Source organism: Schistocerca americana, chromosome 11 (genome assembly GCF_021461395.2).
Source record: "Schistocerca americana isolate TAMUIC-IGC-003095 chromosome 11, iqSchAmer2.1, whole genome shotgun sequence".
Lineage (NCBI taxonomy): Eukaryota > Metazoa > Arthropoda > Insecta > Orthoptera > Acrididae > Schistocerca > Schistocerca americana.
Window position 1 is genome coordinate 133,212,641 of NC_060129.1, and position 72,089 is coordinate 133,284,729.

At 43.2% G+C, this 72,089-nt stretch overlaps 1 protein-coding gene across 1 annotated transcript; it reads left to right on the forward strand.

The window, feature by feature from the left end:
- Positions 1 to 26,340: 26,340 nt before the first annotated feature.
- Positions 26,341 to 50,718, forward strand: LOC124553374 (BTB/POZ domain and ankyrin repeat-containing protein COCH-like). The gene is made up of 3 exons (XM_047127245.1): positions 26,341 to 26,903; positions 36,829 to 36,990; positions 50,277 to 50,718. The coding sequence occupies exons 1-3, from the start codon at positions 26,341 to 26,343 to the stop codon at positions 50,716 to 50,718; spliced, it is 1,167 nt and encodes a 388-aa protein (XP_046983201.1).
- The last annotated feature ends 21,371 nt before the right edge of the window (positions 50,719 to 72,089 follow it).

The following is a 72,089-nucleotide window of genomic DNA, read 5'->3' on the forward strand; positions in this document are numbered from 1 at the left end:
CGACTCTCAGCGTATTTTTAGACATCTCTGTTCCCCATGGTCTACTTTATTTGCCAAGTTTTTATATTTTTTTGTCTATTAAATTAAACATTCGTGTTTCATCCAAAGATTTAAACTGTACCTTTTTCCGATTGACATTCTCTGCTGCATTCACCACTTATTCTCTCAATGAAGATATCTATTTGTATTGTAATCGATTCCTTTCTCTGTTTCAATCAGCCGTTGCCTGTAACATTAACGAAAAACTCTGCGCCTTAACTTATTCAGGTTCCACGTCCTTAATCTGCTTCCGTTTACTATCACTTTGCGTAGTTGTAAACTGCAGTCTGTAACCAATAAATTATCGTCTGTGTGCGTCTGTACCAGGAAATGGCTTACAGTTTAAAATCTGGTTCGAAAACTCTGTTCCAAGGCCGGCCGCGGTTGCCAAGCGGTTCTAGGCACTTCATTCCGGAACCGCGCGACTGCTTACGGTCGCAGGTTCGAATCCTGCCTAGGGCATGGATGTGTGTGATGTCCTTAGGTTAGCTTTAAGTAGTTCTATGGTCTAGGGGACTGATGACCTCAGATGTTAAGTCCCATAGTGCTCAGAGCCATTTAAACCATTTTTTCTGTTCCAAGTACGTATTATTCTTTCATGGTTATCGAGCAAAGTGTTTGCGATCATTACATTATGGGCTGTGCAGAATTCTATCAGATGGATTCCTCTTTCATCCCTTCCCCCTAAGTCTATATTTTCTTACTATTTTCTCTTTTTATACCTGCTACCGTATTCCAGTCTCCCACCACATTTTAAATTTTTGTCCTGCTTAACTGAGTAATCTTTACCGTACATTGTTTGTCTGTTCATTGCTTGTGGTGATAGATACCGTTATGTCCATCTTGGTAATGATATCAACGTTAATGGCAATTTGGAGACGGAGCTGAATGTTGTGGTTCTCTTCATTGGTAGTTGCAACAGCCAACTCACGCTACTGTCAAGTAGTAAATGTGAGGGCAATCGTAGCATGCTTTCGATTGCGATAGTAAACGCAAATTACGAGTGTATCATTGTAGACTTCGGAAGCAATTGCCGGATATCTGGTGATGGTGCTGTTACAGTGAAACACCGAAATCTGGAGAATGTCGACTTTCACCGGTGAATGTCAACATTCACGTAGTCGCTTAGTGTGTCCGAAATATTTGCTAAACACCCTTATTTCTGACTTAAACGGGTAAATGTTGACATTCACCGTGCACTAATGGTGAAAGGTGAACATGTTGGAGATTTATATTTTCTTCTCCGTAATTCAATCGCTATAAAACGTCACAAGTGTGACGTAAATTTTTCGCCTCTTTCTGAAAGGAATGACCAAGAACTTAAAATACACAGTACATTCTACATAAGAAAATAATAGTTATAAAAAATTACTTAATTATGATTCAAATCTTATTTATTGCAACAACTTGAACTATTATGACACTTCGAATTGGACAAGAGTCCCTTGCTTTTACAACTGCATTTACTTGTGGAACTCTTGCTTTTGCGACGACGCCTTGTATAGTCTTGCCCCCCCCCCCCTTCTAGAATTAGCTGCAGCTGCTTCTCCCAGCGACATTTCTTGAAAAGAAATCTCATCTATGGAAAGTAACTTATGTTTACAAATTACGAACTGATTACGTGTGTAAAGCTGCATGAAGGTACCATTTTTATTTGCCAGTTTATAGAAGTCGGAGTCCTCTATTCCCACAACCACCTCTAACACACGGTCGACATGAGGAACTCGTATTCGTACATTATCACCAGTTTGAGCAGGAGGAAATTGTTTTTGTGAGGTTCGTAACACCATTGTTGCTTGCAGCATATTTTCTTTCGCGGCCGCTCGTTTTGTAGAAATCAACTGACGTTTTTCAGACAGAATTTGATGTGAAGACGTTGTACGTTGTAGGTTGTAGGTCCTCTTCAATATTTTACTTTGGGATGTGGTTTTCGGTATGACCACAGCTCAAGTTTTTTTTATATAAGCATTAACAGCTTCTTCAAGCTATCTTTCGGTTTCAGAAGTATTGGCAATTTTTAGAGTTCTTCAGTTTCAATATTTGCGATGTGTTCGCCAGGCAAAAAAGATGATGCTATGTCTCTTCTTGTTTTAACGCCAAACATGTCTTCATAAGGACTTTGGCGTATTCCTTCGTGGTATGTAGTTTTCTTGGCAAATTGAACAAAGGATAAACCATGTGACCATTTATTTGTGTCGTTACCGTTCATCTATGCAGTTAGCGTATTCTGTATATCCCGAATGGCCCTTTCAACTGAGTCTTGTTTGACTGTGACGAGGCTTTCCATGAACTATTTTAACATCTTTCCACGTAGGGCGTATTTCGGATATGACTTGATTACTAAATTCTCTACCATTATCTGACTGCAATATTGCTGGTGCACCAAATATTAAAAAGATTCAAAGAACGTGATACGCTACTTCTTCAGCTCTTTTAGTTTTCATAGGTCGTAGCTGGAGAAACTTAAATGATCTTGACACCCCATTATCAACATATATTCGCCATCTCTGTTTGACTGCAGATCTATCAGATCAACTTGACATTTTGAGTTTAATTCAGAACTAACCATTGCCTTCACAACAACAAGACCTTTCTTACGTACACTGCGTTTCATTTGACCCTGTTCGCATAAATTTAAATACAACATTACAAGTTCATACGTAATATTTTTGTATTTAACTTGCAACTCTTTAAGCATGCGTGTTCTTCCTCGGTGGCCTATTCTGATGTTTCATATACTAGGCTATACTGTAGAATTCTTCATTGGTAAGATAATACTGTATGTTCGTTTCCCCTGGTTTTAATGGTATAATTAACTTCTCTCCATCATTAATTTTTAAAACATCAAAACCTTTTAATCGTCAGTGATCCAAAGGTGTGTTGCATTTAATTTTAGTGTTGCATTTAATTTTAGCGGAAACCACTTCAGAAAGGGTTTTAGAAGACTTTCCTTGAGAAAAATAAAAACAGGATGTCTTCTCCATTACCCGCAATTCATGCATTTAACTCTACATGAAAAAGATCATGATTTACTGCAGTATCCATTTAGTATAAATTAGGGTACCGGAAAAAAATTAAGAAAACGTTGCTGGCGTTATCAAAGCTTGCGTAAGACTGACAAAGGTGATTGACTCCGAGCAGAACAAAGGATTTGGCGGGAGAGAGCGAGTCGCTTGTTTTTTTGACTCTTCTGTTCTGGACCTCCACCAGAACATATCTGTGACTGTCGTCACACACCCGACAGGGTCCGAATGTACAACAGTGTAATGAAATATTCGATCTTTCACCGACGTATTTGGTATCTGTTGACATTCACCGGAGAAAGTCGACATTCTCCAATTTCGGTCATTCACGGTAACAGCGATATTGGAAACACAATATTTTACAAAAAGCTGAAGAAAAATAAGTTAAATATACCCTGTGAATCTTGTGTTACGGGTTACGAACTACCGTATGTTTTGTAGGACATGAAGCCTTCGCCATAAGGCATATTTCATGAAGACCTGTAGTCGGAAGGTAAGAGGATAGTTTTCAGTTATCGACTGTCCGGTTGCCGAAAAATTGTGGAGAAATAAAGTTGCTTATACTGGGCACCAAGGAGTCTATCACTAGTTCGTCATCCGAAAGTGATGCGAGAATGTAAGAGACGAGAACGTTTTTGCAACAGAATATCAAAATAGATTCACAAAATATTTGTACCTTTTTGAACGTCACGGACAAGCGCACTGTGGAAAAAAAAAAAAAAATACATGAGACGGCCAGTGGCGAATGTCTGAGAAACATCCACTTGCCTGGTCGCGGCAACGCCGACTCAAAGGCAGGCCCAGGCGCTTGTTGGTGACGTCACGTCAGCTAGGCACGGCGAACGCCAGGTCTGTTGCAGGCAGAAACGTAATGGTGGTGTCTCCCTCCCTGACACAGGGAAATGTGAAACTATTGGCTGTAGTTGACCAATACACATTGTTCTGAGAGATTTCTGCATTCGATTTATTTTGTAATTCATTACACTTCTTAACAAGTAGTGTACTCCTGAACTTAAATTTCCACCTGTTTTAGGGATTGACATACAAAAACAACTTCATGGACCAGAAGCAACAGAATTCGTGCTTCTTTATCTTATTTGAAAATCTGAGGAAGTTAAGTTTGTACTAGGTTGCTTTTACAAGAAACTGTGAACATATTGGTGCTCTTCTTTAGGTATCTTGGTTGACTATGGGTGAGGAGCACTGAATGTTAATGAAATATCTTGCGATTGTACACGCTGGGGGAGGGGGTGAGGCACAGAAGAAGAGGCAAAAGAGATACTTGTTTTATCAAATAAATTTTTTTTTTATCTTATCAAGTTTCTCCTTTCAGTTGCAAGAGGGTAATATTTATCTTTTCTAATGTGCATGTTTAAAAAAGTTTAAGCTCAGCAGTATTTTCGATGTATGAAGCTATTTCATTTCCTGTTTAGAATTCCTTTCGTTGAAAACGACTGTAATCTAATGACTGGCAACAGTTGGACATTTACACATGTAAATTAGTTCACATTTTCAGTGAGGATGTCAAACGAAAATAAATAAAAGAAACGAGTTCATTGTAAGGGGGTTGGCGTAAGTTTCGATAACAAAGTGGATCAAGTAAATATAGTTTCTTGAATGTAAAATTTCCGAAGCTTGCAATGGGGCAAATCATCTTCCCATACTGATCTACGTTTGTTTCAACAGGATTCAGTAATTCAGAAGTATGATCTTCATTTGTAGCTTTACGACAGTAAGAAAATATTTCATCTAAATAAAACTGCAGAATCCAAAACAACACCAAACAGTTTGTCGAAAAATAAGAGATTTATAGTGGTAAGCACGCCCAGGCGTTTCTGCCTGCAGCAGACCTGGCGTTCGCCGTGCCTAGCCGACGTGACGTCACCAACAAGCGCCGAGGCCTTCCTCTGAGTCGGTGTTGGTCGCGACTGCTCCAGACATTTAACTACTGGTCGTCCTTCGTGTTTCGAAAGGGCGGTTTACACGTCGCCTGGAGAAAGTGCACGACAAGTACTAAGAAACTGAAAATAGCGAATTCTCGTGAAATGTGCCGAGTGATGCGTTTGTTCCGGAGCAACGTTGCGGCAATATTCTTGCGTCCCACCTCCTGGTGACACGGAAATACTACGTTGGCCCACTTTCTCCGAATAGAGCTCACCTGCGCAATTCTCCCAAAAGAGCTGCGTTCGCCTAAGAATGTGGCACTTGCTGAACCGGGAATGTCGTGTGCCGGCCCCCCCCCCCCCCCCCCCCGCCTCTACCTCTGGCGACACCTCGCCACCCCACTGCGTGACCCGCCCCCGCAGTGGAGCTGACCGCGCCAGCTGCGGCGTGCAGCGGTTCTCCCCTCCCTCCTCCCTGCCACAGCAGGTTTCAGCGCGCGGCATGCTGGGCTGTTTCCCCCGTCGCCGCGCAGACCGCCGGTCTGCCGTGTGGCCGTGTGGAGTAGGGCAGGGCGGACGATGGCGTTACTTTGCTGCCGCTGTGTGCAGGAACTGTGTGACTGCGTGAGGAAAAGAAGAGACCAGAGTTTAGGGTGAAGAAATGGCTGCAAAGGAGAGACCAGTTCTGTCACTTAAAGCTGCTACCAGTTCTTGAGTGTGACGATTTCAGGGACTATCTAAGCATGTATGAAGAAACATACCAGCCGCTTTAGACCCGTACACCTCTGGTCGGACAGGGTTGCACGGAAACAGCCGCTGACAGGTATAGATTGTTTCTACAGCTGAAACCAGGGTCATGTCGTATTCCCAGCCCAGACGAAGTGCAGTCGAAGCTGCTGACACAGAGTGCAGAATATCGAAGGGCGTATCTGTCAGTACGACATGCAGTCCGTCTTGTTGTCTGGAGTCTGTTACCTTCGTTCACAAAAAAATGTGATACCTGTTTTGGGTAGTGATACGCAGACATCAGTTTAAAGAGATAGAAGCACAAACTAATTTCGTAATGAACTATATTTGCGGTGTTTAACCTATAAGGAAGAAGTCGTTTTCAGATTGTGTAAGTGGTGCCAGACAGCAGGAATGAACACGAAACTCTCCTGCTAACGCCATTTGCGAGAGCAGCTTGTCACGAAGGTCGGAATAGAAGTCGAAGAAAATTACAGCTTCCCTCAGAAAAGTCCTCTTGCGTAAGAAATGTTACTGCGTCTTTGCGAAGCAAAACCAGAGCTAAAACTGCCGCTGCCCAGCGTGGTTTGGAGTAGAGAAGAACCTTTATCAAAGTGGGCAAGCCATAGCTCCAGTCGCGTGTTTACGCCGTGACAACAGTATTGTGGGAAATCGTAACCCATTAGTCTCCGTCAATGCACCATAATTCCAATTGCATATTCCAGTGTACTCAACGAGATTCTAAATCGAAATACAGTGCTACGTAGTTATTCTGAAATACGTTCACCTCGAGGTGACAACGTCCGTCTTAATACCACCTCCGGGTCACACTGCAATGCCCTTCAGAGCTGCAGGCACTCTCCTCTGATTATAGCTGTGGAAAACATTTCGAAATCGATTCGAATTTTACGAATCGGGATTGACGTGACCTGTGGAAGTTTGTTCGGCATTCGGGTTAGTCCCGCACCGGCATATATTTTCGTGTTTCGCAAACAGCGGCAGTCAATCCAGATCCGGAAAATACGAATACTTTCCGAAATAAATGTAAAACAGTTTCGCATCCAGATGAACTTACGAACGTTTTTACTACAGATACTTTTGTAGCGCCTACCAACGTGTGTATCGTGAAAAAAATGAGAATAAATGACGATTTCGGAAGTTTTTCATTAATGTCTCACATATTATCCTTGTATATCTTCTGTATAAACGAGGAAACTTAACAATGAATCGTGAACACGGCAGGGTTGCTTATACTGTTGTAAAACATAGCTGACATTTTAATTTCGCGAAGCACTGTAGGTGAAACTCGGATATGTACATTCGTTTAAGGTTGTGTCATAAGGCGTGAGCGGGTGGCTCAACCGGCTTCCACGTCGGAAGCCTCCTTCGGGATATAAACTCACAAGCCAGAATACTCGGGTGTGGTTGCCGTTTTGCTGAAAGGCGCAGAAGCAAATACTCCGGCTGCGAGGCTGAAACACTGAGGAGGCACACAGCCACTGCGAGAGAGAGAGAGAGAGAGAGAGAGAGAGAGAGAGCGGTCTGCCACCGGGGAGCGGCCAGCCCAGGCTCCACAGAGGCCGGGACTTCCCCGGGCAGCTGGCGCAGTGCGGCCACACCCGCGGAAAAAAAGTACCTGTTGCTGTGGGGGAGAGGAGTGTGCGGCAGCGAGGCTGACGCGACGACGGAGCGCAGAATGGCCTTGGTGCCCCCAGATTCCAGTTAGGGAAAATGGGAACATATGTATCGACACCGACACTCTTTAAAATAATTGCTTTTTGCACATTTTCTTCACAAGACACTCAACACAATGAAGAGGAGTACTTTTCAGCTGAGCGTGCAAATCTCAACACTTTCATTGAGACAATGCTGTCTTGAAATCACGGCAGCTTACATCGTAATTTAAATAAGTGTACAGTCCGTTTTTTAGTAGATCAACTGAAGCTCTGTTTTGCTCATCCCTCAGTGTAATGTTCGTCATGGAGAAAACTTTCTTCAAGAATGCATTTGAAGAAAATGTACTTTAAAACACTGCACAGTCTTGATGCGCCAATCATTTCTATAATGCCGACTCACCTCAGTAGTGTTGTCACAGCAGCCAACTTTGCTCTCCTCAAGTGCTCGTTCCCTCCCCCAAAAGAAATGGGAAACCATAGCATTATCTACACCAAGGAAATCAACAATGCCAAGTGATCCGTCTAATTTCAAAATATTTTGAAGCACAGGATTTTTCCAAGTGATATGCAATCCATTAAGGACAGAAAGTTAGTCATAAAAAAACGAACTATTCATTTCAATATTTCACACAGACTTGATTTGTCTGCATTTTTCCAGTCGTGTTTGTTTTTCATGTGGGATCTGGTCCTCCAATTTGTCTAGCAACTGTTGCACCATATAACAAAAAATGATAATATATCCTACGTTCAACCTCCACTTTTATTTTCTCCATCACACGGTATATTTCACAGATTAAGTTTCTTTTTATTTTTTACTTCAAAGTTGAGTACACCCTTCGATAAAATGTCATTTCAGTTTAATAAGTCACAGCTGCAAAATACTAACGCGAATTCTTTACAGACGAATGGGAAAAGTGGTAGGAGCCGACCTCTGGGAAGTTCAGTTTCGATTCCGCAGAAATGTTGGAACGCGTGAGGCAATACTGACCCTACGACTTATCTTAGAAGAAAGATTAAGGAAAGGCAAACCTACGTTTCTAGCATTTGTAGATTTAGAGAAAGCTTTTGACAATATTGACTGGAATACTCTTTCAAATTCTGAAGGTGGCAGGAGTAAAATACAGGGAGCGAAAGGCTATTTACAATTTGTGCAGAAAGTAGATGGCAGTTACAAGAGTCGAGGGACATGAAAGGGAAGCAGTGGTTGGGAAGGCAGTGAGACAGGGTTGTAGCCTCTCCCCGATGCTATTCAATCTGTATATTGAGCAAGCAGTAAAGGAAACAAAGATGTTCGGAGTAGGTATTAATATCCATGGAGAAGAAATAAAAACTTTGATGTTCGCCGATACATTGTAAATATGTCAGAGACAACAAAGGACTTGGAAAAGATGATGATTATTAGTGTTTTAGGGCGCACAACAGCGAGGTTATCAGCGCCCGTCTTGGAGAAGCAGTTGAACGGAATGGACAGTGTCGTGAAAGGGGGGTATAAGATGAAAATCAACAAAAGCAAAACTAGGATAATGGAATGTAGTCGAATTAAATCGGGTGATGCTGAGGGAATTAGATTAGGAAATGAGACACTAAAAGTAGTAAAGGAGTTTTGCTATTTGGGGAGCAAAATAACTGATGATGGTCAAAGTAGAGAGGATATAAAATGTAGACTGGCAATGGCAAGGAAAGCGTTTCTGAAGAAAAGTTTAACATCGAGTATAGATTCAAGTGTCAGGAAGTCGTTAGTGAAAGTATTTGTATGGAGTGTAGCCATGTATGGAAGTGAAACATGGACAATAAATAGTTTAGACAAGAAGAGAATAGAAGCTTTCGAAATGTGGTGCTACAGAAGAATGTTGAAGATTAGGTGGGTAGATCACGTAACTAATGAGGTATTGAATAGGATTGGGGAGAAGAGTTCATGGCACAACTAGACTAGAAGAAGGGATCGGTTGGTAGGACATGTTCTGAGGCATCAAGGGATCACCAATTTAGTACTGGAGGGCAGCGTGGAGGGTAAAAATCGTAGAGGGAGACCGAGAGGAATACACTAAGCAGATTGAGAAGGATGTAGGTTGCAGTAGGTACTGGGAGATGAAGAAGCTTGCACAGGATAGAGTAGCATGGAGAGCTGCATCAAACCAGTCTCAGGACTGAAGACCACAACAACAAGTTCAAGGAAAATTGAACATATAATTCCACTAAAATAAGTTGTATTCCTGAACTACACACACACCCATCAAGTTGTTTTTGATAAAGCTGGGGCAATCATCTACACTAGGAAAATATGGCATAATTGCAGGAAGATTTTTCAACACACTTCCTGTGGCAGGCCTTAGGCTTAACTACCTTGTAGGTACATATCTCGACAAAGCATTGTATTTTGTATCAACAAATTGAAAGAACTCTTTCAACTTGGATAACCTTTTAGATGAATTTAAGAAATAGTTGAAAGTCTTAATTACTAACATTTCAGTATCTGTTGACATAGCGTACGTACCACATTTACATCAATTATGGAGTATATGTGCGCAGCAATTTGATTTCACTCTCCCACGATTTTCCTTTTTTAAGTGAACATAGTTCCTCTTCCCACAGTTTGCATTTGCATTGTGTACAGTAAAACTTGAAACCTGGGGCAAACTCACCTTGTGTTTTGGAATCGAGAATTCTGTGCTTGCGCATCGAAGCAGCTTACATAAATTGGATAGCTTTTTTGATTGGGCTACCTTTGTTGGAAGCGTCATATAATTTTGTTTTCCCACTCGTGATTTTACTTGCAGCTGTCGAATTCGGGCATAACTGAGAAGCCGGCCGGTGTGGCCGTGCGGTTCTAGGCGCTTCAGTCTGGAACCGCGTGACCGCTACGTCCGCAGGTCCGAATCCTGCCTCGGGCATGGATGTGTGTGATGTCCTTAGGTTAGTTAGGTTTAATTAGTTCTAAGTTCTAGGGGACTGATGACCACAGATGTTAAGTCCCATAGTGCTCAGAGCCATTTGAACCAATAACTGAGAAAAAAACTTTTACATTGCAGTGAGAGCTGACATAGCTATGAAGTTGTTTAACTGCGTGAAATGCGAATGTAAGCTCAGACTAGTTATCTGTAAACGAAAAAGAAGCAATAGTAATAGTTTTTGTAATCGCCTAAGCAGGTCTATTATCACCTTGACAATTAGAAATGTTTAATTAGCATTCAACTATTACATTCTTCTTCAAGTCTGAGGGTATTTCGCCTGTCTCATACATCTTGCTCACCAGATGGTAGTGTTTTTTGTCAGGACTGGCTCTCCCAAGGCTGTCAGTAGTTCTAATGGAATGTTGTCTACTCCCGGGGCCTTGTTTCGAATTATGCCTTTCAGTGCTCTGTCAAACTCTTCACGCAGTATCGTATCTCCCATTTCATCTTCATCTACATCCTCTTTCATTTCCATAATACTGTCCTCAAGTACATCGCCCTTGTATAGACCCTCTATATACTCCTTCCACCTTTCTGCTTTCCCCTCTTTGCTTAGAACTGTGTTTCCATCTGAGCTCTTTATATTAATACAAGTGGTTCTCTTTTCTCCAAAGGTCTCTTTAATTTTCCTGTAGGCTGTATCTATCTTACCCCTAGTGAGATAAGCCTCTATATCATTACATTTGTTCTCTAGGCATCCCTGCTTAGCCATTTTGCACTTCCTGTCGATCTCATTTTTAAGACGTTTGTATTCCTTTTTGCCTGCTTCATTCACTGCATTTTTATATTTTCTCCTTTCATCAATTAAATTCAATATTTCTTCTGTTACCCAAGGATTTCTACTAGTCCTCGTCTTTTTACCTACTTGATCCTCTGCTGCCTTTACTACTTCATCCCTCAGAGCTACCCATTCTTCTTCTACTGTACTTATTTCCCCCAGATTGTGGTCAGAGTCCACATCTGTCCCTGGAAATGTCTAACAATTTAAAACCTAGTTCCTAAATCTGTCTTACCATTGTATAATCTGATACCTTCTAGTATGTCCAGGATTCTTCCATGTACACAACCTTCTTTCATGATTCTTGAACCAAGTGTTAGCTATATGTTCTGTGCAGAACTGTACCAGGCGGCTTCCTCTTTCATTTCTTAGCCCCAATCCATATTCACCTATGTTTCCTTCTCTCCCTTTTCCTACTGTCGAATTCCAGTCACCCATGACAATTAAATTCTCGTCTCCCTTCATTACCTGAATAATTTCTTTTATCTCATCATACATTTCATCAATTTCTTCATCTGCAGAGCTAGTTGGCATATAAACTTGTACTACTGTAGTATGCGTGGGCTTCGTGTCTATCTTGGCCACAATAATGCGTTCACTATGTTGCTTGTAGTAGCTTACCCGCACTCCTATTTTTTTATTCATTATTAAACCTAGTCCTGCATTACCCCTATTTGATTTTGTATTTATAACCCTGTAATCACCTGACCAAAAGTCTTGTTCCTCCTGCCACCTAGCTTCACTAATTCCCAGTATATCTGACTTTAACCTATCAATTTCCCTTTTTAAGTTTTCTAACCTACCTTCCCGATGAAGGGATCTGACATTCCACGCTCCGATCCGTAGAACGCCAGTTTTCTTTCACTTGATAATGACGTTCACTTTATTAGTCCCCGCCCGGAGATCCGAATGGGGGACTATTTTACCTCCGGAATATTTTACCCAAGAGGACACCATCATCATTTAACCATACAGTAAAGCTGCATGCCCCCGGGAAAAATTACGGCTGTAGTTACCCCTTGCTTTCAGCCGTTTGCAGTACCAGCACAGCAAGGCCGTTTTGGTTAGTGTTACAAGGCCAGATCAGTCAATCACCCAGGCTGTTGGCCCTGCAACTACTGAAAAGGCTGCTGCCCCTCTTCAGGAACCACACGTTTGTCTGGCGTCTCAATAGATACCCCTCCGTTGTGGTTGCACCTACGGTACGGCTATCTGTATCGCTGAGGCACTCAAGACTCCCCACCAACGGCAAGGTCCATGGTTCATGGTTACGTTAAACGAAAGTTTTTAAGATATTCAAACGCATTAACAGCCACCAATGTTTGTCTTAACCACGCTTCAGCTACGTAGTTTTCATTTCAAATATCGTGTGCAGTCACGGCCCCTGCATCGTTGTGCTCCCACTGTCGCGCTGTACGATAATGGCCGAGGCCGCTTCCTGTTGCGTGGTGAGGCGCGCGCGTGGAACACGGGTAAGAAGTGCCGATAAATTGGCTGTTCTTGCTGTTTGTCATAAATTCAGAGAGATAATCGGCTTTGAAGTTTTCCGAGGGACTGTCACATATAGCTACAACGTAACTAAAAGTGAATGTACAGCGGAACGTAATGGCTTGGTTATTTATTGCAATACATGGTTCACTGGTTAAAGTACTGCCTCGGGTAGGTTTGCCTCGTTCAATTTGAATTACCTGCATCTCGTATTTGTAAAAGTCATCAATTTTTATGAATAATGCACAACTTCTTGTTTTTAATTGCACATTGCACGCAAAATTTCATTTCAATTATAAATTCTCAACTATCGATATTTTATGAAAGACAGTTAACGAATTAAGAAAACATAACAATTATTCAGTGCAAAAATGAAAAGCTAAAATACTCCTTATTTGCACGCTGTCCGTTGTTCTATGCCACAGATGTGTGTCGTGGAAACATGAATAACAATCATTTTCACAGCATCGCGTACAGCATACCAATGCTGCATTTCTTACTGTGCCATTACAGTATGAACCCAACAGAACTGACCTGGAGCCGAGTGAAATTATTTGGCCCGAGAAATGAAAAGACTGTTAAGCTCCCAGACGTACTGGAACTAACGCACGCAGCTCTTTCACCGGATCGGCCCGCGGTGCCCAACCCGCCTTGTGCTGAACACTTCTCGGCTGAATACGACCCGTGCAGAGCCAGCGTGAAATTGTGCAGACTTTGAGCTGTAATATCTTGGGCAATCGTTTTTGTAAAGAAATAAAATTTGGCCGGCCATCTTGAACAACTTTATGCGTTCCCCTAAGAACAATAATGAAAAGAACTTTACGAGCCATATTCAGCGAGAAAATTGTAGGTAAATCGGCCAAAAAATTAGGCACCCGAAAAAAATTTCAGTTTGGCTTCTTGCATCTCCTGAACTAATGCTATGACGAACGTGAAACTTGGCGTGTAGTAACCTAACAACAAAAGGTTCTTAAATACAAAGTTAAATTTCCAAAGCACTTTCCAGTACTGAATGAATTAAGCACAGAATTGAGGATTTCGTAAAAACGTCAAAAATGCGGTATTTTCATTCCGATTTTGCTAAAAATATAACTGTGCTCCATAGAACATACCAAGCTGTACAACTGGAATGAAAGTTGGGCGCGAAAATCAGGCCCGAAAACAATGTAAACTTCGGGTTAGCATGTCTAGTAGTGTGAACGCATGATGAAAATGAAATTTAGAGTGCAATAGATTGACTGCACAACGATAAGGAATAAAAAATTTTATCCCCCTATTATTTTCCAATAATCCACAAATTAGTCGAAAAATGTTGATTTTCATGAAAAGATGAAAGCAGGGTGTATTACACTCCTTTTTCAAATACCGTTTCCTATTAATGATTCAAAGCCATTCTCATTCGAACAACAAATTTTAAGCCCCTCACCCTCCCCAGAACCAAGAGTTTAATTTTCAGTATTGACCGACAACAGAGGCAAAGTAGCAAGAAGAATCGCACTGAGAATAATTTTAACTTTGGCGTGTTTTTTCTCGTTGATCGAAGCCGTTTAAATCAGTTATGGAAAACATGTTTTGAACAAGTAGACCGAGTGTGATATATTATTCCATCCTTAACAGTACAAATGTATAAGTGTCCATGTTACGTGTTAATAATTTAAATGTACCGTATGCATATCAATGAAGGGTTTTGTTATACTGGCGCAATGTACTCGGCGTAATTACATTTCCCACAGTACAGATATTGTGCCATCTCAATCACAAAGTCCGTTCATTCGCCAGTAAACTGCTACATATGAAGAAGTCAGGCTTCGTTTAAATAATTTTACACCTGTTGCATCTACTGGGCTTTGGCAAAGATAAAAATAGGTTTATATTTCTTATATTTTGCCTTTTTTTAGTGATTCATTCAGAAGTGTGAATAAATTTTCTCAGATTTAGTTCCCAATGATGAGTAATGCTTCTTTGTATGATTAGTCTCAAACCAGGGTGCAACGCGTAATGGAGCGTCGCAAATTTTGCGTCGGTCTCTATTTGTGTCCGGCGCACTTACTGTTTCGTGCAAACCACGCATCTGCGCATTAGCGTACTTTCCTGCGAATGTTCACTCACAACAGCCGGGAAATGTCTCCGTGTGAATCGCAGAGGATTCTCGTCATCGCAGTACCTTCCCCTACCAGCTTTCCTCCGCTCTGTAGCATATTTTTCTACAATCTCCCTTACGAGAGAAAGGTGAAACTCTGCGGGTGCCAGTTTTCGCCCTGTTGCCACCGGTGGAGAGCATGAACATTTAGAATGCACAAATCCAGAATGTGAAAAAAATACTTATTCTACCATTTCACAGTCTTACTCGCTGATTCCACTGAGCTCAGTTACATGTCACAACGGTCAACTGCACCCATACTCGAATTGTTCTCTAAAATACATTGCGGTTTCTCTGTTTTTTCGTCAGTATTTGTCAGTCTTCTCTGTTTCAACCATTCGTGTTGTGTGACTTGTGGTCAACATGTACACGTCTCTCGTATCTCACCACTTGATAGCAAGGACTTTGTCAGTGGACCTAAACTCAGTTTCTCCTCGTTTTAATTTCGTCTCCAGATTTGGCATGTTACGCCTGTTCTCACGAACAGTGCCACACGCGGCTGTTCCATGATGTGAAGCCAGAGGAACAGGGCCGGCTGCAGTACCAGCCAGTCACTGACATACAGAATATGACCCTGTTCCAAATATAAAATACACCCACTGTGATAGTTACACAGTCCGAATGTCTTTGTTCCGAATCTACTTCGCTTGGTTGGAATAACTTGCTTAGAAAATATTCGTCCTTCGAACAGCAAGAGACTTTCGTCTATACAAATCTTGTGATGTGGGCGACATGAATTACGAAATGTCTTACGAACTTTGCCAACACTAGCCCTAATTTTCAATAGACTGTCGCTTCCAGTACTCGCAGAGTTATCACTGAAGTGTAAGATTCCCAGAAGTAGACAAAAACGGTCTCGGGACATAATTTCGCTGAAAACTGGTGTGTTCAAAAGTGTATCTCTGGACCAATAATCAGTTAATTTTAACTTCTTAACTTGCGCCATTAGAAGGCAAACAGCAACAAAACGATACATTTCCTCAAATCCAGTGTCTTTCCATTTTGACAGTCGAGAATTCACAAAAAAATGGTTCAAATGGCTCTGAGCACTATTGGACTTAACATCTGTGGTCATCAGACCCGTAGAACTTAGAACTACTTAAACCTAACTAACCTAAGGACATCACACACATCCATGCCCGAGGCAGGATTCGAACCTGCGACCGTAGCGGTCACGCGGTTCCAGACTGAAGCGCCTAGAACCGCACGGCCACACCGGCTGTAGTATTTTTTCTGGTGTAAATGTAAAAACGAATTTGTTTCGTCTGCAATAAATTGAAAGTTCTTGAGACATAAATATCACAAAAAATGAAAGAATGTTTGGGTGAGTATCTGGTATTTGTGTCCTGAACTCGTCATCGAAGTAATGGTTTAATGGGCGGAAATCGGTTTCTTTCCAGTCAAATGTGTCACGTAAGTGCGCATTTTTCTAAACCGTTTCACTGTCACTTTGATTCCCCGAATTCAGAGGAGCTGCTGACTGTAATTCTCGCTCTCCCCTCTGACGTAAATGGCTGAGGACTACAGCTCCGAGATTCTGTTGAAGACCCATCACTGTTAGCAACGTCAGATAATCCACACTCACCGTCGCTCTTAGTGCGCATACCCAGGATTTCTTTATCTGTGCAACCACGGCGACGTGACATTTCTCACGTAGGAAACAAGCAAAGTGACGAAATTACAGGAATGTAAGTCGGATTCTGCAGAGAGCGAACACAGCAACGTGCACTCTCGAACTACAGTCAGACCACTGAACAGCTACGAGAAGAACAGGGCGGGAAGACAGCTGTGCGTGTACGCACGTCCGCAGCGCCCAGGAGGCTGTGAGTCGGCGCGCCTCACCTCCGCCGGTGGCGCGGGCCGCGTCAACACTGCCCGTGGCGCTGCAGGCAGGGGGCGGGGCCGCGCGTGTCCAGGGCAGGCGTGGCGAGCTGACGGGGCTGCCGCCGATGCACACCGTCTCCACACTGACCGAAGTTCGTAACGTGGAATGTAAACACTGAACGCAATTAACGACGTTTACCCTCTCATGTGGAAATTAAAATGCGATTTTTAATGTTCACTGTTACTCTTCCCCATGTCCTAACGAATGTTTCAACGTTGTTTCATTACCCTACCATGGCTCACTTTTCATGGGACCTCTCTCGTGCGGTGACTGTAACTACAACCCCCCCCCCCCCCCCGATACACACAGCAAAAGTTTAGCAGTTCCCAGAACTCCTGAAGATAGACGTTCACTGTGAATATCGTATCACAGACACAGTCCCTTTGACTGTTCAGAGACGTCACCGAACCCATCCAGAAATGTAAACAACGATGCATGGGTAGCGCCTATTAGACGGAGCGGGTCCGACAGCCAATCAGTTCCAGCCATTCCACCTGGAAGGAGGTACACGGCTCATGTTGTATGTAGTTTCCTTTTGTGCTGGGAAGGGCTCTCAACAAGGGAAGTGTCCAGGCGTCTAGGAGTGAACCAAAGCGACGTTGTTCGGACATGGAAGGGGGGGGGGGGGAGAGAGAGAGGAACTGTCTATGACATGCCTCGCTCAGCCCGCAGTGGATGACCGCTGCCTACGGATTATGCGTCGGAATAACTCTGACAGCAACGTCACCATGTTGAATAATGCTTTTCGTGCAGCCACAGGACGTCGTGTTACCATTCGAACTGTGCGCAATAGGCTGCATGATGCGCAACATCACTCCCGACGTCCATGCCGAGGTCTATCTTGGCAACCACGAGACCGTGCAACGTGGAACAGATGGGCCCGACAACATGCCGAATGGACCACTCAGGATTGGCATCACTGTCTATTCATCGATGAGTGTCGCTTATGCCTTTAACCAGACAATTGCCCGACACGTGTTCGGAGACAACCCGGTCAGTTTGAACGCCTTAGGCACACTGTCCAGCGAGTGCAGCAAGCTGGAGGTTCGCTGTTGTTACGGGGTGGCAGAATGTGGTGGGCCGACCGACGTATGCCGCTGGTGGTCACGGAAGGCGCCGTAACGGCTGTATGATAACGTGAATGCCATCCTCCGACCGATAGTGCAACCATATCGGTAGCATATTGGCGAGGCATTCGTCTTGGTGCACGACAATTCGCGCCCCCATCGTGCAGATATTGTGAATGACTTCCATTATGATTACGACATCGCTCGACTAGTGGCGAGCACGTTCTCCAGACATGAACCCTACCAAACATGCCTGGGACAGATTGAAAAGGGCTGTTTATGGACGACGTGACCCCCCAACCACTCTGACGGATCTACGCCGAATCGCCATAGAGGAGTGGGACAATCTGGATCAACAGTGCCTTGATGAATTTATGGATAGTATGCCACGACGAATACAGGCATGCATCAATGCAAGAGGACGTGCTAAGGGTATTAGAGGTATTACAATCTGGACCACCACCTCTGAAGGTCTCGCTGTGTGGTGATACAACGTGCAATGTGTGGCTTTCATGAGCAATAAAAAGGGCGGAAATGAGGTTCATGTTGCTGTCTATTCCATTTTTCTGTACAGGTTCCAGAACTCGTGGAACCCAGGTGAGGCAAGACTACTTTTGGTGTGTGTGTGTGTGTGTGTGTGTGTGTGTGTGTGTGTGCACTTCAAATAACTGACATCGGCAGTTGAAAAAAGATTATTTCGTGAGGTTAACGATTCTTCCCTTTGACTTTTATTGAAGTTAGAATTTTGCCTCGTGTAGGTTTTTCATAGGCATTTATTATACAGAGAAACTTACGACCAAAAAGTCTGTGGCAAAAAAGTCCGTAGAATGGCAAAGCAGTCCAAGTAGCAAATTTTTACATTTTATTTATTTGATGACCAATTACGGGCCGAGACCCATTTTCAAATCATAGCATATACGAACATGTCAAAAATGTTCGTAGTACATTTTTGAAACGTTCGGTAATCCCATTTCCGATTATGCTGCGACGATTTCAAAATTGGTCTCGGCTCGAAACTGGTCATCGAATGAATGAAAAGTAAAAATTTGCAACTTGGGCTGGTTTTTTATGTACTGATGAATAGTAGTTGTTGCCCTAAGGTACTGCAGCATGCTGCAAGTCCGCAAAAGAAAAATGTTTGTAAGGTGCAGTAGTTGCTGTTAATTTTTTCCAGAGGAAAAATGTTTCTCACATGTACAACACTCCAGAATGATTGCAGCTTGCCATACTTCAGACATTTGGTGGGTGATTTGATAAATGTAATCGATACCTCTCGACTTTTCACTAGCTTTTTCCACTCAACTGATTAGTCATTCGACGGCTCTTTACTGATATGGGTTCTGACTTTGAGGCAGTAACAGCTTTTAAACAGTCCTTTAAGGACTGCATGGTTTTTGGAGGTTGGTGGTTAGAGTGGGGAAGCAGAGCCACTTTGCCGGAGGACAGGAGAATCTCGCGTGTGTCCTTTTCAGCAGGAAGGGGGTCCTGGTTTTTAGTCGGGCGAAGTGTCTCATATGTTACCTACAATGCAACAGTGTTGCACAATCGCAGATCCCCGACTAAGTGCATAATGAAACTCAGTCGTATGTGTCAGTATGGGCACTGACTGTTGTAATTCTACCCATTGATCACTTCACGATGTCTGCATACAGGGGAAAAAAAAACCAAATGACGAAAACCGACGTTTGATAGACACACAGCCGTCCATTTATGTAGCCTCACAGTTGCATTTGTGTGCGCTGGTGACGTGATGACGTTCAGAGGGAGCACATGGTCGTAATAAGGACTGAAAACGCCACACACTATGGGTTTCTTCCAGTATTTAACGACCGTTAAGTTCTAAATGTTCCTTTCAGCTCTGCAGGAAGTTTCAGTACAGTAATGCAAAGTCTATAGTTACCGCAGAAGGATGATACACTCCTGGAAATTGAAATAAGAACACCGTGAATTCATTGTCCCAGGAAGGGGAAACTTTATTGACACATTCCTGGGGTCAGATACATCACATGATCACACTGACAGAACCACAGGCACATAGACACAGGCAACAGAGCATGCACAATGTCAGCACTAGTACAGTGTATATCCACCTTTCGCAGCAATGCAGGCTGCTATTCTCCCATGGAGACGATCGTAGAAATGCTGGATGTAGTCCTGTGGAACGGCTTGCCATGCCATTTCCACCTGGCGCCTCAGTTGGACCAGCTTTCGTGCTGCACGTGCAGACCGTGTGAGACGACGCTTCATCCAGTCCCAAACATGCTCAATGCGGGACAGATCCGGAGATCTTGCTGGCCAGGGTAGTTGACTTACACATTCTAGAGCACGTTGGGTGGCACGGGATACATGCGGACGTGTATTGTCCTGTTGGAACAGCAAGTTCCCTTGCCGGTCTAGGAATGGTAGAACGATGGGTTCGATGACGGTTTGGATGTACCGTGCACTATTCAGTGTCCCCTCGACGATCACCAGTGGTGTACGGCCAGTGTAGGAGATCGTTCCCCACACCATGATGCCGGGTGTTGGCCCTGTGTGCCTCGGTCGTATGCAGTCCTGATTGTGGCACTTACCTGCACGGCGCCAAACACGCATACGACCATCATTGGCACCAAGGCAGAAGCGACTCTCATCGCTGAAGACGACACGTCTCCATTCGTCCCTCCATTCACGCCTGTCGCGATACCACTGGAGGCGGGCTGCACGATGTTGGGGCGTGAGCGGAAGACGGCCTAACGGTGTGCGTCCCGTAGCCCAGCTTCATGGAGACGGTTGCGAATGGTCCTCGCCGATACCCCAGGAGCAAGTGTCCCTAATTTGCTGGGAAGTGGCGGTGCGGTCCCGTACGGCACTGCGTAGGATCCTACGGTCTTGGCGTGCATCCGTGCGTCGCTGCGGTCCGGTCCCAGGTCGACGGGCACGTACCCCTTCCGCCGACAACATCGATGTACTGTGGAGACCTCACGCCCCACGTGTTGAGCAATTCGGCGGTACGTCCACCCGGCCTCCCGCATGCCCACTATACGCCCTCGCTCAAAGTCCGTCAACTGCACATACGGTTCACGTCCACGCTGTCGCGGCATGCTACCAGTGTTCAAGACTGCGATGGAGCTCCGTATGCCACGGCAAACTGGCTGACACTGACGGCGGCGGTGCACAAATGCTGCGCAGCTAGCGCCATTCGACGGCCAACACTGCGGTTCCTGGTGTGTCCGCTGTGCCGTGCGTGTGATCATTGCTTGTACAGGCCTCTCGCAGTGTCCGGAGCAAGTATGATGGGTCTGACACACCAGTGTCAATGTGTTCTTTTTTCCATTTCCAGGAGTGTATTACCCGAGTTGTTTACGTGTGAGAGCAGCAAGGCCCTTGTATTTACTGGATAAACCAATCGGTTACAGTCTTTTAAAAGGTAGTGTGATTCTTCCTCCTCCCAAACTGAGTCTCACTTACCTACACCATTGAAACGACTGTAAAGTGCATGGCAGTGGGTACATCCATCGTATCACTTACTAGGAGTTTCTCATGGTCCATTCACGTCCAGGGGTGTGTGAAGAATCATTATAGTGCCTCTGTGTGTGCAGTAATCAGTCTAAACTTGTCTTCGTGATCTGTGCGAGAGCAATACGAATGGAGTTGTGATGTATTCGCAGAGTCAGGATTTGACGTTGGCTCTACAGACTTTCTAAATGTGGTTTTATGGAATATTGTCTCCTCCAGAAATCACCTGCACTCACTGCAGTCCTTAGCTCCTCGAAAAGCATGCAGAATGGCAAAATTCTGGGCTGATTTAACAATTGCGGCATTCCAATAAACCTTGAAAACAAAAGTCAGTGAAATCACTCACCCAGACTCAGTATAGAAACATTCCTATAATGCATATAATGTCTCGTAATCTGCACGAAACACGCCGCGCAGTGTTTGTGTACGAAATAAGATGTTCACATGCAAATATCTCCTAAAATAAATCACTCACAAATCTCAAGCTTTCACAAAATATTCAGTACTGTAGTCGCTCATTGTCAACGGCAAGAGAAGCAATAAAACGCGCAAATTTCTTTACTTTCGAATAAACATAGGCGTTTACCAGAAGATGGCTCCCGAACGACTTAATAGATTCCTAGATCGGAGGCACAAAGCCATACTCGTACGCACGGGATATGCTTAATTCCTATTGGCTAATATGTTAAACAGCCAATCAGATAATTTCGAGCGCTTGTATACTTAAGGTATTTTTAATGACAGTCAATCAGATTACTGCAGGTAATTTAGACTGGAAATCACATAATTCCAAAACTAAATAAAATTTAATGAAGCCAAAATTAGATTCCATTCCGAAACATAAATTACTTACAGATTTAACACTCAACGACCCTTGGCTGCCTTTTACAAAATCAACCTAAGTCGGGCATATGCCAAAAATTCCACTGTTGTACAAGAAACTTTCTCACACATAGATTTACTTAATTTCCATAAAATTTCAACGTATGTCCTCAGACCCTGCAAAACACTTAAATAACCAAAACACTATGAAATAATTATTTTCCAAAGTACTTTTTATTTAGTCAGAAATCTGTGGTAATGAAACGAAAGAAAATTCCAGACAATTAGATCTTATGGCCCTGTGCTTCTGGTTGAAGTTTCAATTGATGCTATAGATGAATCAATCACAGTCGTCCCTTAGGTAAAAATTTATATCTCCGAAAGTACTGAAGTTATTCACTTGAAATCAGCTGGGCCAGCGTGAGAACCAAAATTCTGCTCCTCCCAGCTCCGTGGTAAGCTACGCTTTCGATGTAAGATGACAATTCGTAATAATTAGCTACATTACAAACCCAGAGAGTGGTTGAAAAAGTGTTGATATAGCTGACATGGCCAGTTTCATCTGGTTGTTTCTTTCAACTGACAAAACTGACAGAGTGAGTAAACAGTTGACCAGCCACTCACGTCTTGCTGCATCAGTGACCTGCCCATCATCCGTGTACTGCTTGCCATGGAGTGCATCCTTCGTTGGACCAAACAGACGGAAGTCGGAAGGTGCGAGATGCGGGTTGTTCAGCTCTGAGTGATCCACCGGTCACCTTGAATGAGAGCACGTTCCCACATCGCAGGAGTCACAGCCGTCTGCAGCTGGCCGACACGCGGGGGTCGGCCAGATATGCACAACCCTGCTGCGACGATGACGCTGCTAGGCCAGGCGTTGATAACCAGTAAGCCCTTCTGACGATGACACACCTCGCAGTACGACTCACTGCCAAATCTCCTCAGACATTCTGCAAGCGGATATGAAGATCTCCGATGCTCTGGTTTTCATCCTAAAGAAACTCAGTGACAGCTCTCAGCTTGGGTCGCACCTCCTTTACGGACGCCATTTTGGAGGCTGCATACAGTGCTGTCAGCTGATGGAATTCCATGAGTCTGTAGAGGCTGAAGCGGGAATATTCCACGATGTCTCACAAATTCCGCATTTTCCCAACAGAAATTGGCCGAGAAAAAAGTGTAGCGTTGCAGAAAGAACGCCCCCGTAATTTTATAAGTAGCTCAATTGGACGATGATTGTGCTTACGTATTTTAATCTGGGTCCTCGATCTTGGTGTGGCTAGATTCTTCACAATGCCTGTCTTCGTCTCGGCATCTGGTAGCAAGAAATGCGTGTGTTTAAGAATAACTCCTCCCTAGATTTCTCCCTGACGTCACTGGAAATTTGTTTAATATCGTTCTCGGCCGAAAACACTAACATCTTATTGCTATCTGAGCTGCACAGTGAAGTCGCTACCACAGCCAGGACAGACACACAGCCAAACCAGTTACAGAAGTACTGGCCTGCACGTCAACTGGTTCCGAAAATGACGAAGAGATTAAGGAAATGCTTTTTGAGAGAAAAGAAATTGGTCAGATCTTTAAGCGAGATGAAAACTTGTGATGGGGCACTCGAAATCGATAGGCAGAATACGAAGCGGAAGAAAAGTTGGAGGAGAAAAGAATTGAAGTAAGGGAATGTAAGGGGAAGCTGCCTGGCAGAATTTCGCACAGAGCACAATTTAACCACTAACAGTTGGTTTGAATCATGAAAGACAATTGTGTACATGATAGGAGTCAGAATGCACCTCACTATTTCAGACATACTACATAGTCCAAATATTTACTATTACTTAACAAATAAAAATGTGCTCGGATGGAACCCTGCTTCTCTCATAATGACTCTGGAAATTGCTAATGTCCATTCCAATCAGCTGGAAATTTATTTCCTGAACCAGAGATTACGAGTTGCAATTTTCATTTTAATCAACGACGTGGAAAGAAGTCCCCTCTTAACGAAACGAAGAAAGACATTGTTATCTAACAATCTATTCAGAGTACGTTATATTGTCTTGCAAATATTGGACCATGGTTGGCTATCTATTCAGAAAATACTGTCTGAAAAACTAGTTTCGTCGATTATTTGACTATTTCTGGACCAGTTGGTTGATAAAGACCAGATGCCAGCAGATATGTGGAATTAGAGTGGAAGAAAGTGATCAATTAATATCAAAAGCTCAGTCAAATGTTTTCTCATTAATAAAAAACCTAAGAGAGGGCGTCGAGTGCTTTCGCTGATTAATTTCTAATTTGGATGGAAAAAGAATAAAGAAGTCTGCAATTCATACTGATGAGGCGACTGTTTCACACATGGAAATTGCACTGAAGAAGAAAACATCACCACCATTGGAAATTATATAATATTGAAAAGTAGTTTAATGCACGTCGTACTCATTGGAAAGCTTGTAAACAACTTTAATGATGGACGAAATGAGACCACTTCCTCATGGTTTTCCTGGGAAACGACACACAGACAGCTAAATACCTGTTGCAATTTGTGGAACATTCGGCAATGAAGACCGGTAGGGCTATCTTAATGTTTATGCCTCTTCTAGGGCACCATCACGGCATTCCTCTTGAGACTCCATGAAGAAAAACCTGTGTGGGTGGACAGCAAACAGAAAACCCGTGCAGAGGACACAAATGACGAGCAGCCACGTCCACGCATTCGCCCTTAGTCTGCAGACCTGCTGCAGACCTGCTGCAGACCACTGCACGGTGTGTGGTCGAACCACTGTCCTCCGGAATGTGAGTCCAGAGTGTCTCACCGCCACGCCCTGCATATCCGGTCCACTACTTGAGTTTCACACACGTTTCTCTGCCGGTTACATGGCGCAGACACGTACGAAGATTGTGTCTCCAAAATATGCTGAAGGTCTGTTTCTTAGACGAGGAACATATCGATGCTCGAAGACTGTATGGAAATGTAAACGGCTTTACAGCTTTTACCACTTCGTTTATTGACATGCAGCAGCACTTGGATGTAGGAAAATACGGTAACAATACCTGTAAACAACAGCACTGCCTCGGCGTGACAGAAGCCTTGGGACGAATTCTTAGGCTCTCTCCTGGCACCGTAACGGTCCGGCAGACGTCTTACGCTGGTGTAATGGAGATGCTCATTCGGCACGATTCGAAAAAAGTGGACGCCGTTCTTGCGAAACCCACTTGTCTGAATTTACGAAACCAGTTTACACTGTAGGGTGTGGAACTATTTCACTGACTCCGTCGTGTGCCCCTCATACGACCAGGAGAGTAGAGTGATGTCGGAGCTGTGATAGGGCTTACTTTGGTTTAGCCATGACGTATCTGTCATCTAATAAGTATCCGAACATTCTGTGCTATACAAACACGTCCACCGCAAAAGGAGATACAAATATATATTTGTGCGAAAGTTCCACAACACACGTTCTGGAAATGGAGGCAACGAGTTTCATTCCTAAACTGCTCAACCTGGAAATACCTTGGTACACCATAGCTCGCAACAATCGGATAAAATGGCGACACGATTTATGATTGTATTATGCAGCATTCTTTACCACGGAGGTGGACGCAGCAACTTTTTCTTCAGAAATAAGACGCAGATATCAATCTGTTCAAAGGAGAGTTAAACATACCAATGAATTTAGACTACTGGTTCAAGACGGCTCAAATGGCTCTGAGCTCTATGGGACTTAACATCGGAGGTCATCAGTCCAATAGAACCTAGAACTACTTAAACCCAACTAACCTAAGGACATCACACACACCCATGCCTGAAGCAGGATTTGAACTTGTGACCGTAGCAGGCGTGCAGTTCCGGATTGAAGCGCCTAGAACCACTCGGCCACGGTGGCCGGTCAAGTTTAATCATGCCTACCCTGAGACATTCACTGAGGAAACTGATTTCTGCATTACATGTACATTGCTTCTGATCAGGTGTCACGGATCTGAGGAACCTGAGATAAGGAGGAAGAAAATTTTTCTCAGAGGTGCCAGGAGCTTGGATTTAAATATAAGTCCTGTAACTTTAATGCTGAAAGAAGTTTGTTGCTTTCCCATTATTTTGCTATGACATCAATAAACCATCTTTTGACTGAGAACGATTACATTTTTAGAAGGTGAAAGCAGTCTATCATAGCACCGCACTGGTAGTTACAAACCTTAGGTGATCGTGAAGCAGTACGGATCCTTGTCATTTTAAGGAAACTGGTGACGTTGCAATTGATTCAGGGTGGACAACACTCACCAGCTGTTGTTTCATTTCATACAGGTCTGCATGCGCCTCGTACAAGTGTTGAGGGTGCAGTGTGAGGGCTGCTCAGTGGCACTGTGTTTCAGTACCACCCACCATGTCGGCAGTTACGGAGGTTCAGAACACCACAACTGAGGCCCTGGCCGCCCTGGTAGACGGGGGTGAAGGCTCCCTGGTGACGCTGGTGGCGGGCGAGACGAGGGTGGCGGCTCACAGGGCCGTGTTGGCAGCCGCGAGCCCCGTGTTCGCAGCGATGTTCGCGCACGACATGCTGGAGGCCAGCTGCGGCCAGGTGAGGATCGACGACGTGGAGGGCCCGGTGCTGAGGCTCCTGGTGGCCTACGCGTATACCCTGCAGGCCCCCCAGCTGCCCGACACGGCCGCCCAGCTGCTCTCGGCGGCCGACAAATACGGCTTGTCGGCCCTGAAGGCTGCCTGCGAGCGGCAGCTGATCTCGCAGTTGGCCGTCGAGACCGCAGCGGCGACGGCCGTCACGGCAGTGAGGCACTCGTGCCCGGACGCCACCAGGGCTGCCGTCGCCTTCATAAAGCACCACCCGCAGGTGATGGCCACGTGGGGCTGGGCAGACGCTGTGCTCGACTACCCACAAGAAGTCAACAAAGTCACCCGTCTGCTCGGTGAGCCACCAGCAGAAGCCAGGTAAGCACGATTCCATTTTTGGCAGTGCTAGTGTGAATTTGACGTCGTCCTTGCTTTGTTCGTCGTGGGTTGCTTTGTTGCCTACGTTGCATAGCACCGTAACGTCATCTGCTTACTGATAGTCGGTCACGATGCTAAGTCTCTCGCTGTTTACACTTCTACTGCTTCTTATCAATTTTGCCTTTCTCTTATTTACTCTCATTCCATATTCTGTACTCATTACACTGTTCATTCCATTCAACAAACCATGTAATTGTTCTTCACTGTCACTGAGGGAATCAGTCATCAGCAAATCGTATACCGTTTCACCCTGAATTTTAATTCCACTCTTCAGGCTTTCCATTATTTCCGTCATCGCTTCTTCGGTATATAGATTGAACAGTAGAGGCGAAAGATTACATCCCAATCTGACACCTTTTTTAACCCCCCCTGCGGGTCCGGGGATTGGAATAGGCCCGAGGTATTCCTGCCTGTCGTAAGAGGCGACTAAAAGGAGTCCATCCCCCTCACGGGGGTAGTTAGCGCCTGCGTCCGGAGACGGACGGTTCCACGACCTATGATTGTGGTCTTTTTGGTTTTTCACTTCTCGTTTCTTCCTTCCTTTTGTTGGTTCCTTTCTTTGCTCTTCTCCACCTCACTGTCTTCCTTACTCTTTCCCTTGACTTCTCCTTGCCTTCTCATTGCCTTCTTCTCCTTGCCTTCTCATTGCCTTCTTCTCCTTGCCTTCTCTGGTCTCCGCCTCGGCGTTTGAGACAGTCTGTCCTCTTTCTCCCTCTCTCTCTTCTTTTTCCTCCTCTTCCTTCCTCCCTGTGCGTGCCTGAAGGCCGACCCACGCGTTCGCACGCGTAGCCAGTGACGGGGTAACGCGTAATTCCCCGCCCTGGGTAGACATGTAAGGCACGCACGTACCCCCTGGTAAAGGCCAGGACCGGGGAGGGGTGATTGCCTGAGCTGATACCTTCTGACCATGCCGATTGGTCCCTCCGTCTGTTTCTCGGGAGGTGTGACCTGAGGTGTAAACATTCACCTAAGGCGGGAGTGCCCTCTGAGAGGGTCCCCACAAGGAAGGAGCACGCCATCGGAGATGCTGGCAATCATGGGGGATTCCTCCGCAATGGATTCTACTCCATCTCTCTCGACTTCTGCCCATAAACGGAAACGTGACCAGCCACCAGTGACAAAAGAACTACCGCCTGCCCCACAGTTCCTCGTTGTTTCTCGATCTGAGGACGGAAAGGATTTTTCCTCTGTCAACCCTTTCGTTATCCAGAAGGGCGTAGATGCCATAGCCGGATCTGTCAAATCTTGTACCTGGTTGCGTAACGGTACCTTATTACTAGAAACTGAGAGTGCCTTTCAGGCACAAAAACTGCTTCGGGCCACACTCCTGTACACGTTCCCTGTCCGGGTGGAGGCCCACCGAACTTTGAATTCGTCTCGTGGTGTAGTCTATACTAGCTCCCTCGACGGATTGACTGACGAGGAGATTCAATCTTTCCTCGCTGAGCAGCGCGTGACGGCTGTCCATAGGGTCATGAAAAAGGTCAACAATGACCTTGTACCGACCCGGACACTTTTCTTGACCTTCGATAGTGTTCAGCTGCCATCGCGCATCAAGGCGGGCTACGAGGTTATTTCTGTTCGCCCCTATGTCCCGACACCTACGCGCTGCTACCAGTGTCAGCGTTTCAATCACACGTGACAGTCTTGTTCCAATGCGGCTAAATGTGTCACTTGTGGCAGGGATGCCCATGAGGGTGACTGTCCACCTCCGTCTCCTCATTGTGTGAACTGTCAGGGTGACCATGCCGCATCCTCCCGCGACTGTCCTGTCTATAAGGAAGAACGCTGTATCCAAGAAATTCGGGTCAAAGAGAAAGTGTCCACCTCGGCTGCTCGCAAGCTATTGGCTAGTAGGAAGCCCGCGCTGCTCCCAGCGGGGAAATACAGTACTGTCCTCGCCTCTCCTCGGACTACCAGGGAGGTAGCAACCCAGACATGCGATCTGACCTTCAGCACCACGGTCGTCCGTTCGGCCAGTGCTAAGATCGCGCGGTCGACGTCTCCTCTTCCTCCCATCACCCCACAGACACCAGCCCCTTCATCAGCTTCTGCTAAGACGAAGACCCCGAAGTCAGATGCACGGGCCTTCAAGAAGGAATCATCCCGTGCAGACTTCCTACGTACCTCGACCTACGTACCTCGACCTCCCAGCCTTCGACCGGTACTTCCACCAAACGTCCTTCCAAAAAGGCTCATAGGAAGCACAGTTCTCCTTCTCCGCCATGGCGCATTTCTTCTCCTGCGCCACCCAGCGGTTGCCGTCCCAGGCCGTCATCCGTTTCGCCTGGCCGCACCGCTGGTAGCCGTACATCTGGCCGTTCACTGGTGGAGAGACCCAATGGACGATGACTGTCCGCCTACTGATAGCGGCGGCAGTGCTCGCTCGAAGCCAGGCCCTCAGCGGCCTTCGAGGTGACCTCTTCTTTCATCTTCCTTTTCTTACGATGGCACTTATTCACTGGAATATTTGCAGCATTCGCTCCAACCGCTTGCACCATCCGCTCGTCGTAGCCCTCCAGGAAACGAAGCTACGCCCATGCGATCAAATTGCCTTGGCACACTACACCTCTGTGCGTTTTGACCTACCCCCTGTGGTAGGTATCCCAGCTCATGGAGGGGTTGTTGCTGGTCCGGGATGATATTTACTATGATCCCATCACGTTGCACACCGGCCTGCAGGCAGTTGCCATCCGCATTACTCTCCCCACTTTTACGTTTTCCATTTGTACCGTTTACACTCCATCGTCATCTGCCGTTACCAGGGCAGACATGATGCAACTTATTGCTCAGCTACCTGCACCACGTTTGTTAACTGGAGACTTCAATGCCCACCATCCCCTTTGGGGCTCTCCAGCATCCTGCCCGAGGGGCTCCTTGTTAGCAGACCTTTTCAACCTGCTTAATCTTGTCTGCCTCAATACTGGCGCCCCTACTTTTCTTTCGGACACATCTCACACCTATTCCCATTTAGACCTCTCTATATGTACTCCCCAACTTGCACGCCGGTTTGAGTGGTATGCACTTTCTGATACATATTCGAGCGACCACTTCCCGTGTGTTATCCATCTCCTGCAGCATACCCCCTCTCCGTGCTCCTCTAGTTAGACCATCTCCAAGGCATACTGGGGGCACTTCTCTTCCAGGGCGACCTTTCAGGATCAAACCTTCACAAGCTGCGATCGTCAGGTCGCACACCTCACGGAAGTCATTCTCGCTGCTGCTGAATATTCCATCCCTCATCCTACTTCTTCTCCACGTCACGTAACGGTCCCCTGGCGGACCGCAGCATGTAGAGACGCTTTACACGCTCGTCGCCGTGCTTTACGCATATTTAAACACCACCCTACAGTGGCGAATTGTATCAATTATAAACGATTACGTGCTCAGTGTCGTCGTATTATCAAAGAAAGCAAGAAAGCCAGCTGGGCTGCTTTCACAAGCACCTTCAACAGTTTTACTCCTTCTGTTGTCTGGGGTAGCCTGCGCCGGCTATCTGGCACTAAGGTCCACTCACCAGTTTCTGGCTTGAAGGTCGCGAATGACGTCCTTGTGGCCCCTGAGGCTGTCTCCAATGCCTTCGGCCGCTTTTTCGCAGAGGTTTCGAGCTCCGCTCATTACCACCCTGCCTTCCTCCCCCGCAAACAGGCAGAGGAGGCTAGGCCACCTAACTTCCGCTCCTAGAATTGTGAAAGTTATAATGCCCCATTCACCATGCGGGAACTCGAAAACGCACTTGGCCGATCACGGTCCTCCGCTCCAGGGCCTGATTCTATTCATATTCAGATGCTGAAGAACCTTTCTCCTGCGGGTAAAGGTTTTCTTCTTCGTACATACAATCGCTTATGGATTGAGGGACATGTTCCCGCATGCTGGCGCGAGTCTATTGTTGTCCCGATTCCTAAGCCGGGGAAGGACAAGCACTTGCCTTCGTTATCGACCCATCTCGCTTACCAGCTGTGTCTGTAAAGTGATGGAGCGAATGGTTAACTCTAGATTGGTTTGGCTGCTCGAGTCTCGACGCCTACTTACCAATGTACAATGTGGATTTCGTAGGCGCCGCTCTGCTGTTGACCATCTGGTTACCTTGTCGACCTTCATTATGAATAACTTGTTGCGGAAGCGCCCGACCGCGGCTGTGTTCTTTGATTTGGAGAAGGCTTACGACATCTGTTGGAGGGCGGGCATTCTCCGCACCATGCATACATGGGGCCTTCGCGGTCGCCTCCCTCTTTTTATTCGTTCCTTTTTAATGGATCGACAGTTCAGGGTACGTGTGGGTTCTGTACTGTCTGACACCTTTCGCCAGGAGAATGGGGTGCCACAGGGCTCAGTTTTGAGCGTCGCTCTCTTCGCCATCGCGATCAATCCAATAATGGATTGCCTCCCAGCTGATGTATCAGGCTCCCTTTTCGTGGACGATTTTACCATCTATTGCAGCGCGCAGTGTACATGTGTCCTGGAGCGCTGTCTTCAGCGTTCTCTTGACCGTCTTTCCTCCTGGAGTGTCGCCAATGGCTTCCGTTTTTCTGCCGAGAAGACGGTCTGTATTAACTTCTGGCACTACAAAGAGTTTCTCCCACCGTCCTTACGACTCGGTCCCGTTGCTCTCCCAGTCGTGGAGACAACCAAATTTTTAGGCCTTACATGTGACAGGAAACTTAGCTGGTCTCCACATGTGTCATATTTGGCCGCCCGTTGTACCCGTTCTTTAAATGTCCTCCGTGTTCTCAGTGGTATGTCGTGGGGAGCGGATCGAACCGTCCTGCTTCGTCTATATCGGTCGATCGTCCGCTCCAAGCTGGATTATGGGAGCTTCGTATACTCCTCTGCACGGCCATCCATCTTACGCTGCCTCAACTCCATACAACATCGGGGTTTACGACTTGCGATCGGAGCATTTTATACTAGTCCCGTAGAGAGTCTTCATGCTGACGCTGGCGAATTGCCACTCACCTACCGGCGCGATATACTGCTTTGTCGGTATGCCTGTCGGCTACTGTCAATGCCCGACCAACCGTCTTATCGTTCCTTTTTTGACGACTCTCTCGACCGTCAATACGGGTTGTATGTCTCTGCCCTGCTACCCCCTGGAGTTCGCTTTCGTTGCCTCCTTCAACACCTTAATTTTTCACTCCCTGCAACCTTTCGAGTGGGCGGGAGCCACACGCCACCTTGGCTCCAGGCTCAGGTCCGCGTTCACCTTGACCTCAGCTCGCTCCCAAAAGAGGCTACCCCCGGTTCGGTCTACCAGTCCCGTTTTTTGGAACTTCGTTCGAAGTTCATCAACATGACTTTAATTTATACAGATGGCTCTAAGACCAATGACGGGGTCGGGTGTTCTTTTATTGTTGGGGCACAAAGTTTCAAATACCGGCTCCATGGCCATTGTTTGGTCTTCACAGCTGAGCTCTTTGCCCTCTACCAGGCTGTTCTTTACATCTGCCGCCACCGACATTCTGCTTATGTCATCTGCTCCGACTCCCTGAGCGCCATCCAGAGCCTCAGTAATCCGTACCCGGTTCACCCTTTCGTACACCGGATCCAACGCTCTCTTCAGCAGCTGGTGGACGTCGGTTCTCAGGTTAGCTTTATGTGGGTTCCTGGCCATGTCGGTATCCCTGGGAACGAAGCTGCAGATGCTGCGGCCAAGGCTGCGGTCCTCCAGCCTCGGACAGCTTCTTGTTGTGTCCCTTCGTCCGATTTTAGCAGCGTCATTTGTCGGCGCATTTTATCGCTGTGGCATGCCGATTGGGCTGCACTTACAGACAACAAGCTTCGGGCCTTAAAACCTCTTCCCGTGGCTTGGACGTCCTCCTCACGCCCTTCTCGGCGGGAGGAGGTAGTTTTGGCCCGGTTAAGAATTGGACACTGCCGGTTCAGCCATCGCCATCTGCTGACGGCTGCGCCGGCGCCGTTCTGCCCATGTGGGCACTTGCTGACGGTTCGACACATTTTAATGTCCTGTCCAGATTTTAACACACTGCGTCTAGATCTTAACCTGCCAAGTACTTTCGATGCCATTTTAGCGGATGACCCACGAGCAGCTGCTCGTGTTCTTCGTTTTAGCAATTTGACAAACCTCTCTAAGGACATTTGATGATGCTGTTTTTTAATCCTATGCCTGTCAGTCTGTCTTTTATCGTAATTTCCCTTTTAGTTGTTGTTGTCAACTTGTGCCTCGCGGTGCATTCTTATAGTAGTCAGGGCGCTAATGACCATTGAAGTTGTGCGCCCTAAAACCACAAAAAAAAAAAACCCTTTTTAACCCGAGTGCTTCGTTCTTGGTCTTCCACTCTTATTTTACCTTCTTGCCTCTTGTACATATTGCAAATTACTCGACTTCTCCTATAGCTTACATGTATTTTTGTCAGAATTTCTAACATCTTGCACCACTTGATATTGCCGAACGCTTTCTCCAGGACCTCAAATCCTATGAACGTCACGGAACTTCAATTTTCTTTTCCATTCTCCTGTGTTGTATTATCCTTGTCAGAAACGTGGATGCTTCAGCTGTTAACCTGACTGTGCGATAATTCTCATGCTTCTCTGCTCTTGCAGTCTTCCGAATCGTGCAGATTATATTTCTCTCAAAGTCAGATTGTATATTGCCAGACTCATACATTCTACACACCAGTGAGAATACACCTTTTGCCACCTCCCCCAATGATTTTAGAACTTCTGATTGATTGTTCTCTATACCTTATGCCTTCTTTGATCTTATATTTTCCAAAGCGCTTTTAAAATCTGATTCTAATCACCAGTATTTTCCATACCGACTCATGCTTGTTCTTCTGTCACGCCATCAGACAAGTTGTTCCAATCAGAGAGGCCTTCAGTGTACTCTTGCCAACTATCCGGTCTCGCCTCTGTACTTAACACTCGAATTCCCATTGTGCTCTTAATGTTACCACGCTTGCTTTTAATTCTGTGGAAGATTGCTTTGACTTTTCTATATGCTGCGTCAGTCGTCCCAAGAATCATTTCTTCTTTGATTTCTTCACATTCTTCGTGCAGCCAATTCACCTTAGCTTCTCTGCACTTCCTATTCATTTCATCCTTAAGTGACATATTTCTCAATTACTGAATTTTCCTGAATATTTTTGAATTCCTTTCTTTGATTGATCAACTAAAGGTTTTCCTATATTTTCCATGGTTTCTTCACAGTTAGCTTCTTTGTACCTACGTTTTTCTATTCAACTATTGAGCTGTTAATTATCACAGTATCTGTAGCCTCAGAGAACATAAATCTCATCTCTTCTTTTCTTAGTACTACTGTATTCCACTTCTTTGTACATAGATTGTTCCTGACGAGTCTCGTAAAATTCAGCCTACTCTTCATCACTGCTAAATTGTTATGAGTCTATATCTACTCCTGGGTATGCTTTACTGTCCAGTATCTGATTTCAAAATCTGACTTTAAACCTCCCATGTTTCGGTCCTTTCCCAGTTATACCCCCTTGTCTCAAGATTCTTGAATAGACTATACCAGCTATTACTAGGATAAGTTTACTATATAACTTAACTAGCCTTACTTCTCTCCTGTTCCTATTATCAAGTACATATTCTCGTGTAACCCTTTCTTCTACTCCTTCCCCTACAGTTGTGTTTCAATCCCTCCATGACTATTACATATGTACCAAATTACGTGTTCAATATCCTCATACTTTCTCTCTCTTCACCTTCAACTTGCGACGTCATCATGTATACCTGAACTATGGATGTTGTTGGTTTGCTTTCGATTCTCACGAGAACATCTATACTCATCCGTTCACAGTATCTCACTTTCTGCCCTGCATTTCTATTGATACTGAATCCTACTCCTGTTATCTGCTGCTGTTGCTACTACCCTATTCTCATGTGGCCAGAAATACTTTCCTTTTCCCTTTCCCTTTTCCCTTTTCCCCTTTCCCCTTTCCCTTTTCCCTTTTCCCTTTTCCCTTTTCCCTTTTCCCTTTTCCCTTTTCCCTTTTCCCTTTTCCCTTTTCCCTTTTCCCTTTTCCCTTTTCCCCTTTCCCTTTCCCCTTTCTTTCCACGTCACTGACACCCACTACAGCTATTTTGATACATCCTCAGCATTTCCCTTTTCTTATTTGCTAGCTTCACAACCACATACAAATTCCTTACTTTCCACGTGATGACTCGTAGAACGTTATCCTTTTGTTGATTACTCAACTTTTTTCTCATGGTCACCTCCCCCTTGGGCCTCCTCGCCTGAAGGTTTGAATGGGGGACTAGTCTTGCCAATGGAGAGTCTGTACAGGACAGACTTATTGAATCACATGCCTCATTGACGGACGTTATGTATCTTTAAGCAGGGGTTTACATTGCCCTCTGCGTCCTCATGTTGTCGATGATTGCCATTCTTCCTCATTTAGGACCAGTTTCAGACCTCAAGGGAAAGAAAGTGCCCTGAACCTCTGTTGGCCCTTCCGCCATCATTGGAAAGGCTGTTGGCTGAAAGAGGGTGACACCTTATGCTGGAAGCCCATAGACACCAATGCTGATTATTCTTATTCAAAATTCAACTGATGGTGAGGTTCAAACCTGGGACTGAGGTCTTTCCTGATTACTAAAAAAGATGCTACCCCTGGGTGACTGGCCCCAAAGAGCAGGGTATGACTCCCTGAGATATTCAGTAAAGCAGGAGCTATGAGCGCTGGGGCTAGTCGTGCACACTGGGGGGCAAACAAGAAGAGAATACTCCAGCCAGCACAATAACATTGTCACACTCAATGCTGTGCCTTACAATCACATTTCCTTCTCGTCTCTGTTCAGCTATCGCCTTGAATATTTTCTGTGCATTCCCTTTTACAAAACAGACAGGAAATCCCTGCCCCCCCCCCCCCCCCCCTATATTGTTTGAAGTTCCCTGTGGCGTTACCAGAGTTCATCCAGGGAATCCTATCAGGTTTCCTGCTACTGGCATACAGCAGATTATATTCGCTGTCCACCTACAGGTGTACGACATATCTCCCACAACGTCAGTATTGATGTGACGTTTTCATCCAGCTATCATTTGTTGCCTCTGTCTCTCGGATACATATGCTCCATACAAGTCTATTTTGTTTCCTTTCCAATTAAAAAAAAAAAATCCATATTCAATAGACTACAGGTTACTTCACAAGTTGTAAACGCTGTCCATCAGATAAAATTGCATACACTGCGTAACCCATATTTTTTCTTTTAATGGTGGCCTCTACTGCAAACTGCTGTCTTTTCAATGAATCTAATTGTAGAGACATTACACGCATATATACAGTTCTATTTGCTTTACTCAAATGCAGATTTTGAATATACTCTCGATAACTTTTATAGCATAGCTCTTGTAATTCTTGTCCATCTTCTTCATTCCCTTGGGCTTCACATCAAACAGCGCCTGCATATCCATGACCATATAATTTCAACAGTAAGTTGATACCCCAACTTATCAGTTTGTTTCTCTATCGCTGGATCTCTCTCTCTCTCTCTCTCTCTCTCTCTCTCTCTCTCTTCCTCCAGTGATATAATTCAGCATCCATATATCAGTTTTCAAATTACTTCACAACCAAAAGTAGCAGCCAGTTGACTTTAACTGCTTCTAAATTCTGTGTGATAGTTGTTCTGTCAGGGCAGCAAAATTGTTGGCCCTTATGTTTGGGATTTGGTTTATGCCTCATTGTGAACAATTTGTTGTTTTGCATCTTAGGCTACGCCAATGGCGAATATAGCAGAAGTAGTGCAGAAAAAGATCAGTTAATTGGTGGCACAGTCACGTTAAGTGACGGGCTGGTGTTGTTGGCACGGAGTGTTCTGTTGCCCCGGTGGACAGTCCCTCAGCTGTACCGCCTGCAGTGAGCCCCTGTGTGAACACGCCCACCCACAGTGTTTCTCTGTGCAGCTCGCTGACCGCCACAGGGGGCGGGCCCACCCCCAACTCTGACCGTCAACCCCACAGCAGCCACAGCCGGACTCCTGCTGCAGCTGCGCCTCCCACGTCTGCCCGACACACCCCTCCACCCGATGACGCAGCCGTCTCTCGCTTCCGGTGAGTTGTGTTGCCACACGTGCCCAAGTCTTACCCTCACAGTACTGCATATTTTGGCATTAACCAGCCGATATAGTAAATAAAATAAAATACAGATTCCTTCAGTTTCTGGATAGAGGTTGCAGTTGCCATTAAACATTACTCCTTTCTCACTTTTTTGGCTATGATATTTTGAAGATTGAGCACATATGCAGAAGATTTCTCGTTCTCTGTATTTGCAGTGAGAATTACGTTCAGTTCAGAGTCACTCAACTGTAGTTACGTAGGAAGTGTCCCATTCAAATCATACCCATTTCCAAATTCTTTATATATTGATGTGTTTAATCTAGATTTTGTTTTTAGTGATGTTTGTGTGTCTTACAAATTGATTCTGAATTAAATGGGTGTGGAAACGTGATTTTTCACACAATTCTACTCAACAAAACCTATGTGCATGGTTGTAGATATATGTTGTTGAAGACACTCAGGAAGAAATGGCGAAAGCAAGGTAAACAGAAATACAAGTAATAATGACAAAAAGTTAATATTTAGTACAGTAATGAGGATACAGCTTGTTTTGGGTATGTCTTAAAATGTAATTCGAATATTCCTTAAATGGTTCTCTGGTCAGTTACATCTGTAGTGACTATTGGAAATCTGTGCCGCACTGGAACAGAAACCCAGATTTGCTGCTTATTGCAGGCAGTCTCCTTGACCAGTCGGCTGCCTGAGCACACCTCCACTTCTGACTCAGCTTCTCATCGACACTTGCACTAGAGTTTATTCCGGGGGACTTGTGGGAAGAGTAGCAAAAGGGAAATCTAATCGGTGGATGTTATCCTACTTCACAGGATGTACATGAGAACCTCTGGTGGTGGTGTCTGCAAACCATGGGTAAAAAACACCATCCACAATGGTAATTCCATCTACTCCAGCAAATGCAATCAGCTTGTCTAATGGTTGAGGTACCTGCTCTGGACAAGTGGGAAATCCAGTGGGTGTGGCTGAGTGGAGATGCGTACAGCACTGTATGGATCGTCAGTTGTAAACAAATTCCTGCAACTGATGGATGATGGAGGTCACCAGGTGTCATGAGTAGTGGTTTTGGTTCACCAAGGAGTAGTTTTGCATAATTCCATGGCATACCTAACTTTTAGTTTTAGAAATGAGCACCTGACGTGGGCAAAGATAGTTGGTCCTACTGAAAATATATTGTCATCTCACAGTGAACTGATACATTTGCAAGATGACTTCATACCCTGTGGATTTCAGTATCAAGTGTGGACCATTTTATACTAGGATCAACAGCAGAGTTTCCACAATGATGGTGCCACTACAGCGGAGTTACTAAATACAGTTTTCCTAAATTCCTTCACGAAAAAAGGCAAAGTAACTATTCAAGAATTCGAAACCAGAACAGCTGTTAGCATGACTGACATAAAAGTATATATTTTAGGTGTTGTGAAACAATTGAAATCACTTAAGAAAGGCAAGTCTTCTGGTCCAGATGGAATACGAATCAGGTTCCTTTCAGACTATGCAGACACAATAGTGCCTTTCTTAGCAATCGTATACAACCGTTCACTTGGCGAAAGGTCTGTTCCTAAAGACTGGAAAGTAGCACAGGTCACACCAATACTCAAGAAAGGAAATAGGAGTAACCTATTGAATTACAGAGACATATTACTGACCTCAATTTGCAGTAGGATTTTGGAGAATATACTGTACTCGAACATTATGACTCACCTTGCAGAAAATGACTTATTGATACATAACCAACACTGATTCAGAAAATATCGTTCTTGTGCAACACAGCTAGCTATTTATTCCCATGAAGTAATGAGTGCTGTCGACAAGGGTCTAAGATCGATTCCATATTCCTTGATTTCCAGAAGGGTTTTGATACCATTTCTAACAAAAGACTATTACATGGTGTATACGGCCCGGAAGATCTGGGAAAAACCCAGGAATTTTTTCATCCGCAAGAAAACCGGGAAAAACGGGAATTTTCTAGAATCCCGGGAGTTTTTCATTGATTTAGTTTTCAGTTACTTTTTTGTCATTTTGACTGGTAATAACCGATACTCTAACAAAGGACATTACTGATCCCGCTACTGCAGAATAATACTGCAGCAACATAATATGAACGAGGGAATGAAATTTAAATTGCAAAGGAAATGGTTCATATATAAACAAAAAAACACAGTGCTCATACAAGCGTCTGCCAACAGCAAAATGTGTGAAAGGCTGTAGAAAGACAATGCAGTGCTTCCTAACAACAAATTACCTCCGATGAGCGTTAAGTCACAACTGTCTACATCAGATTCATTTAAGCAGTTACAAGCGGAATCACGCGCATGCGCAGTTGAGTCGCGTCTGAGTAGTACCTTCTCCCGCTTCTGGAAACAGGAATGTCGCTGTTGGTTCTGTTGGTTCTGCACACAGCTAACTGGAGTATCTGAACCAGGCGGCAATTTCGGTGGTGCGGGGGGGGGGGGGGGCAAATTCGTATTGTTGAGGAAAAATAACCTTGTTTCACAAAGCACCTAGAATCTAGAGCACATTGGTCTATCGATTATTCAAGAGTTTGAAGCTCATCCCTGTTGCTTTTTGAACATTTCTGATCACATTCTAAGTTGATTTCTGAATGAATCATAAGTTGATTTTTGAATGCGTGCATAGTGTACATGATGTACCTGCCAGGGGAATCCTTATCGCATCTAGAAATAAACTTTACTGCAGACAAGAGGGGACGGGGCTACACGAGCTGAGCGGAATAAAGCCGCACGGGTGAATGTAGTGTGTGTGTGACTGACTGGTATGCAGATGATGAGCGAATAGCTACGTCCATAGATTCAGTCTACCAGAGTGGAAATGAACGACCAACAGGAATAACAGGTACGAAATATTAACGTATTATCTTGTCGCTGTATCAAAGAAAATGAAAGTTTGACAAAGTTTTTGACCATGTCGCTACACTAGAGGGCAAGTTGTAAATTTCCTGGTTAGCAGCCGCTCAAGTTCCATTCTGGGAGTAGCGCAGAAAACGCGTTGTACGAACACGTAATAACGCCTAACTGGAGAATAATCGCTGAATAATTACTAAACCGGTGATTCTGGCAGAGTTAGTAGAGTTGACTGGAGAATGAGCTTTGACAATTATAGGAATAGTTACAGAATTAGGGATGAGAAGATTTTGTTAGAACGAGGAAGGAGAAGAAACGGGACGGTTGCAAATTTATACAAAAATTTCGTACTACTACTTTCCTACTTTTCGAGTTCATGCTTAAGAAACTGGAGCTTATGAATGAAACATGAAACTATTTCCTAACATAAAGCCTTTGGCTTGTAGTAGGCCAAACAGGCATTTCATATTGGTACTTGGCGAGTTATATTCTGCCATATTATAAAAATGACCGTTATTACCAAAACAATCTCGCTTGTTTGGTGTGTGTTACAGTTGCTGCAGTATTAGAAAGGCCTATTTTCTTTCGTCCTGCAAACAGTGAAAATAGACGAATGAGATCGAGAAACAACACCAGTCTTTTGTACTATTTGTATTAAAAGCTTTTTGATTACTAGACGACGACATTTCGATTTTTCATGTAGCAAAACATTTGACGAATTTTGATGAGGTAACAGATTCTTTCGCAGAAATGAAAGCACGGCATATAAAGCTAGAGCAAGATTAGTGAGAAAAGAAAGCAAGGATTGAAGAAATATGTACTGTCTTGCTTGTCTCTTGTTTTATCTGGTTTTGTGTATCCTATACTTCATTTTATGTCACACCAAACAGAAAGTTATTAGCTATTAGGCAATAAAGAATCCAAATTTTCTGAACAGTTCTTCTTCCGGTTACAAATAATTCGATCCAGTATTGATTGCGAGGTTATTTTGTTTAAAAAACAAGGATATTTTAATTTCCCCTGTCCTGAATGTAGTTCGATGGCATCCGTTACAAAATACACATTTGAGTTCCAGAGTGCGAAGTGCAGTGACGTGCAGTGCAGTAAGAGAACGCTGTGCGAAGAGGCGTGGCGCTGCACTTCGGCATACTTAAGGACCAACCAACATATCTTATATTTCCTCGAAGTTATATGTTTCATGCATAGGACTCTTTAGGAAGAAGTGCTCTACAAAATGAACATTTTTTGAAAAGTTTTTTTTTACGCCCTATCTCAAGCGCTGGAGGGAGAGGGGGGGGGGCGCCACCATCTAACCGTCTAGTATTGCCCCAGTACGAAATATCATAGATCCAGGGTTGATGCGCAGATCAGGTTGACTTCTGGTGGGGGGGGGGGGGTGATGTGTTCACATTTAGTGACTTTGCTGTTTCCTCTTCGTTCTGCTGTCATGTCAGTTGAAAAAGAGTGGTTCCTGTGGCTGGGAGATATCAAGTGAATTAAAATACATTCACACAATTATGGAAGATTAAAATATGTCATTAGTTCCAGCTTTCAATACAATTTCCACCTTTCTGACAGTCAAGCATTAATTATCTTGCAGAACAATGAAGTTACTTTTGTCGCTTTGCTGAAGTAATTCGGCTTTTATTGATCTTTTCCGCTTAGGCAGCCAGTTTGTTTGAAACGAAATGTTTAATTCCACACTATTGGCTAGTTTCAACTGTTAGCTGCATTTCAAGGGCACGTTTTCATCTTCTACAGGGTGTATACGGCCCAGGAGATCTGGGAAAAACCAGGGAATTTTTTCATCCATGAGAAAACCAGGAAAAACCCCAGGAATTTTTTAGAATTCTGGGAATTTTTCAGAATTCTGGGAATTTTTCATTGTTTTAGTTTTCAGTTAAATTTTTGTAATTTTGACCGGCAAGAACCGTTACTCTAACAAATGATATTACTGTATCCCGCAACTGCAGAATAATACTGCAACAATGAAACTTAACGAGAGAAAAAACCGAAATAACTTAAAATGCAAAGGAAATGCGCCATATACGACGACAACACAGAGTCCTCATGCAAACGTCTGCTAACATCGAAATGTGTCAAAGGCTTTAGGAAGACAGTGCAATACTTTATAACAACAAATTCCTTCCGATGACTGTGAAGTCACAACTGTTTACATTACATTCGTGTTAGCAGTTACGAGCGAGCTCATGCGCATGCGCAGTTGAGTCGCATTTGAGAAGCAGATTCTCCCGCTTCTGGCTACAGGAATGTGGCTCTCCGCTGTGCAAGCAGTCGCAGCAAGCAGCTAGATGGTACCGGGAAAAGGGGGCGCCAAATTCATATTCTCAAGGAAAAAAACTTGTTTCACAAAGCGCCTAGCATCCAGCGCACGTTGATCTATCGATCATTTATATGATTTTGAAACGCATCCTTGCTGGTTTCTGAACACATTTTAAGTTCATTTATGAATGAATCGTAAGTTGATTTTTGAATGCGTGCGTAGTGTACGTGATGTCTCTGTCAGGAGAATCCTAATTGCATCTAGAAGGGGATGGGGCCGTACGAGCTGAGCGGAGTAAAGCCGAACGGATGAATGCCAGTCGCTGTCTGATTATGTGGTTGATTGGGTTTTCGAATGATCAGCTTTGTTATAATTCGTAGCGAAATCCATAGATTCAGTCTACCAGAATGGAAATAAATGACTGCAGGAATAACAAGTGGGTAAGATTACGTATTATCTTCTCGTTGTATCCAAGAAAATGAAAGTTTGACAGAAACTTTCTGCCCAGATTGCTACACTAGTAAGGACCAGTTGTACAGTCCCCGGCTAGCAGCCGCTTAAGTTCTGATTCGGAAGTAACGCAGAAAACGTTTTGTACGAATTTGTAACAACGCCTAATGGCAGAACAATCGCGGGGTAACTAAACCGGTGATTCTGGCAGGGCTACTGAAGTTGATCGGCGAACAAATTTTGACAGTGGCAGGAATATCCACAGAATTGGTGATGACAAGATTGTTCGAACGAGGAAGCAGAATAAAGAGGGACATCACACAAATTATGGAAGGACGAGACTATTCCAAATTTATATAAGAATTTCGTAATACTACTTTCCGATCTCATGCTTGAGAAACTGGTGCGTATGAATGAAATGTGGAACTATTTCCTAACATAGAGCTTTTTGCTTGTTGTAGGCCTAATAGGCATTTGATATATGTACTTAGTGAATTATATTCTATCGTGTATTAAAAATGACTATGTGTGCCAATACAGTCTCGCTAATTTGGTGTGCAAGTGTGTGTGTGTGTGTGTTTTACAAAATTTGTTATGATATTAGAAAGGCCTGTTTTGTTTTATTTAGCATACAGCGACAAAATAGACGTATCAGATCCAGAAACCACACCAGTCTTGGGTATTATTAGTATTAGCGGCTTTTTCAGTATTCGGTAACGAAATTTCGATTTTTCATGCAGCAAAAAGTTGGACCAACTTTGGTGAGGTAATAGATTCTTGTGCAGAAAGCAAAAGCACGCCATTTAAAGCTGTAGCAAAATTAGAGAGAGAAAATGCTAGGAGGTATGTATTGAAATGTGTACTTTCTTTCTTGTCTCTTGTCTATATTGTTTTTATGTATCAAATTTACATTGTCACACACAACAGGAAGTTATTAGCTATTAGGCAATAGAGTCCAAATTTTCGAAGTGCAGTGACGTGCAGTGCAGTAAGAGAACGTTGTGTGAAGAGGCGTGGCACTGCACTTCAGCACACTTAAAGCCAAATAACATGTCTTATATTTTCTCGAACACGTATGTTTTTGTTTCAAATTTTTCAGAATGATGTGTTTTACAAGATGCACATAGGGTACTTTTGAAAATTCGATTTTTTTTTAGTATTGATCCGGTTCGCAAATATCGTAGATGCGAGGCTGATGCGCAGAGAAGTCCGAGCTATAGTAGTGGGCAGTCTCCACGTGACCCGTGTTAACGTTCAGTGGTTTTGCTGTTTCTCCTTCGTTTACTCTCGCGTCAGATGAAAGCAAAGCGGATATCTTTGGCCGGGAGGTATCAAGTGAACTAAAATACATTCACATAATTACCGAAGGCTGATACACGTTATTAGTTTCAGACTTTATTTTGTTTCCACCTTTGTGACAGTCAAGCACCAATCGCCTTGCTGAACAATGAAGTTATTTTTGTCTCTTTGCTAAAGTTATTTGGCTTTTATTAACCTTTTCCGCAGAGGCATCCAATGTATTTGAAACGAAATTTTTAATTCCACAGTACTGGCTAGTTTCAACTGTTCGCTGCATTTCAAGTGCAAGTTTTCACCTTCTAGCATGTACGGCATTTTGCCACAATAAAGAACCAAACATGAGATAATGCAGCACTGGTACTCCAAGAAAATTTACATCTGACTCTGGACATACGAATGTGCAGTTTAAGTAGCAGTTTAAATGTGCACATTTTAGTATGGTTCACGAAGTTCTGATCTCTTGGAGTACCCTGTGCCGTATTACTGCTTTTACAACGTAATGTAAGATCTTTTAATGTTTTACATGTACGTACATACGGGCTTCCTACGTCATGTTAGCTGCGCAAGCCCGGGGCGCCTCTTACCTGGCGCTCTCCGGCAGCTGCTGGAACGAACCTGTTTCCAGCAGGTCGTGGAAGAATATTGCGAATGTTGGTTTGAAAAGTGTTAATTTCAAAGTAAATATCTTTTAAAGTAAGTTGGACTATGCGCGAGGATGTACCATGAAATTCTTAAACCACAGAGTGTTTGACTCCATTTAAAAATCAACTCTTTGATGACAAGCCATGTAGAAGAATTTCGAACCCTGGAGATCAGACATTTATGTCATTATTGAAAATTTTACTACCACATTTGTGTGATGTATCTTAAAGTGTAACGCGCGCAAAAAATAACATTATATCGAAAGATTAGCTTCTCTTGCAGCTTATTAACCTTTGTGACCAATATTATATGTGGAAGCTTTGCTTTCCGTGTAGCAACACTATATATATTAATGTAAGCCATTAACTCGTGTGTTACTGCTGCTTAACAGGGATGTTGCTATTGGCTGACTACATCACGCGCCCTATGCTCTGAATACTCGCTGTCATGATCTGGCGAGATCACGTGACATGAGCTGTGACTGGCTTACAAAAGCACATCGCAATCGCTTATTTCAGTGATTCGGAATGTAACATGCGGTGTTTGGTGGAATTCCAATGTGTGCTGTCGTAATACGAAAATATGCAACGTACATGTTGCTGCACATCAAAGATATTTCCAAAATGTGTCTTTTTCCCTGAGTTTCGTTTTCTAAAGTGCCAGGAAATTCTACGCCCATGTCCAAAACCATAACCATTCAAAGGATTGATAAGTTTTGCACTTCCGAGGAAAAATATACTGTCACTTAAGACGGAAAAAGTGTTTTCATGCGGGAGAAAGTCAGGGTCTATACGACCCGGGACAACCGGGAAATCCGGGAAAAACCCGGGAATTTTTTCATCTGGGAGAAAACCGGGAAAAACCCGGAAATTTTTCGGAATTCCGGGAATTTTTCATTCTTTTAGCTTTCAGTTAAATTTTTTTAATTTTGGCTGCAGAATTGATTCTCTAGCAAAGAATGTTATTGTATCCTGCTACTGGAGAATGATACTGCAGCAATAAAATATAAACAAGAGGGGAAAAAAATAAAACTTAGTGTCAAAGGAAATGTGCAATTTACAACAACAAAAAACCGTGCACACACAAGCGTTTGCAAATAGCAAAAATATGTCAAAGGCCGTAGGGCGCAGACTGTAATTCTTCGTAACAATAAACTGCTTGCTATGAGCATGACGTCACAACTGTTAACATTAGGTTCGTTTGACCAATTGCCAGCGGTCTGTTGCGCATGCGCATTTGACTCGCGTATAAGCAGCACCTTCTCCCGCTACTTGAAGTTTGGCTGTTAGCTGTGTCGGTAGCAGTAGCAAGCAGCCAGATGCAAACGAGAAAAATTTTTCTCGCGCGCCATAGCTGCCAGATTCACGCTTGCACAGAGTTGTCCGAGTTGTAGTGGGGAGGGGGTTAACCTCCACGTGACGCGTGTTTACGTTAAGTCATTTCGCTGCTTCTCTTCGTGTACAGCTCCCAAGTCAAAAGAAAACAAAATGGATTTCTGTGGCCAGGGACCTATCAAATGAATTAAAATACATTCACATAATTATGGAGGGCAAAAATATATTATTAATTTCAGTTTTCTGATTTTATTTCCAAGTTAGTAGCAGTCAAGCATTAATCGCCTTGCAGAATAGTGAAGTTATTTTTGCAAGTTTGCTAAAGAAATTTGGCTTCATTAATCTTTCCGCTGAGGCAATCATTTTTTTTTTTTTTGAAACGAAGTGTTTCATTCTACAGTATTGGCTAGTTCCAACTTTTCGCTGAATTTCAAGTGCACGTTATCATCTTCTGCCATACATGCCATTATGCCATAATAAAGAACCAAAAATGAGATCGTAGAGTACTGGTACTCCAGGAAAATTTACATCCCAAAAACCACACTGAAAAGCTTAATATCAGATGGGACATACTTCATTGTGAATCTGGAAAAAGCCAATTCGCACTTCAAGCCGAATTGTGCATTTTAGTATGGTTTACGAAATTCCGATGCTCTTTGGAGTACCCTCTGATGCCCTGTTTCTTTTATGGTGTAATGTAAGCTCTTTTAGTGCTTTATACACACGAACATACGGGCTTTCTACACCACTGCAGTTGCACATGCACAATAATGCCTGTTTTCTGGCGCTCTCTGGAAACTGGTAAATCGAACCTATTTCTAACAGTCTTCGGATAGTATTGCGAACGGTGGTTAGAAAAGCGTTACTTTCAAAGTAAATTTCTTTTTACGCAAGATGAATTATGTTACGTGTGAGAAAGTGGGATGGATATCTAAATTACAGAGCGTTCGAAACTGAACAGTTTGAGGACCAGCCACTTACAAGAATTTCGAGCCGAGACATTTATGTCATAATATTAAATTTACTGCCACATTTGTGTGATGTATCTTAAAGTATAACACACGCAAAAAAGATCAATATTACATGTGAAAGCTAAGCTTCTGTTGTAGCGTGTTAATCTTAGAGACTAATATTATATGTGAAAGCTTAGATTTTATTCTAGATATACGGTACTGTTTACATTAATGTAAACCGTTACCTTTTACTCTTGCGTGTTCACGCCATGTAACCAGTGATCTTGCTATTGGCTGACTATAACATGTGTCCTATGCTCTGAATATCTGCTGTCATCGGCTGACGAGATCTCGTGGCTTGAGATATGACTCGCTTACAAAATGACATCGCAACCTCGGTTTCAACGCTCCACAAACTAACGCGCTCTGTTTGGTGCAATTCGAATTTATACTTTCGTAATACGAAAATATGCAACGTATATGTTGCTGCAAATCAAAGGTCTTTCCAACGCTTCTCTCCTTTTATTTTTTTTATTTTTATTTTTTATTAAAAGTCTCTCCAAAACTTCTCTGCCCGTCTTTTTTCTCTTTTTTTTTTTCGGGAAGTTCTGATTGTATAAAACGTTAACCATTCAAATAATTGATAAGTTTTACAATTCCGAGGGAAAATTACGGAAAATCTGTCACTTAGCACAGAAAAAGTGTATTTTTGCCCGGGAAAAAGCATATTTTTTAAACGGGATATCCGGGAGAAATCCGGGAATAATCCGGGAATTTTTTTTTCCTTGTCCCCGTATACACCCTGAAAGTGTATTTTTAAGCGGGAAATCCAGGAAAAATCCGGCAATATTTTTCCTTGTCCACGTATACATCCAGTATTAATCAAATTTGATATGTATGAAGTATCGTCTCTGTTGTGTGACAGGATTCTTGATTTCCTCGCTGAGATGTCACAGTTCATACTGATAGACGACAAATCATTGAGTAGAATAGAAGTCATATACGGCGTTCCGCAAGGTAGTCTCATAGGCCCTATGCTGTTCCTCATTTACATAAATGATCTAGGTGATAATCTGAGCTGCCCCCTTAGATCGTTTGCAGATGACGCTGTAATTTAGCATCTAGTAAAATCAGACGATATATTCCAATTACAAAATGATCTAGAGAGAATTTCTTTATGATGAGGGAAGTGGCAATTGGCACCAAACAAAGAAAAGTGCGAGGACATCGACATGGGTACTAACAGAAATCCGCTAAATTTTGGGTATACGATAAATCTGACAAATTTAAGGGCTGTCAATTCGACTAAATACCTAGGAATTACAATTACGAGCAACTTAAATTGGAATGACCACATAGATAATATTGTGGGAAAGGCGAAACAAAGACTGCGCTTTGTTGGCAGAAACGTAGAAGATGCGACAAACCTACCAAAGAGAGCCTACATTACACTTCTACGTGCTCTGCTGGAATATTGCTGCGCGGTGTGGGATCCTTACCAGGTACGATTGGCGTAGGACAGCGAAAAAGTGCAAAGAAGGACAGTTTGTTTCGTGTTATCGCGCAATATGAATGAGAGTGTCACTGATATGATAACGAGAGTTGGTGTGGCAGTCACTGAAACAGACGGTTTTCTTTGCGACGAGATCTGTTTACGAAATTTCAGTTGCCAGCTTTCTTTTCCGATGGAAAATATTTTGTTGACATCCACCGACGTAGGGCGAAATTATCAACATAATAAAATAAGAGAAATCAGAGCTCCAATGGAAAGATTGAAGTGTTCCTTTTTCCTACGCGCTATTCGAGAGTGGATTGGTAGAGAAATACTATGAAAATGGTTCATTGAAGCCTCTGCCAGGCACTTCAGTGTGAATTGCAGAGTAACCATGTAGATGTAGATGTTGATTCCCTCCTGTATAGAGATTAAAGTACTTCCTGCTTTGATTGACCAAGATAATCAGCTGCAGATATCGACTTTGGAATCCACTGAACATTTAAAACCCTCCTCCACCTCAGGCAGGCAACAGAAGCACACCCATTTCGACTGGCAGTCATGGAAGACAGAGAGAATTAGTGTTGAAATTATATCTGGAGCAGGCAACAAACAGAGATTTTTCAATCTTCGTGCATACAAATCATGCGGGTTATAACACGTAATTTGGCGCAGGAAGTACATATTTACAAGTAAAGAAAATTTTAAAAACGCTCAATATAAGATGACACACACCTACATGTGCTACATGCACACTAAAAGCATCATCGATAGTGTCGAATTGTATACTTGGTATCAAGGATAATAGTATTAATTATGCAGCACTTGCTGATATTAAAATCAGTATGCTCCGTAGAGAACGTGAAACAAAGCAGAAAACAATTGAACGCCAGGATGAGATGCAAGACTTGGAAAGGTAGGAAGTGGGGAAATGTTTGGGATGCAAACACAACAGGTTATGTTACAACGAAAAAAGTGAGAAACTTAGTGTTAGAGAAGGAAGCAATGGGCTTACAGCACACACAATAACAAACTAGGACAATGACAAACAAAGAATAAGTTTTGGGGGATGAATCGGTAGCTTTCAGAGAAGGTAGAAAAAGATCAAATAGGTAAGCAACAGGGCCAAATAGAAATCCTTGGTTAATGCAAGAGCTACTGAGTTCAACTGTTAAAAGAAGAAACTATAAAAATTCAGCAAATGAAGCAGGCAAAAGGAAATATGAATGTTTAAAAAATTATTGACAAGAAGTGGAAAATGGCTAAGGAGGACTGTGTAGAAGGTGTGTGTGTCTGTGTGTGTGTCTGTGTGTGTGTGTGTGTGTGTGTGTGTGTGTGTGTGTGTGTGTGTGTGTTTCAGGGAGAGTCGACCTGGTGCCCTTGTTGTATTTGAAATATGTCGACCAACTTATTGTGTACGAAGCAGTGACTTTTATATTTTTTGTCGGTATGTCAGAAAATTTCTGTGTTACTAGTATGAATCACTTAGCTGTCTGGTGAGGAAATTGTATTTCAGTACTTACAGATGCGTTTAGTTTCCAGTGTCTTCTTCCTAAGTGACAGAAGGAATTTGTTCCCAGAGAAGGTAGTTTTAGGGGTGTGTTTGAATGTAGATGAAGGATTGGGCAGCAACTGCATGCCGAGGTGAAAGGAGGCGGATCTGTGGAGTGAATTATGAGGAAATGTGCCAAATGAATTTGTTAGGAGATGGAGTGCACCTATTTTTAATGGCAGATGCCTGAAGTTTTTGATTATGAACTAGTTCTGTGGATCTGTCTGTAATATGCTGGTTAACCCGTATCGCAGAGGCGAGATTTCTAGAGTTGTGACTTGTTGCTCGGAAGAAGTGTATTCAGAATTATTGGCAGTTTTGCGGCTGTGACAGTTTTCTTAATTTGGTGTGTGTGTCTCGATAGTAGAGAGTAAGTGTGTCGATGTTCTGTGCAGGAGCCTTTCTGGGGAAGAGCGAGGCAGGAGGCTGATAGAGGCGGCTGAGGTGGGGGTGATGGAGGAGGTGCGGGCGTTGCTGGCGGCTGGGGCGGACGTGGGGGCGATGGACGAGGACGGGTGGACCGCCCTGCACTGGGCTGCACTGAGAGGCGACGCGGCTGTGGTGCGGCTGCTGCTCTCTGCGGCGTCCGACCCCAACGCCAGGAATCTGCTGGGGCGGACGCCGCTGCACTGGGCGGCACGGAATGGCCACGCAGAAGTGGCGGCTGCGTTGCTGCAGGCCGGAGCCGACAGGGGAGCGGTGGATGCAGATGGGGAGATCCCCCTGGACATCGCCAGGGACAAAAACCAGCAGCAGCTCGTTGAGATGCTAACACAGTGTTCATACGTGCCAGTAGAGGAAATGACATGTACTTCATTGTACATAGTATTAAAATAAAAAATTGAAAAAAAGATCGCTTTCTCTATTCATTCCTGCCTTTTGCAGTCCACACAATTTCTCCAGTAACACCACAACTACTGCAACGACAGGAGATATCTGTAAACCAGCGTGACAAACCTTCCTTTGGAGAATTCACTCTGTAAAACATTTCACAAGCAATCTGCAATAGCTCAGCGAGAATTGACAAATATTGCATCATTTATAAACTCCACTTCTCTCTCCCTCTCTGTCTTGTTTCTCATCCCACATACAATATTCAAACAGCTTACAAGAATACAGTCGGCGTCTCTCACAACCGCCTGTATTTCGAAACGTAAACACCTAATCTCTTCCAAGAGACAAATGCGAGAATACCGGTTGTTGTGCAACAGTCACTCAGCTGCGTTAACGTCACTTCTTCCCACCAGTCCGCTTCATTACAATATTACTGCAAACTATTTGCTAGCAGTGTCTTTGGTGCTACATTACATCAGTGCAAACTGCACCATACTCAAATTACTGCCATATAAGCTGTTCACTTAGAATGTATCTTCACTTCCGATTTCACACTGAATTCACTTCTGTGCGTGCACTGCACAAGTACTTTTCGTGTTTAATTGCAATGTCACATTTGTAGCAGTGGTCACACCACATCATGCTCACACCATCTGCAGCCGTCTTGCCAGCTCATCTTCAAATAAATGGATTTGAAGAACCACCTAAAATCATTCCTCTCCCACACACCTCGCTTGCTGCTCTTACACAACAAACTACGATCTCTCAGGGAGTTATACTCAATCACGTGGGACATCACTAGAAATGTACGGCACTTTCCCAAAGTACACTTTTGCGTCTCTGTACACGCTTTGGAAGCAGACCACATTTGCAACATTCATTCCCCTGTCTGCTGTGATACAATTAGACTTGGCATACCCGTGCGTGCATGTGTGACCAAAGTGGCAGACTGCATTCTGAACAAGACCTTCTGTGGCCCTCATGTGGCGGCGTTACACACGGAAGCTCCTTAACATTCTCTGTGACGAAGCAGCGACGCCAGGAGACAGTATTGACTTGGTGAGTGACCTCCACGGCATTAATGAATACTTCAGGCTCTGCCAGTTGATCCTCAACATAAATAAATGTAATATACTGTGCATACACAGGAAAAGAATTCCACTAGTGTACAACTACACTGCTGATCACAAATTGCTGGAAACATTCAGTCACCAACCGTAAAATATCTAGCAGTAACTGTCCAGAGCCACCCTGCGTGCAATGACCAAAAATACCAATTGGTAACAAACTGCAGTACATCTTTTCTCAGCGATTCCATAATCACATGTTTTGGGCTCCTAAATCCAAATTTCGTGCTTCCTGCCTTGCAGTATGTCGGCTTTACAACAAAAGCCTCAAAATTTTCCGACTTTTCACACATTTTCCTTTCTTTGACAAAGACTACGTGTTTGTCAAAGATGAAAGCCCTACACAAAATTAAATTGGACAAACTCCTCTACAAAATGCAGGAATCAGGCGTGATTTTCTGACGCGAGCGGCGACGGCGCTACATCCTGCTGAGAAACGGCGACTTCCCAAAATTCGGAACGCACCTAACGCCATTCATCTGTTGCACTCTATTATGACACTCTGGAATGGTATGGCAGTCTTCAGCACAGGGAAAACAGACCAGAAATCCATCTGCGTTCTTCGCATCATCAAACACAGCGGCATATATTTGAAATGTGTTCGTATTTGTTTGAAACGTCTTCGTATTTATTTAAACTCGTTGTTTTAAGTGTGTGGTTGGTATCTGAGAAATTGCTAAAATTTATTTTGATATCGAAATACGTAAATCTCAGTCCAGTGCGACAGAAATGTGTAAAAATTAAATTTTGTACGGAAGTATGCGAAGCACACGCTACACGATGCGAAATCCAGGCTAGCTGATACATCAAACAATTCGCCTGCGAGAGAGGAGGTCGTTTTCAATGTAATTTATACATACTATTTATCTGCAAAACAGATAACTCAATTTAAAATATTGGTCCTGAATATAGTAAATCTTTATCTTCAGACTTGTAAACAATAACTGCAGCAGATCTGCTATCGTATCTGTAGCGCAAACAAAGATAAAATGTAACGCATCCCGCTTTGTGTCAAAACTGCTTGAAAATTCACAAGATAACGCCTTTCTGAAATAACTTACCGATTTGGAAAGTGTGAAATATGATAATTTCACAGATACATTCTGGTGTGTGCCGGAGGACAGTTTGAGTACCACAGCTGTTTCGGCCTTTTCCTGTTGCAGTCGCGGTGTGAAACACTGCTGGTAAGCCACCGTGTGACCTCCGTTCTCCTTAACTTTTACTTTCACGTTCCCTCCTTAATTTTTACTTTCACGCTCCTTCTCCCGAGACGTGCGTAGCAGGTACCAATATATCGGTCGAGTCAGGTGTAGAGAAACTGAAATAGAGCTCAAGTCTTCTTCATGTCGCTGTTGTACTCTCATAAAAATGTTTGCAATCGACTGAAAAATTTCACGTCGACAAGAATGAACAGTCTTGATGTGTCTTTGCTCAACTTATCGGTTCCCGTTAAGACTAGCAGAAGGGCCGAGTACGTCATTCAAACGCTGATTGTGAAATTGCATTGTCCTGCTTTTCCTAAAAGCTGCCTCAGAACAGTGGCAGACAGGGTCCTTTCGCACACTAGGCTTACTGTAACTCAGCCACCGATCAAGAACCGAGCAGAAGTTTTGCCATTCGTATTGACATGCTTCCCAGATATCAGTGATTTCGGAATGGAGGATTGTAAAATATTATGTAAAAGACCGGGTCAGGTTAGTCCTCACTGACGATGCGAGAATTATCGTCTATGAAGAGCTCTGAATATAAAGTACGAAACCCGGAGAACATCTGGCGTGCATTTCCTCGCCATGTTACAGTTTTAGGTGGAACCTTTAACCTGCCATCTCTGCAGTGGGCGACATAGGTGGCTGAGACTACATCTACATTTATACTCCAGAAGCCACCCAACGGTGTGTGGCGGAGGGCACTTTACGTGCCACAGTCATTACCTCCCTTTCCTGTTCCAGTCGCGTGTGGTTCGCGGGAAGAACGACTGTCTGAAAGCCTCTGTGCGCGCTCTAATCTCTCTAATTTTACATTCGTGATCTCCTCGGGAGGTATAAGTAGGGGGAAGCAGTATATTCGATACCTCATCCAGAAACGCACCCTCTTGAAACCTGGCGAGCAAGCTACACCACGATGCAGAGCGCCTCTCTTGCAGAGTCTGCCACTTGAGTTTGTTAAACATCTCCGTAACGCTACCCTCTACCCGTTGTACGTTCACTATTCACTTCCTGCTTCCGTTTCAGTCCCCTTAAATCACTATTATTTGCTGTTCATAACACTTTTTACAAGTCGGCACTCTCGAATGCAAATTTGGTATCTTCAATAATGATCTTCTTGATAGTATTCGGCCACCCACGCAGTTTTATCCGATGTCATGGACGCCAACTGCAAACTTACATTTGTCTTCTTAATGCTCTTCCTCCCACGCAGTTTCATTCCGTCACAAGGGATGCCAAATGCAACATCCCCTCGCTTCTAAACTGACACTGTTATTACTCAGCTTAGCCGCGAGTCCGTAGAGGGTGGTATATGTGACGTACAGTATGACTGGTCAGCATAATACACAGTTTTGCAACAATACTTAGATACATGAAAAACTTAAGAAATTAATAATTTATGAACTCTGATCAATTTATTTTAAAATTGCACGAAATGATCTACTAATACGTAATCTGTAGCTTCCGTTAATAGAGCTAAAATGATGGACGAATACATTGGCAATCCATTGATTTCAAAATAAAAAGAGGTGTACTTCGAGGTATTGGACAATAACGTAACACAGCCAGATACAAGGTTTTCGCATCGTGATAAACTTCTCTTCCTTAATTTAGGGAATGGTGCTCAATTCACCAAATATGCTCAGCATTTCCGTGTAGACGGTGTGGATTCACTATAGTGAGTCCTTCAATCACTCGGTCTTGTGTGTACAACTGTATTTTCTTCCCAGCATAAAGAAACGTGGCGAGACGTTATCAAAAGAATGACTCAGAATGAAACGGACTAAATTCATTCAGAAGCTTTCAAACTGTCTAAATGCCACCATTCCTGCCACACATGTTTCAGTTCAAAGGAGTATTTTTTTTATTCTCTTACACGCATAAAAAAGTATGTGAGAAACAGTATGGTCTAGTATCGCTTATCAGCTCTTCCTTGTATCTCAGTTGAAAAACCACCACTGCGAATACTTGAAGGGCGAGACACAGTGTAGAAACACAGTATGACTATGTCAACGAAAGATCTAGGGCTTCTATGCAGTCACTTGTTGATTGGTATGGTACGGCTGTTGATAACGAAAGGAGAGCCAAAGTTGTAAATATCACGTTCAAGAAATCGTTCAAGCAGGAGAATCGTACAAACATACCGTCGTTTGATCATCGAACATACTCCAATTTGGACGACATTGTAGTAAACATCCCTGGCGTTGAGAAAGAACTGAAAGAGTTAAAAGCAAATAAGACACGAGGCGCAAATGGAATCCCAATTCGGTTTCACAAAGAGCACTCTACAGCATTGGATCCTTGCCTCGCTTGCAGTTATCGCGAATCTCTCGTCCAGCGCGAAGCCGCAAGCGACTGGGAAAAAGCTCAGGTTATAACACTGCAACAGTATTTACGTAGCTTGTACAATCAAATACCAAGTTTGGCTTATTACGTACTATGACCCAACAGAACAAATAGTCCTGTCACGGAAAAGCCACGTATAACACTACCTGTCTGCTACTACTATCCCATAACCTCAAAGCCTAAGGCAGTTCGTATAAATAAATTATTCTTATTCTAGTAATTCTACTATGAAGCAACAGAGCAGTGTTACCCTCTGAGAGGAATTTCGTTATGTTGACTGTGTTGTACCTAACGGAAGTGGCTTATCGGAAAATGAAAGTCAGAATTACGTAAATATTCGAAAAGTAACAAACAATATTTTTGCCTATCTACTCTGTTTAAAGAATAAAGAAACGGTCGCCAGCCTCATTAGGCAAGAGAAAGACTATCGTTCTTGTTTAAGAAAGTAGGTATGAGTAACTTTAACGGATAAACACAACGTATACTTTACCACACGTGAGTGCGTGAACTCTGACACCTGCATATGTTCACAGCTAAGACTGGAAGCTGACAGAGCAGGACAGACTATTTGCATAAATATAACAGATAATGGAACACAATGTTACCTTCAGGACTTATTCAAACCGAATAAGTTTTATAACATTACTATTAATATTCACTGGAGAATCATAAATTGGACACAGGTTAAGTATTATTTTTCAAACACTTTCCTACTTGGCATAAAATTATAAATGTACTCCACTGTCTTTATTATTTTCATAAATGATTAAATAGGTGTCTCTGAAACTTCACAGAACTACATTTACTACCTCCCCAATTTCACTGAATCCACAGTAAATCTGAATATTCCCTTCTTACCAAAGATCAAACAACAAATTATTTGGCTTCGAGGCTTTCATTTTTTCCACCAACTAGGACACTCGGTAATCATAGTTCAAATGGACAGAAACCTGAGAGGTGTTGTGATAAGGAAAAATTCAAGGTAGGTACATAAATTCAGCTATAAGTTACCTTATATTTGTGCACACTAAAACACCAAATAAGCTGATGCTTCACTGTTCATCATTATAGTATTCCGTTACAGTGATTGCGCAATGTGTTGGCAACTGCATTTTGGTAGGTGGATTTGCAGGCAGAATTGCTGGACTCTGTCCCTTCTTGGTGGTGATGATGGATATCAATTCCAGAATCTTTCCAGCTATTTATCCATCCATCCGAGGCATTGGAAAGTGGCAGAAAAAACCTCTCTCGGACCCAGCACAATATACAACTTTTACATGGCAGTGCACAGTTTGGTAGCTCGTCCCCGACTGACTCTCGGTTCCACCTTTTCTACCTAGGCCAACCACAATTTGCACGCGCTGCACAGTTCCGTTCCCGAGGGGAACCACTATACCATTAACATACAAACTAACTAAGAACCCTAAGTGAAGGTCAGCAGTTTACATAACAGCAACCAAACGCATTAAATAAAACAGAACATTTGCACATATTGACATTTGTACAAAAAATTATTCACACAGAAATTACAATTATATAGAGTAAGTTTTATTCCCTCCAAATGGGACAAAGAATTTAAATGACAGATGTACTACATTATGTAGAATCAAATCATGACATCAAAGTTTTAACAAAGAAAGGAGTATACAATTTTATGTTATCGATTCAAACACATTTACAGATACTCAATGATGTAACATTAAATGAAACAAAAGCAAAATAAATCAGTAGAGCAGTAGAGTTATGGTGTCACAAGGTGACTGCTGTATGTAAGAAGGGTAAAAGAACGGATCCGCAAAATTACAGACCTATATCCCTAACATCGGTTTGTTACATAATGAATCCTTGAAAATATTGTCAGTTCGAATATAACAAATTTTCTTGAGACTGAGAATCAGCACAGTTTTGGGTAGCATCGCTCGTGTGAAACTGAGCTTGCCCTTTTCTCACACAATATGTTGCGAACTGCGGATGACCTGCACTGGGCAGATTCCATGTTTCTAGATTTCCGGAATGCGTTTGGCACGGTGGCCTATTGCACGGTTAAGGAAGGTACAGACACACAGAATAGGTTGACAGATATGTGAGGCACTTGAGCGCTTCTCACATAACTCAGTCCACTGCGTCGTCCTCGACGGCGAGTGTTCGTCAGTGACGAGGCTATCGTCAGGAGTGCCCCAGGGGAGTGTGGCAGGACCGCTGTCGTTCCCTGGATACGTAAATGACTCGGCGTATGGGGTGGGCAGCAGTCCGCGGTCATTTAGTGATGATTCTGTGGTGTACGGTAAGGTGTCAAAGTTGAGTTACTGTAGGAAGGTAGAAGACGACTTGGACAAAATTTCCAGTTGGTGTGATCAATGGCAGCTAGACCTAAATGTAAGTTAATGCGGATGAGTAGGAAGAAGAAAACCCGTAATGTTGGGATACAGCATTACTAGTGTCCTGCTTGGCAGAGTCAAGTCGTGTAAATGTCTGGGCGTAGCGTTGCAAAGCCGTGTGAGGTAGAACGAGCATGTGAGAACTGTGGTAGGGAAGGCGAATGGTCGGCTTCGGTTTACTGGCGGAATTTCAGGAAAGAGTGGTTCACCTGTGAAGGAGACCGCTTGTAGAACGCTGGTATGACCTATTCTCGAGTACTGCTCGAGTGTTTGGGATCGATACCAGGTCGGACTGAAGGAAGACATCGAAGCACTTCAGAGGTGGGCTGCTATATTTGTTACTGCTAGGTTCGCACAACACGCAAGTGTTGCGGACATGCTTCGGGAACCAATATGGGAATCACTGGAGGTAAGTCAATTTTATTTTCGGGAAACACTATTAAGAAAACTTACAAATTCGGCATTTGCAGCTGACTGCAGAACGATCCAACATACATTGCATTCAAGTACGACGAAGATACGAGAAATTAGGGCTCATACGGAGGGGTACAGACAGTCAATTTCCCTCGCCCTGTTTGGGAAAGGAATGGCTATTAGTGGTACAGGGCACCCTCCGCCACGCGCCGTAAGGTGGATTGCTGAGTACCGTGCTTTACGGACTACAAGACGCACCTTTTTTCTTCGAAAAACTGCTTCCAAAATTCGGATGTGTCTTATACTGGAAATAAAAATAAAAATGTCCAGTGTTTCATGTAAAATTCCCGCCAGTCCTAAAAATGGCCGTAGAAAACTATCTCTACCTGGTAACATTCGACTCAGCTGGCAGCAACAGTGCACCGATGCGACGGACGCGAGTTGCAGGGATTCACAAGCCTGCTCACACTGCCTCCCTCCCGCCCCGAAATCACAAACCCAGAACACACTGTCTGGCCTGTGATGTGTCAATGCAGTCTACGGTGCCAATCAACTTGAACTGAAAGTGATTTGTGCTATCGGTAAAGTACAACATTATTCGTAATATCTAGTTTCGTAATGGAAAAAATAAAAGGCATTCATATGGTGAGAGCTATCAATAGCATATGGAGAAGAACATGGAAACAGAAAAGATGAGCGGCACTTGGGCCATCCAGCAACAGAAAAAGCCATTCGCGATGGGCGGGCTAGTAAAAAAGAGGTGAAATAGATGAAGAAGACTAAATGTGCAAAAAAGGACTTAGTGCAAATTGCCAAAACTAGAAAATGACGTATTGAAATGGATTCAAGAACACAGTCAAAATGGCATGGGCATGGATGTGCGTGATGTCCTTAGGTTAGTTGGGTTTAAGTAGTTCTAAGTTCTGGGGGACTGATGACCTCAGATGTTAAGTCCCACAGTGCTCAGAGCCATTTGAACCATGAAAGGTGCTAACATCGTGACTATAAAAACAAGTGGACTAAAAAATGTGCTACACTGGTGTCTTTTCATGTTGAGCTGACAGTACTAACCTTAATCCAAAGATCATTTTCGAGCGCAAAACAATGCCAAACTGTTGTTAAAAACAGCCAGGTGTTGTTGTTCAAGTACATGACAAGGGTTGGATGGGCGAGAGTGGTATGAAGTTATGGATTAACAGAGTGTGGGAGACTAGGAAAAATGCTTTTTTGAAGAAGTGTTCTTTTCTTGTGCTAGGTTAGTTTACTAGTCATTTGAAAGATTCTGTGGCAGGGTTCAGATGGTTCAAATGGCTCTAAGCACTATGGGACTTAACATCTGAGCTCATCAGTCCTCTAGAATGACAAATTCATTTAAACTGACGAATGGATATTGGATGAAATCCAACATGAATTCACAGCCAAGGGAGGTTTAAAGCGACGTACAATCAAACAAGTGTGCCAGTGGATAAAACAGGCATGGTCTAGAGTGAGAGAAGACATTATTGTTAAATCTTCCAAGAAGTGCGACATAAGAAACAGTCTCTGGCAGTGAAGACCGTCTTATATATGAAGAGGAGAACGATGGCGATGAAGAGGAAGAAGAAGAAGAAGAAGAAGAAGAAAGATCAGATGACGATTTTCCGGTATTTTAAAAGTCGATTCGGTTTTATACACTAAGAATCTTTCTCAGCACTGCTTTGCGATACAATAATAAAAATGGTAAAAAAATTATTCATTTAAGAAATTGATTAAAAATTAAGGTACATCTTATAGTCCATCATACAGGGTGATTCACCTAACATTACCGCTGGATATATTTCGTAAACCACATACTGACGGATCGATTCCACAGACCGAACGTGAGGAGAGGGGATAGTGTAATTGGTTAATACAAACCATAAAAAAATGCACGGAAGTATGTTTTTTAACACAAGCCCGTTAGTTTTGTTAGCACATCTGAACATATAAACAAATACGTAATCAGTGCCGTTTGTTGCATTGTAAAACGTTAATTACATCCGGAGATATTGTAACCTAAAGTTGACGCTTGAGTACCACTCCTTCGCTGTTCGATCGTGTGTATCGAAGAGCACCGAATTACGTAGGGATCCAAAGGGAACGGTGATGGACCTTAGCTACAGAAGAGACTGGAACAGCACATTACGTCCACATGCTAACACCTTTTTATTGGTCTTTTTCACTGACGTACATGTACATTTGTATGAGGGGTGAGGTACACGTACACACGTGGTTTTCGTTTTCAATCACGGAGTGGAATAGAGTGTGTCCCGACATGTCAGGCCAATTGATGTTCAATGTGGTGACCATCATTTGTTGCACACAATTGCAATCTCTGGCGTAATGAATGTCGTACACGCCGCAGTACATCTGGTGTAATGTCGCCGCAGGCTGCCACAATACGTTGTTTCAGTTCCTATGGGGTTGTAGGCACATCACGGTACACATAATCCTTTAACGTACCCCACAGAAAGAAGTCCGTAGGTGTAAGATCAGGAGAACGGGCTGGCCAATTTATGCGTCCTCCACCTCCTATGAAACGCCCGTCGAACATCCTGTCAAGGGTCAGCCTAGTGTTAATTGCGGAATGTGCAGGTGCACCATCATGCTGATACCACATACGTCGACGCGTTTCCAGTGGGACATTTTCGAGCAACGTTGGCAGATCATTCTGTAGGAACGCGATGTATTTTGCAGCTGTTTGGGCCACTGCAATGAAGTGAGGACCAATGAGGTGGTCGCCAATGATTCCACACCATACATTTACAGTCTACGGTCGCTGTCGCTCTACCTGTCTGAGCCAGCGAGGATTGTCCACGGACCAGTAATGCATGTTCCGTAGATTCACTGCCCCGTGGTTTGTGAAACCCGCTTCATCGGTAAACAGGTAAAACTGCAACGCATTCTCTGTTAATGCCCATTGACAGAATTGCACTCGATGATTAAAGTCATCACCATGTAATTGCTTATGTAGCGAAACATGAAACGGGTGAAAGCGGTGACGATGCAGTATGCGCATGACACTACTTTGACTCAGTCCACCGGCTCTCGCAATATCCCTTGTACTCATGTGTGGGTTCATGGCAACAGCAGCTAACACACCAACTGCACCCGCGTCTCCTGTGACGGGCCTGTTACGGACCCGTTTGCGTGCTACGACCATAGCTGTTGCATACAGTTGGCGGTAGATGTTTTGCAATGTGCGGCACGTTGAATGCTCTCTGTCCGGGTACCGTTCTGCATACACCCTTCAGGCTTCAGCTGCATTTCGTCGACACTCGCCATAGATGAGTATCATCTCTGCCTTTTCAGAGTTCGAATATACCATGGTCACAGTTCCTACAACACTACACCATCAGAGACGTCTGGTAACACGGTGTACTACAGTTGGTCTGCGTGCGGAGACGAATGCAGAATAACAATAGCAGCAAGCGCTACATGCGGACACTGCGACAGCTGGACCAAACCACAACAGTGCACTACAGCCACACTCGTAAACACGGTCGTCATCGTAAACATGTCCCTGCAGATGCTGCTCGCCGACCGTGGCCCGTGTTTGTTACAACACGCAACTGAACGTCGGAGGTTTCAAGCAAAATGGTTCAAATGGCTCTGAGCACTATGGGACTTAACATCTGTGGTCATCAGTCCCCTAGAACTTAGAACTACTTAAACGTAACTAACCTAAGGACATCACACACATCCATGCCCGAGGCAGGATTCGAACCTGCGACCGTAGCAGTCGCGCGGTTCCGGCCTGAGCGCCTAGAACCGCTAGACCACCGCGGCCGGCAGGTTTCAGCATCAACTTTAGGTTACAATATCTCCGGATATAATTAACATTTTACAATGCAACAAACGGCACTGATTACGTATTTGTTTATATGTTCAGATGTGCTAACAAAACTAACGGGTTTCCATTTAAAAAAACGTTGGTTTGTGTTAAAAAACATACTTCCGTGCATTTTTTTATGGTTTGTATTAAACAATTACACTATCCCCTCTCCTCACGTTCGGTCTGTGGAATCGGTTCGTCAGTATTTGATGTGGTTTACGAAATATATCCAGCGGTATCGTTAGGTGACTCACCGTGTATACGGAATCTGTGTTGAAGTAGGTGCATGTGAGAGATTCCGGAAGGACCATCGAGGTAACTTGTTTCACAACTAACAACGTTGAGGTGCCCACTCTGCAGCAGTTCGTTTGTAAATAAAAGTGAACGTCATTATTGTTGTTATTATTAGCTCCAGCAATAGCAGCAGTAGTTGCTGTCATCTTAACAAGGGAAACTCCCGTTCGCAATCCCCCCCTCCCTCCGGCCCACAGATTCAGTGGCAAAAAGCCCCAGTGGATGGCCCGTCGAAAACTGAACACAGATCAAGTATGAAAACAGGAACAACTTATACAGGAATTTAAAAAATAAAATAAAATAAAAAATCAAAATGGAAAGAGTGAACGGTCCAAGAACAAGAACTACGATATAGAGCAGCCAAAACGAAAAATGGCGTCGTGGTTAAGTGGTTACGGTGTTCAAATCTCTCTCGTGCTTAGTTTTCTTTCAGCGCTTCGCTTTATTCAAATTTGTGCCTGTGTCGTTGTGTTGTGCAACAGCGAGTTGTAAGATAGGGACCTATAGTGACAGTTGATTCTGCACAACTACTCTATTAGCAGCCGGAAGGGAGCGGCTTTCCAATGGGAACCGCAGACCTTTGATGACAAGGCGACATGTCGGCCGAACCCTCCACCGGAAAACATGTCCGCTGTGTCACACACGGCGTTAGTGACAGGATGTGCGTCATATGAGAGGCGTCTCTTAGCGACGCACCTAATTTGTACGACCGGTAACTGAATGAGATACGCCTGCTTGCCCTATACAGGTGTCCGTAAGAATGTGAACGTGATCACTCCCAAGGAAATGATTAACGCAACAGTTTCATAATCACACAATTTCTCTGTGCTCAGTCGAAACCATTTTTTAACTTTTTGAAGTTGCGTTTCTTTTTCGAAGCTTTGACTTTTGAATTCCTTTGTTGTAACACAGTTCATTCCCGTTTATTTGTTGTTTTCATTTTTGTGAGACTATAACCCTCCTACCTCTCTAGCTAATTATGATTTCCTATATGACATTGTGCCTAAAGACCCTAATATTTGGAGAAAAGGCATTTACTCCGAAGTATAATGCAAAACCGAGCGAAGTAGGTGAAATTATAACCGAATCGCCACTGCTAAGTACTTTACCAATGACGAAGAAACAAAGTTCGGTTAAATTAGACGTTTTTACCACGTAAACTAATTTTTAATTAACAGCACTCAGTGGAAAATCTGAAAAAAAAAGGATTTCAAAGCACGTCATTAATGAAATAACCAGTTCCTCACCGGAACAAGAATAATTAAATTGAAACGGAACTTTATGCTCATAAGCAATCTTACATAAGAATAGTTATTGGCGTATTGACGTAGGAACAGTACCTAAGGCACACTTTCAAGTACTTCACACCACACATATCACAGTAGTCAGGAAACAATCAAACAGCAAACACATAAACAGATTATATTAATTTCAAACGATCAATTAAAGTAAGATTGTTTACTGGCTGTGGAAAGAAACTTTTTGTTACGTTACTCACCGTAATACTGATTGTCGTAATTGTAGCAAACAGAAAGGTTGTTTGAATTTACTCATTGGTAAGGACTGTCATTTACCTAACAGTTACTCAGATATTTCTTTGCAATAAAAGTTGTAAATTACGCCACAAGCTATAAATTAGAACTGTGTCTTGACAATGAAATTCAGTGTGCAACTTACGTAATGTTTTACTACCAATCTTTTATTACGAAAGCTACTCTATTTTTAGCAAAAGAATCAATACTGGCTTTTGCATCATTCCATTTCTGACATTACTCGTACTACATCCAAAGATTTAATTATTACATAATTGACCAAAAGTTGGAAAAATTATGTTTTGATAATCCACTAAATTAGTGATCATTTTCAGTTCATTTTCTGATTATTTTGGTTCATACAAAGGGATAAGATGGATACCACTTCAATGAGACTTGGAAAATTATTTACGTGACCATATGCACGACAACAGTTTTTATGTAAGCAATAGAAATCCAACTAAGCTGGTCAGTCTATTACTCTTCTCGTTATAAAAAGTCTAGATCTGACTTCAGTTTATGATGCCGTTGGTTTGTCGAGTGGCTGTATTTAACAGTAAAATAGGGCACAGGTTGATCTTCTTGCCATACCACAGCCAATAACAAGGGCCCACACTATCCTTGATGTTATGTGGATTACTCTTGCTGCATTTGTACTGTGCCCAATAAATGCTGTGGCTTGCCCACATTATCTGCGAAACCAACCATTTCAGTTTTCTCTGCTCCGCACTTCGGAAACAGACTTTTTAATCTCCGTGCTTCCGAACATTTTTTTGGGGGGGGGGAGGTGGGGGGGGCGCTTGCGTGCCCAGTGGTAATGCATTTACAGTTTATTGCACTCTTTGACAATATGTTTTCCCTGACAAGACTAGCTTGTCTACTCACGAAATGTTAACATCCCATGCGTACTTTCTTTCTTAAATAACAAATAGCATTTGTAACTTGACAACATATTTACAAGAATAATACTTAGCACAACTAATAAATCAAACTTCTCAAAATATGGTAAAAATGTATGTTCATCCACAGAGTTGTGGTGTTATAAGATGTCTATGTGGTATCTCGTTTGCTCTCAACATTCATCACATTTACTTGTGACATACTTAATCGTTTGCGTAGTAAAATGCACTGAAATTGGCATCTGCACCGAATTTTCCATATATTCGTTTACAATCTCATTCTAATGTTTCTGCTCCACCCCAGGTTTAAAAACAACAGTTTCTGATAGAAAACATCAGAAGTAAGTGACTCGAGTCAAACAATATTGCGTATCGCCTAATGGGTCTGCCTCTACAGGAATTGCTGTAAGTAGGCTGTTTAGGTTTTTATGTTGGTACCGCCACGTAGCGCTCTGTGTGAAAATCACTGACTATGATGTGTGCAGTCTGTGGCTGGTTGGCATTGTTGGAATATTCGATATTGTAGTGTTGGGCAGTTGGCTGTTAACAGCGCGTAGCGTTGCGCAGTTGGAGGTGACCCGCCAGCGGTAGTGGATGTGGGGAGAGAAATTGCGGAATTTTAAGAGCGGACGATCTGGACGTGTGTCCACCAGAAAGAGTAAATTTGTAATACTGGATATCATGAACTGGAATATATATTATGACTTTTGAACACTATTAAGGTAAATACATTGTTTGTTCTCTATCAAAATCTCTCATTTGCTAACTATGCCTATCAGTAGTTAGTGCCTTCAGTAGTTTGAATCTCTTATTTAGCTGGCCGTAGTGGCGCTCGCTGTATTGCAGTAGTTCGAGTAACGAAGATTTTTGTGAGGTAAGTGATTTGTGAAAGATATAGGTTGATGTTAGTCAGGGCCATTGTTTTGTAGGGATTATTGAAAGTCAGATTGCGTTGCGCTAAAAATATTGTGTGTCAGTTTAGTGTTGATCAGAATAAGTAAAGAGAGAAATGTCTGAGTACATTCAGTTCTGCTCAGCTGTTTGAAAATCAACTAATGTAAGAGGTTTATCAGCACAGTAATTCACTAATTTTTCTAAGGGGAAGTTTCATTGCCTTACGTTTACAATAGTGTTTTCGTTGTCAGGACACCGAGAATCTGGGCTCCTTTCTGCAACGACATATTCCCCACTATCATAACTACTGAAGCACCCGGTTTCTTCATTCTCTGTAGAAATGCCCAGTTCAGTATTGGCAACATCTCACTGATGATTTCCCAAAATTCCTTCTCCAGCGTCCACATTTTGTGAAGACTTAAAACCAGAATTAATGAAGCATTTTCTAATTTTTTCGCTTCATTCCGAGCACTTTTAATCCAGTTAACAGCGTCACCTACGGTCACAAGCTTGGCTAGCTCATATACGCATGTGGCGGTGTCCTTTTTCCCAACTACGGAACGCAGAACCATCTTTCAGTAATTTAACATAAAAGATCGGATCACTCTCTGGTCAAGAGGCTGAAGATACGATGTTGCGTAGGCAGGAAAAAACTTTTCTTCCACGTTTGGTAACTTTTCGCTGCAATTGCATGGTGTATTAACTACAAAAAGTAGTGATTAAAATTCTTCTGGGCACGTACCCTAAGGAAGGCTATTGCAATTCCGCCGAAACGTCGGTTTTAGTTTATTATTGTTGTTAGTTTTTAGCAATGACGCGGCATAATACCCAGAAGAATTTTAATCACTATGACACCGGCCGCGGAGGCCTACATTCTTATATACAAAAAGTAGTATTTCACGATTTTGAATGCCCATTTTGGAATTTAAGTTATTCATCCAAGAACGGAGAATGTCACATGTCATACGTACATTTTTATTTGCATTTTGAAGGACCGTCAACGATTTTGTGTATCTATCACTAGTGGTTATTGTTTTTCACCGCAGAGGTTAGCTCAACGACCGATTGTTAATCTTCGTTTCGCCATTTTGCTACCTTCGTACTGACCACTCTTCACAGTAAGTACACATTAAGTTTTTTTACAACTGCGAATAAAGATAACCATCAACTATGGAGTGGAATGGCGACAGTGAAAATTTGTCACAGACCGGGACTCGATCCCGGACTGCCCGCTTATCGCGAGAGGTCGCCTTACCGTTTGGCTGTCGGTGCAAGTCTCCAGGCCAGAACCGAACTCCCACATGTCGTGAACCACGTGTCTGTGACCTGCACTCGTACATCCATTATGTCTGACCAGACGTTGTCCTCGAAAGTCGCTTGCCCAGTATCGGTAGATGTATACTTCGTAGTTAGTGTTTTGTCTGAAATAGCTTTTAAAAATCATTTACGTCGTAAATGTCGCTATCACAATAGCCACTTGTTTTTACTCTAAGTTTCGACTTCCAGTCCGGTACCACATCTTGACTAACTACTGATCTTTCTCCACAGACTGCTCAGGAAGCAATTCTGTATCGAAGACGAAATCGATCCGCCCAGACGATGTTTGTATTTAAATCAGGAAGTCCAAGACAAGAAGCAAATTTAAGAGCTTTTTCTTGTAGTGCGGCAATTCTCTGGCACATGCTGTATTAAATCACTCCAAAACAGCATTATTAACGCCTTCAGTTGGTTGCTACCGTCTTTTGCACGAATGGTGCAGACCCTGGCAGTTGACCCTGAACGTAAATAAATGTAACATATAGTGCATACATAGGAAAAGAAATCCACTACTGTACAGATTAGATCAGATTAGATTAATACTTGTTCCATAGATCATGAATACGACACTTTGTAATGATGTGGAATGTGTCAGGTTAACAAAAGATGTCTGTACAAGATATTACATTACACAAAATACTGCAAGACACTAGTGTTTAAGTTGTTTTTTTTTCCTTAATTTAATATCGAAAAATTCAGCCAGTGAGTAGAAGGAGTTGCCATCTAGAAATTCTTTTAACTTACTTTTAAATGTTAGTTGGCTGTCTGTCAGGCTTTTGATGCTGTTTGGTAGGTGACCAAAGACTTTTGTGGCAGCATAATTTACCCCTTTCTGTGCCAAAGTCAGATTTAACCCTGCATAGTGAAGATCATCCTTTCTCCTGGTGTTGTAGCTATGCACACTGCTACTACTTTTGAACTGGGTTGGATTATTAACAACAATTTTCATAAGTGAATATGTATACTGTGAGGTTACTGTGAGGATCCCTAGATCCTTAAATAGATGTTAACAGGATAACCACGGGTGGGCTCCAGCAATTATTCTGATTACACGTTTTTGAGCAATGAATACTTTTCTACTCAACGATGAATTACCCCAGAATATGATGCTATACGAAAGCAGTGAATGAAAGTAGGCATAGTAAGTCAATGTGTTGCTTCCAGTTTAACATCTCATCAATGGACACACCTAAAAATTTTTGAAAATTCAACCTTAGCTACAGACTTCTGTTCAAAGTCTATATTTATTACTGGACTTGTACCATTTACTGTATGGAACTGTATATGCTGTTTTTTATCAAAATTGAAAGAGAGTCCGTTTGCTGAGAACCACTTAATAATTTTGTGAAAAACATCATTTACAATTACATCACTTAGTTCTTGGTTTTTGGGTGTTATTACTGTAGTTGTATCATCAGCAAAAAGAACTAGCTTTGCATCTTCATCAATGTGGAATGGTAAGTCATTAATGTACATCAAGAACAGTAAAGGACCTAAGACCGAACCCTGTGGGACACCGTACTTGATAGCCCCCCCAGTTTGAGGAATCAGCTGTTGTTTTAACATTACATGAACCACTTATTTCAAGAATGAGATTTTCACCATGCAGCGGAGTGTGCGCTGATATGAAACTTCCTGGCAGATTAAAACTGTGTGCCTGACCGAGACTCGAACTTGGGACCTTTGCCTTTCACGGGCAAGTGCTCTACCAAGGGCAAAGGTCCCGAGTTCGAGTCTCGGTCGGGCACACAGTTTTAATCTGCCAGGAAGTTTCACTTATTTCAACTTTCTGCTTTCTTCCAGTTAAGTATGAATTAAACCATTTGTGCACTGCCCCCCTCAAACCATAATGATCCAGCTTCACCAAAAGAATTCCATGATTTACACAATCAAAGGCCTTTGAGAAATCACAAAAAATACCAATGGGTGATGTCTGGTTATTCAGAGCATTTAATATTTGATCAGTGAAAGCGTATATTGCATTTTCTGTTGAAAATCCTTTCTGAAAACCAAACTGACATTTTGTTAGTACTTTATTTTTACAAACATGGGAGGCTACTCTTGAATAAATTACTTTCTCAAAAATTTTTGATAGACCTGTCAGAAGAGAGATTGGGTGGTAGTTGTTGACATCCGACGTATCCCCCTTTTTATGCAATGGTTTTACAATGCCATATTTCAGTCTATCGGGGAAAACACCCTGCTCCAAAGAGCTATTACATATGTGGCTGAGAATCCTACTTATCTGTGGGGAACAAGTTTTAAGCACCTTGCTGGAAATGCCATCAACTCCATAAGAGCTTTTACTTTTCAGTGAGTTTATTATTTTACTGATTTCAGAGGGAGAGGTTGGTGGAATTACAGTTGTTTCAAACTGCACAGGTATGGCTTCTTCTATTAGTAGCCTTGCCTCATCTAGTGAATATCTAGATCCTATTTTCTCCACAACATTTAAAAAATGATTATTGAAAGTATTTTCAATTTCTGATTGTTTGTTATTACACTTGTCATTCAGTTTTATGGCACTAAAGTCTTCCTGTGCTCTTGGTTGCCTTGTTTCCCTTTCAATAATATTCCAAATTGCTTTAATTTTATTATCAGAGTTACTGATCTCAGACATGATACACATGCTTCTGGACTTTTTAATAGCTTTTCTTAGTACTGCACAATAGTTTTTATAGTATTGAACAATTTCAGGGTCATTGCTCCCTCTTGCTGTTAGATACAGTTCTCTTTTACGGTTGCAAGATATTCTTATTCCTTTAGTTAGCCAAGGTTTTTTATATGTTTTCTTGGAACTATGTTTAACTATTTTCTTGGAAAAACAATTTTCAAACACCCTTAAAAATGTATCGTGAAATAAGTTATATTTCAAGTTTTCATCTGGTTCCTTATACACTTCATCCCAGTGGAGCTGCTGTAGGCTTGCCCTAAAGTTTGAAATATTTATATTGTTAATTGAACGCACTGCTTTGAAAGTCTGATTTGATATACTGCATGGAGCTATGTCATATACTGTAACTAGCAGTGCACCATGATCTGAAAGACCATTCTCAACAGGATAAGCATTTATGTCCTTAAACTTATCTTGGTCTATAAAAAAGTTATCTATCAATGTACAGCTGTTCTTTGTTATCCGAGTAGGAAAATCAATGACAGAGCTCAAATTGAAAGAACTGAGTAATACTACAAGGTCATTCTTCCTATTACACTCTTTCAGGGAATCAACATAGAAATTCCCACAAATGATAATTTGCTTCCCCCTGTCTGACAGATAGCACAACAAATCATCTACGTTTTCTAGAAATAGCTGGAAATTCCCTGAGGGGGACCTATACACTGTTACAATTATGAAAGTGAAATCATTTAGTTTAAGTTCAGTGGCACATGCTTCCAGATGTTGCTCTATACAAAATTTTTTAGTTTCTAAATTTTTTTACACTGTGGAAGCTTTTGACATATATGGCAACTCCTCCTCTCATCGTATTATCTCTACTTACATGTGCAACTAATTTCTACCCATTGATGCTAACCTTTTGCATATCAGTGACAATGTGATGCTCAGACAGTCATTATTACATTATTACATTCTCGGTTTCTGTATCTTCTAAACAAAACAGAAGCTCATCAATTTTATTCTTCATCCTCCAATATTTTGATGAAATATACTAACATTATTTTTCACTTTACTTTTGTGAGTATCTTGACCTTTTTTAACATCTTTAGTACTTGCCTGGCTGAATTTTCCCACTGGACACTGATCTTACACTACACACAACATTCCTGATTGACCCAGCTCTTGGGCTACGCTACAGGTTAGTCTTTCATCACAACCAAGACTTCAGGACAACATGGACAGACAGTCCAATAAAACACTCTGACAAGTATTTTTCAGTAACTGCATAACAAAATAATTGGCAAATAAGACAGCTAAAACAAGAGGAGAACAGAATTTTCATTATTTACTTTCAGTTTAATACACATCTCTTTTCCATCAGTTTTAAATTCACAAAACGACAATATTTAACTGAGAGACCAGTAATTTCTATTCTGGAAATAGAACATTACTGATGTTAATACACACAGCAACCCATACTGACATAGAGCCTTGGCAATGCTACAGGCTAGTCTGTCATCACAACCAAAATTTCAGAGCAGGATGGGCAGACAGACCAATAAAATAAACTGACAAGTTTTCATCAATAACTATGGGGCAGCCTGTTTTCTTGTATGATTCGCTATATACACTCCTGGAAATTGAAATAAGAACACCGTGAATTCAATGTCCCAGGAAGGGGAAACTTTATTGACACATTCCTGGGGTCAGATACATCACATGATCACACTGACAGTACCACAGGCACATAGACACAGGCAACAGAGCATGCACAATGTCGGCACTAGTACAGTGTATATCCACCTTTCGCAGCAATGTAGGCTGCTATTCTCCCATGGAGACGATCGTAGAGATGCTGGATGTAGTCCTGTGGAACGGCTTGCCATGCCATTTCCACCTGGCGCCTCAGTTGGACCAGCGTTCGTGCTGGACGTGCAGACCGCGTGAGACGACGCTTCATCCAGTCCCAAACATGCTCAATGGGGGACAGATCCGGAGATCTTGCTGGCCAGGGTAGTTGACTTACACCTTCTAGAGCACGTTGGGTGGCACGGGATACATGCGGACGTGCATTGTCCTGTTGGAACAGCAAGTTCCCTTGCCGGTCTAGGAATGGTAGAACGATGGATTCGATGACGGTTTGGATGTACCGTGCACTATTCAATGTCCCCTCCACGATCACCAGTGGTGTACGGCCAGTGTAGGAGATCGCTCCCCACACCATGATGCCGGGTGTTGGCCCTGTGTGCCTCGGTCGTATGCAGTCCTGATTGTGGCGCTCACCTGCACGGCGCCAAACACGCATACGACCATCATTGGCACCAAGGCAGAAGCAACTCTCATCGCTGAAGACGACACGTCTCCATTCGTCCCTCCATTCACGCCTGTCGCGACACCACTGGAGGCGGGCTGGACGATGTTGGGGCGTGAGCGGAAGACGGCCTAACGGTGTGCGGGACCATAGCCCAGCTTCATGGAGACGGTTGCGAATGGTCCTC

Coding starts and splice junctions, on each gene's coding strand:
- LOC124553374 (XM_047127245.1), top strand. CDS start 26,341: ATGTCGGCAGTTACGGAGGTTCAGAACACCACAACTGAGGCCCTGGCC. Junction 26,904..36,828: donor GAGCCACCAGCAGAAGCCAG/GTAAGCACGATT, acceptor GCCCACCCACAG/TGTTTCTCTGTGCAGCTCGC. Junction 36,991..50,276: donor GCAGCCGTCTCTCGCTTCCG/GTGAGTTGTGTT, acceptor TGTTCTGTGCAG/GAGCCTTTCTGGGGAAGAGC.